The 60,948-nt window shown below is 40.3% G+C and overlaps 3 protein-coding genes across 4 annotated transcripts; 2 read left to right on the plus strand and 1 right to left on the minus strand.

Annotated features, from left to right (window-relative positions):
• The first annotated feature begins 1,779 nt into the window (after positions 1–1,779).
• FGA (fibrinogen alpha chain) lies at positions 1,780–11,943 on the plus strand. Its single transcript, XM_060246615.1, has 6 exons — positions 1,780–1,915; positions 4,048–4,176; positions 4,986–5,169; positions 8,309–8,454; positions 9,832–10,705; positions 11,102–11,943. The coding sequence occupies exons 1-6, from the start codon at positions 1,865–1,867 to the stop codon at positions 11,809–11,811; spliced, it is 2,094 nt and encodes a 697-aa protein (XP_060102598.1). The 5' UTR covers positions 1,780–1,864; the 3' UTR covers positions 11,812–11,943.
• Positions 11,944–17,080: 5,137 nt separating this feature from the next.
• FGB (fibrinogen beta chain) lies at positions 17,081–27,138 on the minus strand. 2 transcript variants are annotated; one of them, XM_060246619.1, is made up of 9 exons: positions 27,004–27,138; positions 26,783–26,803; positions 23,360–23,572; positions 22,398–22,581; positions 21,476–21,703; positions 19,837–19,950; positions 19,275–19,397; positions 18,584–18,869; positions 17,081–17,347 (listed from the first exon to the last, which is right to left on the minus strand). In XM_060246619.1, the coding sequence occupies exons 1-9, from the start codon at positions 27,100–27,102 to the stop codon at positions 17,119–17,121; spliced, it is 1,497 nt and encodes a 498-aa protein (XP_060102602.1). In that variant the 5' UTR covers positions 27,103–27,138; the 3' UTR covers positions 17,081–17,118. The 2 variants fall into 2 exon arrangements, with proteins under 2 accessions (XP_060102602.1, XP_060102603.1); XM_060246620.1 differs by lacking the exon at positions 26,783–26,803.
• A 10,657-nt stretch (positions 27,139–37,795) lies between these two features.
• On the plus strand, positions 37,796–60,063 carry PLRG1 (pleiotropic regulator 1). Its single transcript, XM_060246618.1, has 15 exons — positions 37,796–37,956; positions 42,613–42,719; positions 45,137–45,279; positions 45,633–45,686; positions 46,612–46,705; positions 48,808–48,898; positions 49,103–49,204; positions 52,062–52,154; positions 52,420–52,569; positions 52,669–52,770; positions 54,098–54,200; positions 54,510–54,618; positions 55,757–55,896; positions 57,594–57,787; positions 59,366–60,063. Exons 1-15 carry the CDS (start codon positions 37,948–37,950, stop codon positions 59,423–59,425), a joined length of 1,551 nt encoding a protein of 516 aa, XP_060102601.1. The 5' UTR covers positions 37,796–37,947; the 3' UTR covers positions 59,426–60,063.
• The last annotated feature ends 885 nt before the right edge of the window (positions 60,064–60,948 follow it).

A 60,948-nucleotide genomic window follows, 5' to 3' on the forward strand; every position in this document is an offset into this window, starting at 1 on the left:
TTCTGATGGTCTCTGGCCCAAAAAATGTCCAGCTGTCCTCAACCAGAACTAGGGCTTTTTTGGTCCTGGCCGCAACCTGGCGGAATGCTCTGCCGGTCAAGATCTATGCCCTGCCCTGAGGGATTTGATGCAGTTCTGCAGGTAGGGTTGCCAGATCTGTGTTGGAAAATACCTGGGGGTGGATCCAGGAGAGGGCAGGGTTTGGGGAGGGAAGGGGCCTCAGGAGGGTAAAATGCCATAGAATCCACCCTTCAAAGCAACCATTCTCTCCTGAAGATCTGATCTCTGCCAGCTGGAGATTAGTTGTAAAAGCAGGAGATCTCCAAGTTCCACCTCAAAGCTAGCAACCCTACCTGCAGGGCTTGCAAGACAAAGCTGTTCCACCAGGCCTATGGTGAAGGGCAGTGATGGTGTCCATTCTAAACTGGCCTCCTTTCCTTTTTCCTTCTCTTTTCCTTTCCTGCTTTCCTTCTTACCAGGCTGATTTTAGGATTCCAGTTGTACTCTTTTTATTATATGCCATACATTAGCTGTTATACTGTGGAACTGTTTAATATTTTAACTCTATGGATTGTTTTATGAATGTTGGAACCTGCTCTGAGCCCTGTTATACAGGGGAGGAAGGGCTATATATTGAATAAATGAATGAATACAACCAGGTCAGGAAAAGAAAAGAAAAGCCTTCTTTGGGTTTACAGGATGAAGGTGTTCTCCAAGGAGGAAGGGACATCAAGTTCACTGGACATTTTTCATTGGGTAACAAAAACATATTCAAAAGCCCAGTAGAAAAATACCCTTAATCTCAAAACAATTTAAACCAGGGCTTTCTTTGTAGAAAAAGCCCAGCAGGGACTCATTTGCATATTAGGCCACACACCCTGACATCAAGACAGCCAGAACTGCATTCCTGCTCAAAAAAAGCCCTGATTAAAACTATGGGCTAGTTTTATGCTAAAAGGACAGTGTGTGGCTGGGGAAGACAATGGCAAACCTCCCTGTAAAAGAGTCTGCGAAGAAAACATCATGATGTAGTGTCACCCCACGGGTCGATAATGACTCGGTGCTTGAACAGGGGACTACCTTCACCTTTTTATGACTGTTGCAGTGCTGAGGCTGCTTTGCATGCTGTTCTGGTAATGTCCAAATCTGGAAGATCATGTAAGAAATGCTGACAACATGAATTTTCCCACTATAATGTCACGTGGGGGAAACTGAGTAGTGCTGCTATGAAGTACAGCCACACTGTCATTCATGCCCACGTATTATAAAATGGACGTACCAGGTTGGCAAGCACATCATTCCTGTAATACAGGAAACGCCAATGTGCTGTACAAGATATATTGTGTCAATGAAGATAATTGCAGGTAGGTAGCCATGTTAATCTTCAGTAGAAGAGCAAGATGCAAGTGCAGTCAGAGTATAAGCTTTCAAAAGTCAAAGTTTCTGACAAAAGAGCTTTGATTCTCAAAAGTTTATACCCTGGAAATCTTGCTTGTCTTCAAACTGCTACTGGACTCACATGTTATATAATATATGTCAGAATTTAATGTTTCCTCTTCATGTTCTATCTATGTCAAAACTCTAGAAAATAAACTTTACAAATTTCCTTTCCCGGAAGATGGTAGGATTATCCCCTCCAAACACACCCCATCTCCCATGTTTGCTGATATTGTACAAACACATCTCCAGCAAACAAATGTTTGTGCAATAGATACTAGGTCCAGGCTAAGATGTCCCCGGCTTTGCAAACAGAAGGAAAGTAATCATTAATCAAGAGGGTTTTTTTGTTTTTTAAAAGGTTTAAATTCAACCAAAGTGCTTAAGTCAAGGTGTCTCTTTGTATGAGTTCCACAATTTTCTGAAGATGTTTCAGATGAGATTCTTCTGTGCACTGCTGTGCTTCAGCATCACCTGGGTATGAATTAAATTTATCTGCTTGTCCTGTGGGGTTTTTTTGTTATTACAATGTTTCTATTCTTTCAGCTGCTTACTGACTTAAAGAGGAAATGCATTTGTGCTAAAATCAGCCTTAATGCAACTACATAACAGAAAAATGAAATGGGTGTTTTCGTTCCCCCCTCAGATGTTTGGATCAACAATAGTGCTTCTAGAACCATATCTGTGCTTCTAAGATGCAAACTGTAGTTATTTAATTGTATATGTACAAAAAGACCAGTGTCCCCAGTTTAGCCCGGAACAGCAGATTACATACAACAGTCTCAAGATGAGAAATTTGTTTCCTGTTCTTCCTCACAAGATGCAGTTCACTGATGACCCAAATTAGTATAGCATGTTGATATCCAGATGAATATTATCTGTATGTGGGTTGGGGCAACAGAATACTTTATAAATGTCTCTTTATGATTCATTGATTGATTGAAAATATTTATATTCTGAGCAAATTTCCTTGTTTTCTACACAATAAATATTAAAAAGTACTTTTGAGTAGTATATGAAATTATAAACATTTCCTGCAAAATCAATATAGCCAAAATTTTAGTTTAGTTTTTAAAAATGAAATGTATAATTATATTGAATGGAAAAATGAATGGATTGCAATGCAGTATAACACACACACACAAGAAATACGAGGTTTATGTTTTTAATGCAAAAAAATTCCAATAATGATAAATCAATGTTAATTTCCTTTAGACCAAATTCACATGTTTTGCCCTAACTTCTTTAAACTAAATACAATTAACTGAATTGTATTTGCATACATTGCATATTTTGAATTTGTTTAATCCAATCACTATTTATAGAGGAAGAGGAAACATCATTTGCTTGAAAGATAGAAGGTAGCATGAAGCCATGTTATAAGTGGATCTCCAAATTACAGTAAATTCAGATAAGTCCAATAAGCTTAGAAGTATGTCTGACCTAAAAGCATTTGAAAACTACTGGTCTAGTGTCTACCAACACTACACTTATAGTTAGTATATAACCTGAAGATGCCTAATGATTTAAGACAGAGGTTATAAAACTAACCTGATGAAAACCTTCCTCAACACATGGTTGAAAAGTTAAGGACTTAATCAAAATACCAGAGAAGCTAAAGCAAAGTCTGCTTGACTTCATTGGGTTTTCATGAAAGATCTTCTCTACCCTTCTCATGAGATCTTCTCATATGATTCTATAAAAAGGTAAAGGTAGTCCCCTGTGCAAGCACCAGTTGTTTCCAACTCTGGGGTGACATTGCTTTCACGTTTTCACGGCAGACTTTTTATGGGGTGGTTTGCCATTGCCTTCCCCAGTCATCTACACTTTCCCCCCAGCAAGCTGGGTACTCATTTTACTGACCTTGGAAAGATGGAAGGTTGAGTCAACCTCGAGCCGACTACCTGAAACCCAGCTTCCACTGGGATTGAACTCAGGTCGTGAGCAGAGTTTAGGACTGCAGTACTGCAGCTTTACCACTCTGTTTTATGGAATTAGGGTATGGGCACAATCTAGTCAAACCTCTTTAAACCCCATTCATTTTATTGGGATGTTAATCCTGCTTGGATGGTGCCCTGTCTTTTAAAAATGTCCTTCCTACCCCTTAGCAATACTTAAACATAAACAGAGGCAATTAAATGGTGGTGTTTTCATTATTTAGTATTATAACCCATTCATCTTAATTTTGAGACTTATGAAAGGATTGTGTTTAAGCAAAGAACCAGTACAAAATTTATTTTAGTTTAATTTAAACATTCAGATGAAATAACAGAAACAATAACAAATACTTGTGTGCAGCTGATGACTTTATTTTAAGATTGGGTTCAATCCAGCCAACTTTTTCACTTAATCTTGCCCAGTTCTCCTCTTTAATACAGTCCTTATCTCATGAGGTTTTTATCCCATGCAAGTTCCATGATATCCATCATAGCCTTTTTTGGTGGTGAAAGGGGAGCCCTGCTCCATTTTTCAGTGATGGGAAAACTTACTGGATGCAGCCCTATAAGTGTTCTAATACTGATATGTATTTTTTGGTTTTGACTCAAGGAATTATTACTGTGAGATTAAGAAGTGTGCCTTTTGTCTCCCCCACTCCCTCTTCTATGACAGGCAGCAGAGGGTGAAAGCACTTTTGAAGAACATGGAGGAGGAGTACGTGGTCCAAGAATAGTGGAGCATAAAGCTCAGTCTGACTGCAAGCAAGATAAGAATTGGCCACTGTGTGCTGATGATGACTGGGTAAGTGAATGGAAAGCAGCAGGGCCTGAAGCAAACTAGTCAGGTTTTCTATCACATACCATTATCTCAGTACAACATGATGGTCATGGTGCAGTCCACATAAATGGTACAAAGGATGATGCAACATAGAAGTCCCTTGAATTGCTAGGTCAGCTGAAAAACCCCTAGGTGCTGTTTACCAAAAGAAATATGTACAGCTGCAGTTAATAGATGTGTAGTGACAATCAATTAATATTATGTACATTTCTATGAGAATAAGTGTCCTAAAATTCAGTAGGATATACTTCCAAATGGACATTAATGGGAGTAGACTGCTCAACTTTCAGGTGTGAAATAAAAGGCAATGTGTGGGTGTGAGTGTGGGTGTGTTAGAGAAAAAAAAGAATCATGGCTTAGTTATCAATGCATTGGCTTGCATCCACTAGAAATTTCTACAGAAAGAAGGGGTTTCTGTCCATGGAGTGTGCTTATCTCACTCTCCATCCTTTTGTAGCCCCAAATGTCCCCATAATGCTGCTTGCTGGGAGCATGGGAACCCCAGGAACATGAGGAGGGGGAGTCAGAGGTTTATAGTGGGGGGAGATCAAGTGGAAAATGGTTAACAAAAACATAATGTTGCTCTATCAAAGCTGGCAAAGAAACCACTGAAGGTTTCTATCACTGAAGGATAACAATATGGAACTGTAAGCAATCATAGCTGTGTTTGGCCTTTAATACACTGAGTCAAATATTAATTTGCGGTATAAAAAAACAAGACTGATCAAATGATTTGGAAGATATTTCATAACTTCAATCCTCATTTCTTTCAGGGCTCTAAATGTCCTTCAGGATGCAGGATGCAAGGGCTAATAGATGAAACAGATCATGACTTTAGTGACAGAATAAATAAACTTAGGAAAATGCTCTCAGACAATCAAAACAGCTACAAGAAAGCTGTAATTGTGAAGCAGGAGACCATTGACATCCTGAGCCAAAATCTGATAAATCAGCATGGTAAGTATCATCCCCAGGGAGATGAGAATCTTGTAGTTCACTCCTAATTTGTTTATACTCTCAAATTCTGTCCAGAAAAAGTTCAACTTGTTCTTCCAGGAAATGAATTCATATACATCAGGCTTGGAGTCAGCAATTGTGCATCACCTTTTCCTGCCAGATTATTCACTGGTATTATGAGGGAAGCATGCATGCACAACTGTTCTGTGGCATGACTGGGGAGAAGGGTAGGTGGTTAAGAGCAAGATTTTACAGAGAAGGGAAGAGAGCACTATATTTATATAATTTTTATGAACTGCAGTTATAAACAGTGTTCCCTCTAAGCTGAGTTAGCATGAGCTAGCTCACAGATTGTTAGCCTCCAGCTCACACATTTTTGTCTTAGCTCAAGAAGGATGATCAATAATTTATGCAGTAGATCACAACTTTAATACCAGTAGTTCACAAAGTAGAATTTTTGCTCACAAGACACTGCAGCGTAGAGGGAACATTGGTTATAAGCAATAAAATGGCATTGCACTTACCTGTAAGAGATGATCATCGAAAAATCATCTGTTCTACCTGGGAAATGCCACTGGGCCTGTAGACTCTATATGGAGTATCCTGAATACTGGATTGAACACTGGAAGTGTGGTGGCATTTTCCATGTGGGATTGCTCAAAGACAGGGCTTTTTTTGTAGAAAAAAGCCCAGCAGGAACTCATTTGCATATTAGGCCACATCCCCTGATGCAGCCATTGTTCCACACAGGGCTTTTTGTAGCAAAAGCCCAGCAGGAACTTATTTGCATATTAGACCACACCCCCTGACATCAAACCAGCTGGAACTGTGTTCCTGTGCATTCCTGCTAAAAAAAAAAAAGCCCTGCTCAAAGACCACAATGATGAAATTTGAAAATACATCTTGAATGTGCCAGAATATTCACTTTTTCTTTAATAATGTTAGATTCAGATTGTTTCAACCTGTTCAGTTCTAAGTAATATTAACTGAATTAGGAATTGTAATATTTCACTTTTAAAATGTCCATTTTTAAATGTTGTAATGGTCACCTTTTTTTCTTATACTTGAATATTAGTTCCAAAGACATTCAACACAGTTCCTTGGTTCTCATTCATATGGGGATTTTTCAGTGCAGGGACAACACAAAGACTCTCCAGAAAACAGCCAAATCAGGGAATGATTCATCAGGCTGCCCTCATCCCTCCCTTTACTATGGAGAAAATCTCAACATCATTTCCTCCCAAGTAAAGGTGAAGATGTGGCTGTGGAGCATTCATCGGACCAGGTGTGGTTAAACTAGCTTAATGTTAAGAGCCACATAGAATAAACATCAAATGTTTGAGAGCTGCAAGATATGAACATCACATGTTTGAGAGCAGGAAGTCAGGAAGGCAAACAGATGGAGGAGGAAGAGGTGGAAAGAAAGCGCCTTTGACTTTAAATGCATTATTTAAAGAGACAAATGCCTTCTTCAGGCTGGCTGACAGGGTGGTGAGGGGTTTGAGAACCACACAATATGTTGTGAAAGAGCCACAAGTGGCTCCCGAGCCACAGTTTGGCCACCCCTGATCTGGACACTCTTCTATGGTGGGAAGGGACTGACCAAAGACTTTCAGTCCTTTAAAAGGTTTTCAGGGGATTGTCCTTGGGCCAGTCGCTCACTCTAAGCTTACCCTACCTCACAGGATTGTTGTGAAGTTAAAATGGAGAAGATGAGAATGACTGCTTTGCCCCCCCCCCCAATGTTCCCTCTAAGCTGCAGAGTCTTGTGAGCAAAAACTCTACTTTATGAGCTACTGGCATTAAAGTTGTATGCTCTGGGGTCAATTTTCCTGAACTAAGACAAAAATGTGTGAGCTGGAGGCTAAATATCTGTGAGCCAGCTCATGCTAACTCAGAGGGAACACTGGTTCCTGCTGGGAAAAAGGCCAGGATATATATGAAGTACAAACATTTTTCATTTCTTTTCCAAGTTGTACTGCTGCATTATAGTGCAGCTTGGGTGGGGGGGATTTAAAGGGCATTAAAAAGGGCATTAAAAAGGAGTCTGCAGATTGCAGTGGTGGCTGCTTGCACAATGTACAGGGGTGACAGTGAGGAGCAGGATGAGGGGGACAGCAGCAGAGCAAGCAGTATGGGAAAGGGGCATGTGGACGCTGTTCCTGCTTGTTCTAACACTACTTGCTGCTGCTGCTGCCATGTTGGGGGCACCCCAATCCAGAAGCAGCCTAACTTGAACAGGAAGGAAGGAAGCAAGCAAGCAAGCTACAACAGGAAGGAAGGAAGGAAGGAAGGAAGGAAGGAAGGAAGGAAGGAAGGAAGGAAGGAAGGAAGGAAGGAAGGAAGGAAGGAAGGAAGGAAGCAAGCTACAATATGAAAGGGCATGCATTGAATTCATTTCTGAACCCCCCATTTCCAGTAGTATGACATACTTCTGATACAGTGAATAAGTTTGGATGTGATTTTTGAAGCAGCAGAAGGATTTGTGGACTAGGAGGGAAAAAACGGAATATTTTATGCTTACATGGATGTGTGTCTTTGGATGCATCTAAGGGTTCCTTGGAGTCTAGTCAATGCGTATCACTTAGATTTGATAACGAAATTCCCTCTGTCTGCAGTCAAAACACAAAAAGGTTCAACAAAAATTACAGTGAGCATTTATATGTTTAAATGCTGATTTAAGGTCATTTTGAGGTAATTACACCTTTAAATAACTAGACTTACCAACCTCAGAATGAGGCCTGACAGTCTCGCAGGATGACAACTGACCTCCAGATTTCAGAGATCAAGTTCACCAGAGAAAATGGCAGCTTTTGAGGATTGACTCTGTGGCAGGAACTTATTTGCATATTAGGCCACACCCCTGACATCATCATTGTTTTGCACAGGGCTTTCTTTTTAGAAAAAGCCCAGCAGGACCTCATTTGTATATTAGGCCACAGCCCTTGACACCATGCCGGAACTGTGTTCCTGTGCATTCCTGCTCAAAAAAGCCCATATCACCACCTCCCATCCCAAACCCTGTACTCCCCAGACAGTGCCCCCAAATCTTGAAGAATGTCGCAAGCCAGAGTTAGCAATCCTATGAAGAAATGTGAGGGAAAACCTATCATGACAATAATGACTTCTTTTGGTCTAGATAGAGAAGATAGCTATGGACAGTTATCTGATGATCTAAGGAGGAGACTCGTGACACTGAAACAAAGAGTTGATACCCAATTGACCAGAATTAGAGCACTTCAAAACAGCATCCAAAATCAAGTCACAGAGATAAATCGTTTAGAGGTAAGTTGTGTTGTGTTGTTTATTATCACTTACAAAGGCAGGAGCTGTTGTTTGTCATGCTAGTTGATGAGCTACTCTGTTGAAAAGACATGAAAAACAAGTTAAGAGTTCTTTGTCCTGTTGTGCCATTTCCAGAATCATACACCTTACACCATTATTATATTTATCAGTTTGTACTAGTTTGGAACCCATTTTCCTATCATGGCTTCATTCAGTGATAGCGAAAATTATAATTTTGAGGAAGATACTGAGAGTATTTTTTTTTTAATTGAGAACTACTGTTCCATCCCATTGTATGTTGTTTTGTGCTGCTGAAGCCACTGGAAACAGAACTGAAACTAGAGTTCCACATAGCACTCAATAGAGCTGTATTTCCCCATGAAAATATAACAGTGCATGACCTCTGAGATAGTTCCTACAATGTGTTGATTTAGAAGTATTCTTCCAGTCCTATTCAGCACAGGTTCCCCTACTCCTTTTTGTTTCCCCTTTATCCTTGATTTACAGCCTAATTAATTTCCTTTCAGTTTCTCTGCAGTTGGCCCAAGCATTCAGAAATCAATTGTTAATTAGTAGTTCTTGTGTATAGCATCCAGTGCAGAGATTAAGTACTGTACTGCTTTTTGCTTTGCAAGGAAAGCCTTTACTCACTTTTAATTTATTTTTATTATAAATTTGTAATCATATTATTATGATTACATGTCATTTTTTTTAAACGGCAGCTTTGTCTGCAAACTGAAAAACAGTATTAACTTTCCCAAACAGGAACTGGCAACAAACAATTGATTCATGACCAGTTGCCAACACGATTCACTGAATTTACCTTTAAAATGTAGTATAAATCAGGGCTTTTTTGTAGCAGGAACTCCTTTGCATATTAGGCCACAAACCCCCTGATGTAGCCAATCTTCCAAGAGCTTACAGTAGGCCCTGTAAGAAGAGTCCTGTAAACTCTTGGAGGACTGGCTACATCAGGGGCATTTCGCCTAATATGCAAAGGAGTTCCTACTCCAAAAAAAGCCCTGATCATGACAAGTTCCAAAGTTTACATGTCTAGAAGCAATCTAGGATTTTCACAACTGGGACAGTTAGACCAGTGTGGATCTAATTTCAATTTGTGGATCTAATTTCAAAAGATTTAAATAAAGGAATATATTTCCTGCCTTACTTCGAAAGGACATGATGCCCTTCCAGTGGATGTAAAATAGTGGCATCAGCTTTCTTACAACTTTTTCAGTAGCCTCAGTGAAGCCAGTGAAATGAATCCATCATAAATACACACATAATTCCATATGTATGGTTAAGAATAAAACTTCTAAAGGACATTTGGAGATCAAATTGCAGTCACTTAATTTCTCCCCATCCATCTCTAAATAGGTGGACATTGATATTAAAGTACGTGCCTGCCATGGATCTTGCGCTCGAAGTGTTGTCTATCATGTGAATCCAGAGCGCTATAACAACATAAGGAAGCAACTTGTTCAAGTTAGTGGCATCAACTTGCAACCAGAATTCCAAAGTAATCCCTTGAGGGTCTTGAAAATGCGACCACTGAAAGACTCCACTGTTCCCGAGCATTACAAAACTACACTCTTACCAGAAGAAGACATAAAAATACTTAATAAGTTACATCTGTATGAAGCAGTATTAGAAGGTCCAGGATCAGCATCCGGAGGTTCAGCTGTAGTCACCAAGCAGGTTGTCTCAAAAGCAAGTTCCAATGGACAACCGCATACCACCAAGGCTGTCACTCCTGGTTTTCTGGATGGACTACCTGAAGAAGCAGGAGGCACCATCAACATCAAAGTTAGCTCTTCTGGTGGTGGAAGCGGCTTCTCTGATCTTTCCCATTTGTCAGAGGTAAAAGAGTTTTTCAGCCCAGATTCCAGTAGCAGACTCCATGGAACAAGCACCAACACCCATGTTGTGCATATTGAAGGACCTGACGTTTTCACTGACCTACAAGAGGGAGAAGATGATGATTTCGGAAGGATTTCCTTCTTACCTGAATCCCATTCTAAAACAAGTGGCACCTCATCGCATTCCAGAACTGTCATAAGCAGCAGCAGTAGTACTAATAGCTTCAACAAAGGGGGCTCCACTTTTGAAACCAAATCCCTAAAAATTTCTTCCCCATTTGAAGAGACACATAGTTTGCAACATGATGAAAGTGGAGAGGATACTCCTGATTTTCGGGCACGCAGCTTGAGCACAGGCGGAGAGAAGCTGGGGGAAAGCTACATCGGGACAGGTATCCATCACCGAAAATAACTATTGAGGGAGCAAGAGTGAGTTCTGTTTGCAACCAAACTGACACACTGGCTATACTATTACCTCAATACATTTCATAGTTAAAAAAATACAAATAAAGTGTCTGTTTTGTTGCCATTTAGGAACGGTGGGGAAAGTACTTCTTACTGTTAGTGATTGGATAGCAAGACAGTTGCATAGAGAGTGTCATCTGGAATTAAAATGTGCATGTAAGAAATAATTTCAGGGGGAAGACAAGTTCCAAAGTTTCTTTTTAGTGTAGCAGGAAATTAAATGTAGCTGGTAATCATCAGCATTATTACTGTTTGGATTCCTGTGAGCCTTTTATAAAGTTTAACTGAAAACCTCTGTCAACCAGATCAACTTTTTTTTTTAGACTGTGAGGATATCCATCAAAAACATACTTCTGGTGCCCAAAGTGGCATTTTCAGAATCAAGCCAGCAGGATCCACTAAGGTTATTTCAGTTTATTGCGACCAAGAGACCAGTTTGGGAGGATGGCTCCTGATCCAACAGAGATTTGATGGGTCATTGAATTTTAACCGGACCTGGGAAGACTACAAGAAAGGTTTCGGCAGCGTGGATGGCAAAGGGAATGGAGAGCTCTGGTTGGGCAATGAAAATCTCCATATACTGACCCAGAAGGACACTGTCCTTCGAGTGGAAGTAGAGGACTGGGAGGGCAATGAAGCTTATGCAGAGTATTATATGCATATAGGTTCTGAAATGAAAGGTTATAGACTCAGAATCTCTGATTATGAGGGCACAGCTGGAGATGCTCTGATCATAGGCTCAGAGGAAGAAGGCAGTGAATACACCGCTCATGCCAACATGAAGTTCAGTACTTTTGACAGAGACAGTGATCAGTGGGAAGAAAACTGTGCTGAAGTATATGGAGGTGGGTGGTGGTACAACAATTGCCAAGCTGCTAACCTCAACGGAATTTACTACTCAGGAGGCCAATATGACCCAAGGAACAACATTCCTTATGAGATTGAAAATGGTGTGGTGTGGGTCCCCTTCAGACCCTCAGATTACTCTCTCAAAGTTGCTAGAATGAAAATTAGGCCTGTAGAGACAGACTAGAAAGAAAAGGAAAAATTAAACTTTCTCCCAAACTATATACCTCATAATTATACTGTATTTTTATCCAAGCAACTGAATGCAACTGAGACACAACTGCATATTAAATAAAACAAAATGTTTCACTCTTTAAAACATTGGTGGTGTGGTTGATTTTTTTACAATATTGCTAATATTTTAAAATGGCTGGTGGGCTTGGTGTTCATAGTGCACCAATCGATACCCACTGAAATCAATACTATTGTCAGAACAAAAAAATTCTATGGGTTGCATCCAGTGACTCCCTTTCACTAAGTCTGAAGTCTCCTTCCAACAGGAAGAGGCTTTCCCCATCACAGGAAGAGTTGCCCCAAACTTTCAACATGGTGTTCAAAGAAACATTATTCTTCTGTGGAGAGGGCAGGGCCTCCAGCAGCAGAACCTCAGCAGGGCTGATATACTGGGACACCACTACAGAGAGCCAGTTTGGTGTAGTAGTTAAGTGTGCGGACTCTTATCTGGGAGAACCGGGTTTGATTCCCCACTCCTCCACTTGCACCTGCTGGCATGGCCTTGGGTCAGCCATAGCTCTGGCAGAGGTTGTCCTTGAAAGGGCAGCTGCTGTGAGAGCCCTCTCCAGCCCCACCCACCTCACAGGGTGTCTGTTGTGGGGGAAGAAGATAAAGGAGATTGTGAGCTGCTCTGAGACTCTTCGGAGTGGAGGGCGGGATATAAATCCAATATCTTCTTCTTCTTCTACTACATGGGGAAATGCCACAATGGAGCTCCAATGAGAGCAGGAGGAGGAGAGTAAGGAGCAAGTTGAGAACCTGTGAAAGTAGCAACCTGTTTCCAAACTTTGTCCCTGTTAGGGGAAGAAGGAGATTATGGAAACACTGCTGAGACTTTCTGAGGCATATGAGCCAAGCTGGCAATGGTGTTGCAAACAAACAAACAAAAAACCCTCAGGGGCTTAAAATATTTAAGGGTGGATGGTTTAGGGAATGAGAGCTGTAGTATGTACTTAATCTTTATGTAAAGCTGGGCCCCTTGAATATAGCTAGAAGTAGGGTTGCCAATCCCCAGGTGGGGGCAGGGGATCCCCTGGTTTGGAGGCCCTCCCCCTGCTTCAGGGTCATCAGAAAGGGGGGGGGAATGTCTGCTGGGCACTCCTATTTTTTCCTAGGCTATGGAAACTGATTCCCATAGACCCATAAGATATAATGGAGAATTAATCCACGGGTATCTGGAGGTCAGGGGGGGGGCTGCTTTTTGAGTTAGAGACATCAAATTTTCAGCATAGCATCAGATGCCTCTCCTCAAAAGACCCTCCAAGTTTCAAAAAGAGTGGACCAGGAGGTCCAATTCTATGAGCCCCAAAAGAAGGTACCCCTATCCATTATTTCCAATGGAAAGAATGCATTTAAAAGGTGTGTGGTCCCTTTAAATGTGATGGCCAGAACTCTCTTTCAATTCAATTATGCTTGTCACAATCATGCTCCTGGCTCCACCCCCAATGTCTCCTGGCTCCTTCCCAAAGTCCCCAGATATTTCTTGAATTGGACTTGGCAATCCAAGTTAGAAGCCCTGATCAGTAAGACAGTCGCATCTGTCTGTTAATACTAAGACCATTGCTGCTTGTCCTCCTTTCTTTTGTTTTTGAATTCACACCATGGAAAGTGGAGGTAGGACATGGGTAATATTCTGGTAGAGTTGTCCATCCCCAGTTGGGGGCAGGGGATCCCTTGGTGTCACAATCCTAGGCCTAGTGAGGCCTACAGGCTCTAGAAAAGCCTGTGCAGGAAGAGCTACAGGACCTACATCTCCCAGGACCCCATCTGTCCCTCTGATTTGGTGAAAGCAGTTCTGGAGGGAAAACTGGCCCAGAGAGGTGGGACCTGGGAGGAAAGCATAAATAGGCCAGGCTACAGACAGGGTTGTTCACTCTGGAAAGGCTGCAGGTAGAAGGGTTCTCTCTGGAGAGGCTGCAGCCTGGAGAGAAGGCAGCCAGAGGGCACCTCACCAAGGAGGCATGAGTCTATTTGGAATTATAGAAAGGGAATGTGTCAGGGCTTTTATTTCTTTATACCAACTTTACTATTTTCTATATTCACTAAAATAAAACTGTTGTTATTGTTAAACTGCCTGGGTCCTCGTGTCTCTTGAGTCATGGTTAAAAGGTTTTTGGAAGATACAGGAAGAAGACATTGAAGATACAGGGTTGGTTGGGTGCTCTGGGCCCTCCCATACAGACCCTTACCAGAGCAGTGGCAGCCAGTAGAAGGCCCTTCCTAGTTCCCTGCTGTGTGACACCTGGTTTGACACCTTCCCCCCACTTCAGGGTTATCAGAAAGGGGAAGGTATCTGCTGGGCACTCCATTATACCCTATGGAGACAGGTCTCCATAGGTTATAATGGAGAAGCAATCCATGAGTATCTGGGGCTGAAGGGGGGGCTTGTTTTTTGAGGTAGAGGCACCAGATTTTTAGTATAGCATCCGATGCCTCTCCTCAAAAGACCCTCCAAGTTTTAAAAAGATTGGATCAGGGGGTTCAATTCTGTGAGCCCCAAAAGATGGCCCTAGCCATTATTTCCAATGAATGGAAGGCATTTAAAAGGTGAGCAATCCCTTTAAATGGGACAGCAAGAACTCTCTTCAGAGTTCAACTGTTCTTGTCACAACCTTGCTCATGGTTCTACCCCCAAAGTCCCCAGATATTTCTTGAGTCAGACTTAGCAACCCTAGGTCCTGGTTGCCTGAAGGGTTTATGCTCACTTTTTACCCAATCCTGCTCCGAGTCTGCACTATAGAAATAAGAATGAGTATCCAACAATGGTGGTATCGATGCCACCCTGTGTAGCTTCAACCTTCAGGGAACATGAGCTAGAACTAGGAAGGAGAAGCAGTAATGTGGCTGGGAGAAACAAAAGATGGCAGAAGCCTAGGAAGGAGCAGCAGAAAAGGAGAAACTGTTGAACAGATAGTGCTGAAGGCCAATTTGGAGCCTGTGCAAAAGGGGAAAATGTGGCAGGAGTTAAGTGGTATGTGGATACCTGCCAATATGAAAATGTGGCATGCAGCTTTTAGATTAGAAGTGGCATCATTTATATACGGTACATCTTTGGGGATCATTTATGAAAGATTATCCAGTCTGAAAACTGTAGAAAGCAACCAACTGACTTCTACGTGCATTTATAGGCTCTATATGTTATAGCAGCTACATGGTGTTGAACAATATTAAAAGAGCTTAAAAGCCCACTATTATGTTTCCTAGTTTAACACATAGCTCTCCTGAGAGACCTGAAAGTGATGCTGTTTAAGAAACTGTAGCTAGAAATAAATTTAGAAACTTGATTTATAAAACATGTTTATTTCATAACCCAAAGAAAGGGAGGCTCCCTAATTAATCAAGAAAGATGCCAAGGAATATTTTCACATGGCAGCAGTTTCCATCAGCTCCATACCATCATCATCATATCCATTTCTCAAGTGTGGCCCCCATCTTTGAATATCTAAATATGTGGATTGGAGCTACACTTACCCTAAACAGATGTTTCTGCAAACAACAGGACACAGCTGGGCCTGGAGCCACATCTGGCTTGGGGACAGAAAACCCACTCTGTGCCTGGAGCAGCTGACACTTCAGCTGCTGTGGTTGGTAAGGTAAGGGGGGGGAGAAAGAGCTAGGTGGAAATATTGACAAGAGGGAAATAGGGGGTAGGTTGACAGATAAGGGGTGGGATAGATTGATGGAGAAGGGATGGGGCAAAAGGGAAGTGGTAGGTTGAAAGAGAAGGGATGAAGGAGAAACGGGGAACACAGGGGGCAGGTTGACAGAGAAGAGGGACAGATAAGAGATGGGAACAAAAGAGACTGGGGAAGGTTGACAGATAAGGAAATGAGAAAGAGGGAGGAAATAGGGGGTGAATAGAGAAGGGAGGGCCATGCCAGGCTCTGCAATGGGGGGAGGGGGCTGGGATTGGAAAGGAACTGATATGACAAACCACCTCTGTTCATCTCTTGCTTTGAAAACCCTATGGGGTTGCTATAAATTGGCTGCAATTTGATGGCATTTCCATCACCACTAATGAAGTTTTAACTATAATAGTCTGTGAAATTGTTAGACAGCCTTCTTTCCCTTCTCCTTTATACTGCATTGCTTACTGGGTGTACTATGCTGCCTGAAGTTCAGCATCCTGTAATTGTGAAATCCAGCTTATTGGATCTTGGTTCTCTAACTGCAATGTCCAGTTTATATGACATATTACACTGCTTGTACTTTGTTGATTCCCAAAATCTAGTTTCATTGCATTGTTCATGGTATGCACTATACTGTCTTTATTATTTTATCTTTTATAATTCTGCAATCTACCTTGAGTGTCAATCAGGAAGGCTGATGACAAATTAAGTAAACCTAAGTATGCAAGCAAGCAAGATCCCCAAGAGTGAGCTTTGCTTGAACATGTCATTTTAAATAAATGGAATGCCCATATTCACAGTAACCTCCATGTTCAGATGTAGTATACTTCTGAATACCAAATGTTGAGGACACATAATAGGAGAAAGGGTTTGCCTTCATGTGAACTTCCTGGAGGCATCTGGCAGACCAGTATTAGAAACAGAACGTAGGACTAGATGGAGTTTTGCTCCAGTCTATAAGTAGTTCCAGCTATTCAAAGGGAGACTTCAGACTGAAACTGTTGAATTAGAAGTCATCAGAATGTATGACACCACCTCCCATGGACTTAAGGAGCTGGAATTCTTTGGCCCTTACAGGTGTTAACAAGCTTAGCAAAACTAGAGAAATTATGTTATTACCAATTATAGCTATTGTGAATAGTCTGTATATTTTTTCTTGATTACATTTGAATTTTGCACAATTAAAACTTTGCCTTATATATCCTGCATTTCATGGCCCTTTAATCCTGATGTGTCTGCCTAATAAGGCCTTACTGCATGCATCTTATCAAGTCACTCCAGCCCACAAGCTCATGCTGAAATAAAAGCCAGAAAGTCTTCAAGGTATCACAAGACTCTTAAGTATCTTCAGGAATCTGAATTCAATTTTAAATGGAGCAGAACATTTTAATACTTGGGGGGGGGGGGGCGGGAATTGGGCTAACTAAATGGTTTCAAGTAATGCATGTCTTGTTCACAAATATTTGCAGGCTGCTTTTGTGGTACAATTTCAGTCACAGATTATGCACAATATCTTGGCTTTTATATACATAGTGGGGTAATTTTTCCCTACTACTTTCATGAAAAAGTCAAGATCAAGTATCATGAAAGATGTGAGCACAAAATGTTGTTACTATTTATTTTGATAAATATTATTGTTGCTGGAAGAAAGGCCGGATCTTCATGCTCACTTTCTTCAAGGATTGCCAGGACCCTTTAAAATTCATCCATACAACTCCATCATCTGTTCCATGTTTTGTCATATCTGGTGTATACACTCCGTTCCAATAGTATCTGCCATTTGGATTGGCTGAATGACAGCGATTGTACCACCAACCACCAGCATCTTCCTTAGCACACTGTTTTTTGGAGTCTGTGGTCCTGTAAGGAAAAACATACAAAATCAGTGATCTTGATTAAGACACCCACATGCTCTTAAGACATTAGGTACATTCCCTTTGAATATCCCCTTTTCTTCCAAAAGACATGTAATTGTGAGAAGCAATTATATCTTGAACAAGGTCTACCCTATTAAATCAACATTTCTGTCTCAGAAGATTGCCTCAGTCCTCTAGACAAAATGTACCACATATAGTACACCCTCATCATTCACAGATCAATGATTCCTTATTTTATTCATTGACTGACAATGCAATGTGGTTTCCTGCAGGTTTTTACTACCGTTTTGCAGGAAATATGGCTGTTCCACTACTGAGAGAGGCAGCACATTCTCTGCATCCCAGTGTCCACAGATTTCATGATTCACAGTGATTCCAGGCATGGATCTCCATAAATGGTGAGGCCGGGCCTATTGTATTCTTGATAACATTCTCCAGGCTACAGCTTGGGGGAAAAACTCACTTTACAGGTACAAACTTGAACCTATTAGCCAATCAGAACCAAATGGGCTGGTTTTAGGTATTCCCTTTGCCTAAGCCTTCCCCAGATGGAGAAATTCATGCTTTAACAGGTTTATAGAAGGATTTAATGGATCCAATCAGATAATTTCAATGAGAGCTATATAATGCTATAATGCAGCATTTGTAAAGCAATCCAACTCCAATTACACGTCTTAAATTACAGTTTATCCATTTTAGCACCCTCTGCCTATATGCCTATATCCATTTCATTGTATCCATTTCATTTCATTTCATTTCATTGTATCTGAGGAAGTGTACATGAACATGAAAGCTCATACATGGAATAAAACGTTGTTTGTCTTAAAGGTGCCACTGGACTCAAACATTGCTCTACTGCTTCAGACCACCACGGCTATGTACCCACCCGAATCTATCATGTCAGCCATTAGTTTTAAGCAACTTATCATATGTATACTTTTATCCCCATTTAATCACCCAGCCTCCCTTCTCCCTTTGCCATAGCTATGAATGCCAAATTTTCTGTACAGGTTCCCCACAATTAAAAACCACAGATGCCTATTTTAGTTTTTCGTGTATCAAGCCATCATTTGCACATCCAGGAACACAGTAAGGAGATAATCATACCAACAGGCAAGATAAAAAAGAAGAGGGTAAGAAAAGATTAAAAGATTTGGTATCCGTAAAGAAATACACATTTCTAATATGTGAAGAAGAACACCAATAAAAATATACATACCATCTATCATTGTCTCTGTCAAAAGTGCTGAAAAACATGCCATTGTGGACTGTCATTGTTCGGTTCACACCTTGCAGCTGTGAAGCTCCTTCCATAAGAGCATTTCCAGCTGTGCCTTTATAGTTACTAACAGAGAGCTGGTACTTGTTTGCTTCTCCCTGTATGCTGAATCGTTCATAATGTGCCTTGACTTTATCACCATTCCAATCTTCCATTTCAATTAAAACTTCTGTAGGTCCTGTTTTGGTTAGTTGGCTGATTCTGTCATTTCCAAGCCAATATTCACCTGTGGCAAACAAAAACAAATCAACTGAAGGACTTTCAAGAAAGCTTTGCAGAGTCTACATTAGAATGGAAGGCCAGCCTGATGTGGAGAGAGGGGAGAGAATTTAGACAAAATGTTCCCCTTTGACTGAAATGTGAGGCTGAATCCCAGAACAATGCATAATTGTATAAAAACTCAAGAGAGCAGACTAAGACAAATGAGGCAGGCTATTATATGCATTGGGCTCAAGACATACTGTAAATGACAAGACCAGTCCTCCTATTTGTGAGCCCATACAAAAGAACATCAGAAGTAGTCTCAATTTAGCAAAAAATAAGAGATTACTTTAAGATTAGACAAGTCTGCAGAAGGAGAAACAGCAGGGATTAATTTATTATTACCAGCTGTTCAGAGTCAGATTCTTACCTGGAGTGTCACAATAGTTCTTTCCACCACTCAATGCAATATTTCCAAACCCTTTTTTGTATGAATCCCATGTTCTTCCAAAACCAACACTGCCATCTTGGCGGTTCTGAATAAGAGTCCAGCCTGTCAAATTGGAGAAGGGACATCCAAATGTAATGATTATCTTGTTAACGAATATTGTTTCATATTTTAAAGAGCTAGCTATGCATCTACAGAAATTTATTCTGCCCTCTCTGAAGGGCAGGTTACAACATATTTGACGCAATATATTATACAGCCAAAGTTCAGTGCTTTTTAGTCCTATTGATTTCAGTCTCTCTCTTGTTGAATCACTGGAATTTAACAAAAGGCTTAACTCTGGCAGGATTGTACCTATAATATAGAAAACTACGGCGGGAGTAATCTCAACAAAATTAAAATCTCTATTACATTTTTAGAAACTGTTATTTTTTAAAAAATGCATCTCAAAGTTAGACTCACAGACCCACCCATGTTTGCTTTTAGAAGCTAGTGAACACAGACAGTGAACAAACATTGTTATTATGACTTCCTTAGCGCTCACCTCCATTTTCGGTGGTCATGTCACAGTAAACTCTGTATGGTTTGAAAATAGGATCAGGTTGAATAATGTACAGCTCTGATGTTTCACCTCCTTTCCTAATTATGTCTTCACACTCTGCAAATAGAGCAAACAACAAAATTGATCTAAACTCCTTACATACAAGATGTTTACTGTGTATTTATGTTTGTGGCCCATACCATGCTGAAATCATCAATGCTCTTGGGAATGACATTTAGAAATCCCCCCTCACTCCCAAAAGAAGCCTGATAGATTTTAGTGAAGTACTACTGAAGCTGTGATCTCTTTCAAGCTGTTAACTCCTTCAGGAGAGTTCAGTGCAGTGGAGTTTTCATTTAATGAACCTGAGATGTCAGAGGCCTGATGCCCATGCATCCATCAACTGGTTGAAGAAGAGAGTAGTGGAACAATAGTAGGGTTGTTTTATATCTCTCCATAAGAGGGAGTTGATAGGAAGGTGAGGAATAATCAGGTTTTGTAGGGTTGCTGCACTCTCAGGTATCAGCAGCAAACCAAAATTCACAAGCTGTAATGGTGAAGCTACCTGAGGATCTGCAAAAGACGTGGCACTCACAAAAGTGGAAAGTGCAAACAAAAGAGACTGATGGGCTTTCTTCTGGTTATCATTCGCTCATTGCAGCATTACTATACCCAGGGCTTTTTTTGAGCAAGAACACAGTTCTGGCTGGCTTGGTGTCAGTGGGTGTGGCCTAATATGCAAATGAGTTCCCACTGATAAAAGTGGGCAATGTGGCACAAGTGGGTTTTTCTCTTCTATTCTTTTATTCTGGAATTTCACTCTGTGCTTCTCTTTAATTCTGGCTTAACTAGGAGAACTGGGCATGTCCAGTTTTCTGTTCTTTCAAATCATTTATAACTTTCTCTCGATGTGTTACCACTGTGCATGCATACATTTGATAAAATACTGTAAGGAACAGTCTTGATACAATTATAGCAGTGATTGTGCCAATGCTTTACTGATGCACACATACACTTCTCTGCAATGGTGAAACATAACAGAAAAAGACTCTTCATGCAATTGTATATAGAAGGTGGACTGATCATTATGGCCACTAGGGCTTTTCCTGGTGGGCTGATGGCCTCCTCTCACCTGGCTGGACTAGTCCAGTGGCACAAAAGTTGTGTGTTGCCTGCTTGGCAAGCAGGGTGACTTTCCTTTCCTCCTTTGGGTAGGCAGGGGCAGGCAGGCAAGCTGCCTCTCCATCTATTCTTGGGGGAGGGGTTTTTTCCCAGTTTTCCCCTTCTATTCCACCCCTGATGCAATCATAGTCAAGACTGCTGCTCCCCCCCGCCCCCGTGTTTTATCAATGAGTGCGTATAGATCAGGCAGAAACATCCAATAGCCTAGAAGACAGCAAACTGCCTATGTACAATGATCTATACAAAACTTGGAAATAAAAAAAGGAACAACAAAGCTTTTAATGTTCCACTTTGGAAACCAGACTTTGTAATTTGGATCTCTGAAATATAGGGAGAAAATTAGATTAAAAGTTTAGAATTACCTCTAATAAGATCCGCTGCGCAATGCCCTGATAGCTTCTTGGAGGCTGCCTATAAACCTAACTGTAGAGCAAGATTGAAAAATGAAGTGAAATATTACCTTTGCCAGTGACAACTGGTATATTGCATGAAACTGTACAAGGAGCTTGGCAACTGTCCAACTGAAATGTGACAACACTTTCCATATTTTGTAATTTCTGATGCAAAGTGTCCACAATACTACGAAATATTTTCAGATTAGATGGTATGTTGCTGTCCAAGTTCTCTTTGATGAAAATGTAATGCTGCTCTACCTCCCTGTTGTATTCAGAAATTATATTCTCATTATCTAGAAGAAAAGAAAATTCTTATAAACAATTTTTTAAAAAAAATAAAATGTCAACCTGGTTAAAAATAGTTTATAAACATGATCAAGATTTGCCTTCCACTCTTTACCTGCTCAGGCATTTGAGGGATCCAATGGATAATCTGACTCTGGCCAAGAATCATTGCCCTAACTTTTTAAACTGAGGGCCAGTTCCCGTGACCAAATGAGGTCATTATTAATGTGCTGATTTTAATGCATGATGCTTAAACTGGTTTTGCATTTCCAAGGCTTAACAACAAGGCTACTTTGACTGGGATAATGGTTGAAAAGTGACACAATTTATATAGGGTGTTGCACAAATCAGTTGCATCTGGAAACAGTCACATGACATACATGTGTGTAAGACTATATGGATCCACCCAACCCACATCATGGGTACTACAGACCGTCAGAAAACTCGGGAAAGTTTGAGACTTTGTGTGAATGAGCCTGGGAGCTGTCACAGTTTGTAAATTACAGTGCCAGTACCCCATCACTGTTTGACTTCAGGTTGCTGAAGGGGTAGTCAGTGCTCAGTCTAGTCATGTTAACTGGCTCACCTCACACTGCTCATTTGTATCCTTCCTGGAGGAGTCTTTTACACTGAACCAAGAGCTAGACAGCTTGGTCTGCGCACCACTTTACTAATGGGATAAATAACACAGGCAATGGTTACCTTTTATTTGTTTCTGTCTTTTTGCCAACCGCTGATCCAATTGGTTGCTGAACTCATAGAAAGTGGAAGAGCTTCTGTCTAGGTCACGTATTTTCTTGTCTAGATCTGCAATAGCTGGCTTCACTGTTCTTTCCTGTTTTACCAGTGCAGTTTGCAGCTCACATCCAGTTGGACATAGCACTCCCTTAAAAAAAAGAAAGACCTAGTTACAAATGCAGTTGGTTAGGATTCTCATGTATTTATATACATTGAATGATGCAGAATCATACCACCAGTTCAGTGGCACTCACAAATGAAGCAGTAGTTAAATCACCATAGGTGCATACACATAGGGCTTTTTGAGTGTGTATGAAGAAATGGCAAACAAGCCAATAAACTGGATAACCAATTCCTTGTGTATAATTCCTAACAGAAGAATCATGAAATGGGATGGTGATTATGTGCCACAATGTGTAAACAAGATTGACTTGTTTACACATTGTGCAATGACAGTACTAGAACAGTTAAATAAGAAGCAAAAATAATGTAACCACCTAGAGTGGTTTCCATTGTCAGAACAGCACTTCCTGTCTGCTCCTCCCACTGCAGCCTATGAATCACCAAGAAATGTCCCAAGGAATGACATAGGGGCAGGGTGGCCATCATAAGAAGGTGGAATCACTGGAAACTGACTCCCCCCTCCCCCCGCCCAACAGTTAGTGGAAAATTGATTCTGGACCAACACCTAAGATATGTAGACTATTTCAAACAGAAAGTAGCTCAGAAACAGTCACATTCATGAGGAATTCATGTTCTAACCCATCCACATATGCTCAGACATGCCATGAGCTGCAGCATGGGGTGAGTGCACAGCCACCTAATCCATGTCATAATCCTTGGAAGGACACACTGAACTGGGAGGTAACCCCTGAAAACAGAAAGAGACCTGCTATTATTAAACAGTCTGTTCTCGTGGGACCTACCAGTTCCTCTGATGCATGTCTGCAGCCTCCACTGTCAGGATAAACTATCTGCTTTTCAGCTTGACCCCGGACAGGGGCTTTTGTTGGACGAGCTCGGTATCTAAGGCCACCGCTAGGAGGAGGAGGAGCTGGCCTTAATGTTGGAACTGGTTCCCGTTGTTTGTTGACTGGCCTGTGTCCTCGTGCATCTACTCCTTCACCTTCACCTTCAGTCTGTACAGCATGAGAAGGAAGAAAGAAACAACAAATACAGCTTTTGTCATAATCTGTATCAATCAAGATACCAACTCTACAGTATTTACTGTTGCATTTCAATCCTATATCATAATCATGTTTACAGAAACAGTCAACTAATCTAGGTATCCGTGCATATCGGTCATCATTCATATAAGAGGATCATGACTTTTATTTAAGCATTGCTTAAACACATTCATTTTGAAAGTTTGGGCAGCAGCAAAGGAGAGGAATGGTACCAAAATAAAGATCTTGAATTGTGAGTAAACACAGATTGAAAGAATGACTGAGCCGTGGTAGAGATAAGTGCTGAATGCACAGCAAAAATCTGAAGCAATCATCTCTAACCAGCTATTACCAAGTCAACACTTTTATTTGTGTTTGTTGTATGACTAAACGTAGACAGTAAAGGTTACATGATAGTTTCATTCTGAGTAAAGAGGAAACAAACAAAATGCTTGTTCTGTTTCACTAAGAGCTCTTAGCCCACAAAATCATCTCATACAGTCTTCATAGACTAGGACAATATTATGGACAGAGTTTGCCACACCCCGCTTCTTTTGCAGTGATTCTGATCTGAATTGGGGCCCCATGGCGTTTTTAAATGGAATCTGCCTGTGTGTCCCTGTGGTGGACTCATGTATGATATAATGTGCTATTTGGCCCTGAGTGCAGAGAACTTATTGTACAAGCTTCAGTGGAGTTACACCCTTCTAGGTCTATTGAACTCAATGGGCGTTTTCGCACTGACCTTAATCGGCAGCGACGCCCCTCTTCAGCGCACAGGATCTGCCCGGATTTCGTACCAATTGCCGCGGAGCACCCGGAAGAGCCGGAAAGTCCCGCGGCTTTTGTGGCGCAAATGGAAACTGGTTTTTGGCGGTTTCCATTTGCGCCGCAAAAGCCGCGGGACTTTCCGGCTCTTCCGGGTGCTCCGCGGCAATTGGTGCGAAATCCGGGCAGATCCTGCGCGCTGAAGAGGGGCGTCGCTCCCAATTAAGGTCAGTGCAAAAACGCCCAATGAGTTTAGACAGATTTAACTCAGAATGGAACTGTTAGCATGGTTAAACTGCAGTCTTGATTACATTGGCCTAGGGGATCAGAATAATCAGCAAGGATCCCTTAAATACAACTGCATGCAGAACACCAGATGATTGGGATGCCAGTTCTTTTGGCGTTTGAGCAAAAGTTCAAACCCCAGCCTCTGAGAAGCTTCAATTCCTTCACTTCTAAAGAGCAAATTATTACAGTGTATTCCACAGAGCTGTGTGAGATGAAAGATGAGAAAAGTTTTAGTATTTTGTCCATTAAACGGTGAAAGTATGTAAAGGACTAACTGGTTATATTAGTTATTGCAATATTTATATGTATTAACCAGAAAACCATGTTGTATATTTGAATGTTTGATGCTTGAAATTTAATAAAAATCTTATATACACACACAAAATGACCAGTTGTTTATAAGCTTGTTTTAGAAATATGAAGACAATTAAATAGTCTGATTTATATTAGTAGCATTACCTGATTGATGGAGTCTTAATATGTACATTTAATGTTTAAGTGTTTTAAATAATTTTAAATTGTAGTTTTATTAGTTAAATTGTAAAAATGTATGTTGTTACCGCCCTGAGTCCGCTTGCGGAGAGGGCGGGATAGAAATTTAAAGTAATAAATAAGTTTAAAAAGTTATAAATTTATATTATTAAAATATTTATAAGCCCACCTTTCTCCCAACAGAAATTTCCAACACAGACGAATAAAACTTTTAAAATAGAGCATGGCCAACAAAACACAAAAACCTGCAACCCCACTGCCCTAGAATGGTCCCACTTACTAACTCTCATGCCTCTTTGTAGTCTACAAAGACTCTCCTAAATTAAACCAATAATCAATCAATAGAATGAGATTTTATAGATTAATCTGCTAACCATACCATTAACAGTGCAATCCTAAACCTTCTAAGGCCTTTGAATTCAGTGTTGAAGATTATGCTGGAAATCTACATAGATGTTTATATGAATAGAACAATGATTCTGAAGAGGTGGCACTATTTACATGTTTTTAGATGATGCGTGCATACACATTTTAGATAATGTTGGCATTGTTTTAGCAGAGAGAATCCCACCCATGTGAATGAGGAGCAACTCCTCTTCTATGATAGTGCTTGCCACCTGTGGTTATTTGCATTAAACATAATTAACTACCCTGCCCCAATCTGCTACACATTTAACCATGGGCACTCTTTAAATCAAGTGGCTCATTTTTATTCAAACAAACCACATAAGATACTAAGCACTGAGAGCATTCCTAAAGAGGTGTACTTAGAGTCTGTTCAGTGGGGCTTACATGTTCTTAGGATCGTACTAATCCAGTCCAGATTTTCACAAACGCTCAACTTTCCCTTCATCTCAGGGATTTGGGAGTGTTCATGCCGGAGTGTCAGCGTGCATTGTATTCCATGCACATACAAAATGTAGGAATGACGGATCATTTCCAAACTATAGGAAAACTTTAAATTATCAAAAAATATAATCATAGCAATATAACTATAACTAATGATTCTCAGTTCCTTATGTTTGTATAATCCCACTGGGGTCACATGCATTAATAAAATTTCCATTGGCATTCTGTCACTTTGTGTGTGTGTGTATGTGTGTGTTTAAAGTGCTGTCAAGTCGCAGCTGACTTATGGGGGCCTCAGCAGGGGGCTCCCAAGGCCAGTGAGAAGCATTTTGTCCTGGTCTCGTTCTCAGCTCTCAAGTTTGCACAGGGCAGGGAGCAAGCAGGAGATACTCAGCCCTGCTTCACAGATACCAATGCAGAACCTGGGGGAAAAGAGCCACTGTGAGGAGCCCCTGCACAGAAGGGAGGCAAGTACTAAATGCTGAATTGGTCAGAAGTGGTTTGCCATTGCCTTCCTCTGCTGAGTCTTCCTTCCAAATACTAAACCAGAGTTGATCCTGCATGGCTTTTGGGCTGATGAGATCAAGCTATACCCTGCCACCTCCCCCCATCCCCCACATCATTTTAGGAGCAGCAAGATTTAAAAGTTTCAGAAATAATTGACAAAACTGGTAACAAGTATTTTTGTACAAATACGGCCAACTATTTCTTCAGCTTATGCAAAGCAATAGCCATAAAAACATTTTAATGATTTTTGGCAGAATTAAAAAGAGAATTCAGTCTTACCACTGGTACAGCAGTAGATTCCTGTGAAATTAACAGAAGGAAAAAAAAGAATTATTGAAATCAATGCTCAAGTTGAAAATAAATATAATACTATTCTTGCCTTGTTTAGATAATAAGCATTCTTTAATACATATGAAAATGTATCTTCTGAAATCTAAAACAAAAAATCATACATATAAAACACAAAAAAACCATATACACAAAAGAACTGATATTCTAACCTCATCATCATAGTCCAAAACACACTGTGATTTATCAAGAACAATGGAAAGTAGGAAGAACAACAGTAGTTTCATGATACTGCTTTTGATGAACATCATAAGAAGCTTTTCAATGCTGTATCTCCAAGAAAGAGTGAACCAATGGTCATATATAAATGGATCAATATAAGGTTTTCTGGCCTGTTAATGATAGGTCTAGCTTCCCTCCCACTGTTAATGTTTAACCTTATTGTCCACTTTGTGCCTTGATTTGTCAGTTGAGCAACATCAACTGAGAGTCGGTTTGGTGTAGTGGTTAAATGCATGGACTCCTATCTGGAAGAACTGGATTTGATTCCCCACTCCTCCACTTGCAGCTGCTGGAATGGCCTTGGGTCAGCCATAGCTCTCATAGGAGTTGTCCTTGAAAGGGCAGCTGCTGTAAGAGCTCTCAGCCCCACCTACCTCACAGGGTGTCTGTTGGGGGTAGGGAAGGTAAAGGAGATTGTGACCACTTTGAGACTCAGAGTATAGGGTGGGATATAAATCCAATATCTTCTTCAATCATCTGCTATATATACTCACACAGAAGGAAACAAGAGAGTTTCAAATACAGATTTGCTCTTGACTCCACTTCCATTGTCCTTTCTTTTCAGCTTCCCGAGTTTCACCAAGCCTGTCCTACAGCCATATGTATGAAATTCCACTGCTGCCATAAAGTTACTGTTCTATTATTGATGACAACATGTTGCAAGTAGGGTATTGGTCACTGGGTCCATCATAAAGCAACAGCACAGTAACATATATTAGAAATATCTCACATTGGGCAACAAGCTTTTGAGCCTTTGTCATGCTGGATGTGCAATACAAGAAAAGGTGAGAGAAAGAGATAGTTCAAAGCATGATGGTAAGACATAAGTCTGCACCTTTCAGGAGTTACTGCAAACTTAATTTGATGTGCTGGATGAAATACAGATTTCAAGTTGTTATCACAGACTAGTTATTTTCTTATTTCTTTGTTCCAGGAGCCTTTGGTACAATCTAGAAATCTGTCCGTCCCCCCCTCTCCCTACAATGCCATATAATATACTAACAGTGAAATCCTAAACAAAGTTATGCCATGTGAAGACTTCAATAAACTTCTGGCTTTTCCACCATACTGTAAAATATTCTCCCCTTTGTGTGTTGGACTAAACATCCAGCCTGATGCAGAGTTCTGAGGAACTCAAAAGCTTGTTTACTACCTGGTTTCATTTTGGTTCAGTCCCAATGAAAAATGTTACAGTTGTATTGCTGTAGTTCTGTTCTGCGTCATTTAATGAATGGCACCAATTCAGCCCGTTCCTGATCTTAATGGTGCAGGTTGGCTCTTGATTTCTGGTGAGCAACAGAACTGTGGCTTTGAATTCTTGAGCAATGATAGGTACTGGTTTGCACTTGGAAGTTTGCTTCTACATCCAGATTCTTCGGATAAAGGAACTAACTGTTTCTGGGGGGGAAAATACTGTTTCTCTAGACAAATTAAAGTAAATTTTGATTCTTTGGCCTGATATTGGTAACATTCTAGAAACCACTAGAAGACTTTCAACTATGCTTACCTAACTAAAATTCTACTTCTACCTACTTTCCTAAAAAGAAACTAGAATACTGGAGAAAAGTGATATCCAATAATGCTCCCACAAGTAGCAAAAATGAAGTAATTCACCTTTGCATTAAGTTAAAATTATTACAAAACAGAAAATGAAATTAGGTAAGTTACCACCTGATTGACACTCTTACATTTTAAAAGATTTACTCTAGATGTCTGTCATTTCATAACTCAGACAGAACTAGATTTACCAGCCTCCAGGTGGGGCCCGGAGTTCTCCTGAGATTACAGCTTATCTCCAGACTACCAAGGTCAGTTCACTTGGAGAAATTAATGGCAGATTTAGAGGGCAAACTCCAAATCATGGATTCTGGCTTAAATTCTCACTCCACAGGCAACACCCCAAATCCCCAGGAATTTCCCAGGCTGGAGCTGGCAACCCTAGAAACTGTCATTAACATATGTTTCCTGTGCTGATAAGATTTTAATAAAATTCTAATTAAAGAAAAAGTAAATAAAAGAATTATATCAGCCTTCCATTTCCAGCAAAATGGAACTTAGGATAGCCTTACTGAAATTGTTGTTGTTGTTCAATCGCACAGTTGAGTCTGACTCTTTGCGACCCCATGGACAAAGTCACACCAGGCCCTCCTGTCTTCCAGCATCCTCTGAAGTCTGAAAAAGCCTATATTAGCTAAAATCCCAACATTCAAGGGAATATAAAGTAAGGCAGACTATCAAATCAACCAGCGCATCAGATCAAAAGAATAAAGTAGCAGAGCAAATACTAACCAAAAATCAATACTAGTAGGAACTCCAGGTCTTTTTTTCCCAGGGGGAATCAGTGGAACGGAGTTCCAGAACCTCTTTGTGGAAACAAAATTCTCAACAAATGTTTAAAAGTGTATGAGGGGCACCTATGTGTTTCTCCTTCATTTCCCTCTTGAGAGTTCTTTTTCCAGGAAAAAAGCCCCGAGGAACTCACATATAAAACGTTAACACAATATTTCTACTACCAGCACGTTTCACTCCCAACAAAAGCCTGTTGTGAAAGAATCATCTTTGCCTGCCTTCTGAAACTTTAGAAAGAAATTCTAAAGTCTGGGTGCAACCACAGAGGAGGCCCTAACATGTGTGATCACCCATTGACCTACTAATGCCAGTGAAAGACAGCCTTACCAGATCAATTAAACATAGAATATGCTGGTGTTGGAGAAGGCAGACCTTGAAGTATCCTGAACCCCAGTTTTAACAGTGTACACAGTTACACCTTTTAGGGTTGCCAGCCTCCAGGTGGGGCCTGGAAATCTGCTTTTACAATGAATCTCCAGCTGGCACAGATCAGCTCCCCTGGAGAAAATAGCTGCTTTGAAGGGTGGACTCTATGGCATTGTACCCTGCTGTGGCCCCTCCCCTCCCCAATTCCCAGCCTCTCCCAGATCCACCCCCAAAGTCTGCAGGTATTTTCCAACATAGACCTAGCAACCCTTTCTATGTGTAACTGTGTTTAGGACTGCGCTGTCATTGCCAAAACCAGCACTTTGAATCAGGCCTGGAAATAGGATTGACAACTCTATCTTGGAAAATGTGGCAGTGCCTGAAGAGAGTGGAGATTGGGGAAGGGAAGGAATTCAGCAGGGATGTAATGCCATAGAGTACCCCCCTCCAAAATTGTCACTGAGTCCAGGGGAACTGATCTCTGTAGTACTCTAACCTGGAGGTTGGCAAACCTAACTAGAAACAAATTGGAAGCTTGTAAAATTGTATCAAGTTACAAACTGATGATCAGTTACTATGATAATCCGCAATATGTGGCCATTTCTAAAAAAATTTCAAAGGCAACCCCAGACAGAATGTGTTACAATCGCTCACTCTTTAAGTCCCCAAGGCATGAGTAATTAAGCCAGACCAGATCTGTCCAAGAGAGGTTAAAGCCAGGAGCAGATAAAATGCATCCCTCCCCAAAGCTGCTATTTTAGGCACCCAGGTAGAAACCAGTTACAGAAATACACTCAAGCAGTGTACAATATGGACACTCTATTTGAAGCTTTGGTATATTCATTCCTGTATTCCTTTGACTTTACTAATTATTTGTATTACCTTTCTTATCAATCTCATCCCAGATATATAGGGATAGAACATAAAAACACCACATAGAACCAATAAAATAATAATGTGCACTAAAAAAGAATCCCTACTCTGCCCTTGTCCATTAAGAATCAGGCCTAGCAAAAATGCCTTCCAAGATTTCTGGAAAATTATTTGGTTTAGACTTTGATTATCAAAGGGGAAAGGTTACACAATTTATAGGACAGCCACCAGAACACCTCGGTGTACTTCTGCTGCTCAAATCAGGCAAGCAGATGATACAGGAACTTAATGACATGAACAATTATGAAAGGGCACACAATTTGTTTTGTTTTTTCAGGAACGCCAGTGCCTTAGCAATTATTTGAAAATACTGCAGCTCTTTCAGATCAAGCTGAAGCAGAAATGGAGAGAACATTCTTTGAGACTGGTGGTGGTGACAAATTTTTGTTACAATCAATTTTTTTTTGTCCTTTGCTAACTACAATCAAGAGTTGTCTCACTGTGTCACATCCCGATTTACACGAAAAGGTGTCCTTACAAAACAGCAGCCTCAACTAATCAACCCCCCCACCAGCACTATTTGTCCTAATGGTTTGTTCAATCAATGGTACAATGCCCTTTAAACAAGCTCTGCCAGATAAGTCAAGGGCAGTAGTTACTGAATCTTACATCAAAGACAGGCTTATGTGTAGGACCCCAGGACAAGGATTTTTAAGCCACAGATAAATCACAATGTTTGTGGAATTAAAGCAGGGGGAAGGGTGAGGGAAGCTGTCCTAGTTATAAACTTATTTAGAAATGTCATTTTAACACAGGTATTGTTGCAAGACTATTCTCAATTTTAAAATAGCAGTGTTAACAGATAGTTTAGCTCTGATTTCCTCTAATTGTAGCCTGAAGACAACAAATATTTGTAGCTGGGTTTTTCGTAAATGAGATTCCACCATTAGTCACCATATCCTGGAAGCAAGCACATTTTCAAAGATTAACATGTGGGATACTTTCTGTTAATGTATATCAACTTGGTTACAAAAGCTGACATAGCTGTCATTCAAAAACAATTAAAACATCTCTGTTTTTTCCTACAAATTTGAGGCTTACTCCATAGACAAAAAATATAAAGATTTTCCCCCCACGGGGTTGGACTAGATGACCCTGGGGGTCCCTTCCAACTCTATGATTTTATGATTTAACATAACCTAGAAAAAGTGGCCTCTAAAAAGAACAAAAGCTTTATCTCTGTTTAACTCTGCTTAGGAGGGATTTGGATGTTTGCTTCCTATCACTCAAAACAAACATGGGTCTCTCAGAGACATGACCTTTGTTCATATTTTGCAATTAAGTTAAAAAAAAAAAAAGCATTGATTCAGATCTACTTTTTGGCAAATATTCTCACACAACATGATCATGTCTTATCTGCATCAAAAGATGCTTCCAGTCAGTTCAATGAAACCCATGTGGGGCTAGTCTCGTGCATCCACTTCTTTTATGCACATATAGACACCTGCTTCTGCACACATATCTCCCTTGTAGGACTAGCCTAATATATATAGAAATACTTACACATTATGAAGCACTGATCTATTTCTGGAAAATGATTTACTTTATTTATTTATTTGTTTGATTTATATCCCGCCCTACCCCACCAAGGCGGGCTGAGGGCGGCTTACAATACAATACTTTATTTTTTGTTACCATAGATAAGTCGCAATTGATACACAGGCAAAAGTCATTAGCCCATCTATAAATAAAGCCACAAAAACTGTTTTCAATAGTACACACGTAAGTAATAAGGCTTAACTAGCTGCTTCCTTGTTTCATTTCAATTCAAAGATAGTTGGTTCCTGACTGGGATTCTACTGCCTGGTTGCTGATATTAAGTTGTTTATTCTCACCCTTCATTATGGAGGATCATGAATGGGTCCTAGCTACTTCCCAGAATAGAACACAGGTTTGCCAAGTGAGGATGAGAAGCAGGCGGGGGACTTACCAGGAGATTCTGGGAGAGGAGAGGGATCTCTGAAGTGAGTTCCAAGAGAGCTGCTGTCACATTTAAAGGGACAGTGTTCTTTTAAATGCTTTCCTTCCATTACAAATAAGAGAAGATAGGAGCACCTTCTTTTGGTGCTTCTAGAATTGGACCCCCGGTTCAATCTTTTTGAAACTGGAAGGTAGGGGGTTTGAGGAATGGCACCAGCAGCTATGCAGAAACTTTGGTGCCTCTACCTCAAAAAAACACCCTTGACCCCGAGCCCCAGATACCCACAGATTGATTATTCATTATATCCTATGAGGACTGGTCTCCATTGGGTATAACAGAGTGCCCAGCAGGCATTCAATCCCTACCCCGCTGTTAGCCCTGAAGCTCCAAACCAGGGGCTCCCCTGCCTCCAACTGGAGATTGACAAATAAGGGAAATGAACATGGTGAAGTTGGGGACCTGGGGATAACCATGTCAAAAGATATTTTCAAATATATTCAATTTTACAGCAAACTATTATTATATGGATCAAAATCAGTAAACGTCAAAGCATGGCATACAGCTTAATAAGCACTCATAGCAGCATCAATAACATAGATTTCAATTACAAATATACATGTAATAAGTCACAAACTCAATTGCTAGTATGCATACAAAGAGTTCATTAGCAATGGCCAGAAAAATTTCTTCAGTACTATGAGTACTAAGAAGGTGCTAGCAATTCTTTCCAGAATGGTAGTAGATTGAAAGTGACATGCTTCCGGTATTGTAGGCGTTTCACTAGCATCCTTTGTCTGACAAATTACTCGATTATTCTGGAACCAGTGCTCAATACAATACTAGAGCAAGAATCAGTAGTCAATTTCACATTAGGCACAGATGGTTCTCCCATGAGGCAATGAAGCTGCAATTAATTAGTACCCCTGGAACCAGTGCTCAATGGAATATAGGTGCAAAAGTCACAGGAGAACTGCTTGTGCCTAGTGAGCAACTAACTGGAAGCGTGTCGCTTTCAATTTACTACCATTCTGAAGAAAATTGCTAGCACCTTCTGAGTACTCAAAGTACTGACAAAATTTTTCTGGCCATTGCTAGTGGACTCTTTGTATGCATACTAGCAATTGGGTTTGTGACTAATTACATGTATATTTATAATTTGAATCTATGTTATTGACACTGTTATGAGTGTTCATTAAACTGTATGCCATGCTTTGAAGTTTACTGATTTTGATATATATAATAATAGAATGTTTGCTGTAAAATTGAGTATATTTGAAAATATCTTTTGACAGTTATCCCCAAGACCTCCAACTGGAGATTGGCAACCCTATCAGGAATGAAGGCTTTACACAGATGAGTACATATGTGATATATTATATAGTAATACAAAGAATCACATATTGTGTCATTGGGCTGAACATATGAAATGGGCTGATACAGATATATAAACCATTGTAATATTAATTTTTAAAATTTCAGTAAAAATGCTCCTTTTGCTTTACTCACAGATCAAAGGAGCAGATTTGTGTTCCTGTAGAACTGCAGACATACACTGCTGCAGTAAACTAAGAGTAAGACTGCCACTGGAATCCACCAGTAATGGAATTCAGTAATGGAATTTTCTGATTTGACTTTGTCAATTTAGATTATTATTCAAAAAATGAATGCAGCCAAAATCATTATTTTCTGTTGTAATGGTTAAATGCTAATTAACACTAATCCCTGATTAATGCTTTTGTCAAATCTACAAAGCTTCTGTGATTACCAGCCTCAGACACTAAAGGAACAATAACAATATTATCAAAAGTTTAGTGTATTCTATGTAACATAAAGCAAAGTCACAATAATTTAGGAAACAGAACATCCCAATGCATTAAGTTGCTCACAGTGACTTAAAGTTTGGAGACTTGAATTTCTTGGCGTTCATACCCTTGTATCTGAAATTGATTACTTGATGCTTGAAGGGCACACAATTTAGGAGTAGAAAAAGAATGGAAAATAAAAGGACATTGGGCAATCTTTGATAATGATTAAGTATAAGTGGGGGGAAGATATGAACTTTGGTTCTTATTAATTAGGGGTACCTTTTAAAATGATGTTTTGAATTTAGTACACCGGCGGGGGCCAAGTAAAGGGGGGAGGGGGAGGTAGAAAGTAATATATGGGATTAAAAAAAGTAGTTATTAATGATATAAGAAATTGAATATATTGCCATGTTACTAATAAAAATTGATTGAAATAACATAATCAGACTTTTTCAGAGAGGTAACAGTGGGTGTTTAAGGCAACAAAAACAAACAAACAAAAGCCCTGGGCCATGTAAAAACTTAACAAATTTTCTGGGGCGTAAGAACTGAGCTAGGAATTGTACATGTGTTGTTGCTGATCTTTATATGTGACTTACAGTTTTCATGCTGTCAATGAAAAGCTAACTCATGCCCTCCTCTGTTCAGAATTTGTAACTGCAGTTTCTGCCTTCTGAAGTACACAAAGCATAAATGATTAATTGTATGCAATTTACTTCAGCTACATCTGCCTGAAATAATTATCATGTGATTTTGGACATAAGAAGACATATCATGTTTATTTAAAGGGAAGATGATCCTGTCCACCCCCCCTAAAAATGTTACGGACACAAAAAATATTATCAGACATTTATTCGTTTAACTCTTTTATGCCCCATCTTTCTCACCAATGGTGACCCAAGACAACAAACACTATTCTCCTCGACTCCATTTAAACCTTACAACAATCCTGTGAGGTAGGTTAGACTGAAAAAGTGTGACTGGCTCAGGATCAACATTCCATGGTATGAGTGAGGAACTGAACACTGGTCTCCCAGATATTAGTCAAACACTTCTACACCACACTGGCTCTAATTTGTACCCTAATGTAAGACAACTCCCCTCCCCCCCCCACTTTAAACCAGTTTGTTGTAGAGGTTAAGAGTGTGGACTCTAATCTGGGAGAACCTGGTTTAATTCTCACTCCTCCACATGCAGCTGCTGGCCAATCTTGGGTCAGTCACAGTTCTCTCAGAGCTTTTCTCTCAAGAGTTCTTAGTCAGAGCTATCTTAGCTCCACCTATCTCACAGGGTGTTTGTTATAGGGAGAGGAAGACTGCAAGAAGCTCTGAGTGAAGGGTGGGATATAAGTCCAATCTCTTCTTCTTAATGGCATAACTGGAAAAAACATAGTTATATAGTTTGACTCCAGTTTTCTGGGTTATATCCCTGAGGATGCCAGTCACAGTTGCTGGTGAAACATCAAGTCTCACAATGCCAAGACCACAGCCATACAGCCTGGAAAATTTACAACTAATAGTTATAATCTGCTGTTCCATATTTTCACAATCTGTTCAAATATGCAAGAGGTAGCATTAAGATGGTGTTATGTTTTAAAAGTCTGCATTATGTAATATCTGCAATTACCTTGCAACTCTCAAATACAGTTATCCACCCTCCCCCAAAATCTCATATTGAGTGATTAATTTTACCAGCTTGCCCATTAGTTTCCATGTTTCAGAAATACTATTAGAAAGGCAAGGTGGGTGATAAAAAACATATGACTGTCATAATTTTCCCTGAACATGCTCTTGCTCCAAGACTGCAGAGCAAGGAGAAATATCATCATATGCAATTTATCTTAAACCACAAGGTGTAGAATAGGGGTGGCCAACGGTAGCTCTCCAGAAGTTTTTTGCCTACAACTCCCATCAACCCCAGCTATTGGCCATGCTGGCTGGGGCTGATGGGAGTGGTAGGCAAAAAACATCTGGAGAGCTACCGTTGGCCACCCCTGGTGTAGAAGTCTACATCCGTGTTGGCTGAAAATCTGGGAGGACTAGGTAATGCCTTGGGAAAAATTTATTAAACATATAATGGAGGCAAATTAGCATATGATGAAATTGGGAATTGATGAGATGACATACGTATTTCCTGCACTATGTTTTCTCCCAGAACTAAACCCAAACAAATGGCAACCTAAGCTTGTTATTCCTGTTTTGTTCTTGCATCTGTCAAAGATCTTCATTATGCTGTTTGGTGTAGTAGTTAAGTGAGCGGACTCTTATCTGGGAGAACCGCGTTTGATTCCCCACTCCTCCACTTGCACCTGCTGGCATGGCCTTGGGTCAGCCATGGCTCTGGCAGAGGTTGTCCTTGAAAGGGCAGCTGCTGTGAGAGCCCTCTCCAGCCCCACCCACCTCACAGGGTGTCTGTTGTGGGGGAGGAAGGTAAAGGAGATTGTGAGCCGCTCTGAGACTCTTCGGAGTGGAGGGCGGGATATAAATCCAATATCTTCTTCTTCTGTTTGGTATCTTGATATTACTAGGGTTGCCAGGTCCGACTCAAGAATTATCTGGGGACTTTGGGGGTGGAGCCAGGAGCAGGGTATGACAAGCACAACTGAACTCCAAGGGGGTTCTGATCATCACATTTTAAAGGGACCACACATCTTTTAAATGCCTTCCTTCCCTCCATTTGGAAATAATGAAGGATGGGCACCTTCTTTTGGGGCTCATAGAATTGGACCCCCTGGTCCAATCTTTTTGAAACTTGGGAGGATATGTGTTTTAAGGAGAGGCACCAGATGCAATGCCGAAAATTTGGTGCTTCTGCCCTAAAAAAACCAGCCCCCTTCCTGAGCCCCATATACCCACAGATCAGTTCTCCATTATACCCTCTGGGAATCAGTCTCCATAGAGTATAATGGAGTGCCAGGTGGTCATCCAACCCCCCCCCCCCGCTTTCTGATAACCCTGAGGTGGGGGGAGGGCCTCCAAACCGGGAGATCCCCTGCTCCCAACTGGAGATTGGCAACCCTACCGGTGCCCACCTTTCGGTATGGACTGGAAACTCTGGATTTCATTGTATCTCAAGAAGCGTGTGTGTGTGTGCACACGGAAACTTATACCCTGAATAAAACTTTGTTGGCCTTAAGGGCGTCACAGGTCTCAACAATTTTGCTCCGCCCCTCTACGAGTTTGCTTAGTAGAATTCCCGCTTAATTCAACGGGAGCTACTCTCTGGCCGTGTGCTTAGAATCGCAACCTTCTCCGCCGGTTCTCTCCGCGATTTCCAGGGATTAACACAAAGCCGAAGTCCAATTTCAACCCCCCCCCCCTTCTCGGTCTTCTAGCCCGCTCGTCTTACTCAAGCGCCCGTTAAAGAAACGTCACTTCCGCTGTGGCGAAGAGAGGCGCCGGAAGTGATTTCTTGTCGCTAGCGGAGCTGGTTGCGGCGTCGGGTCGTAGTGGCTCCATCATCGAGAGCTGTGGCGGCCATCGAGACGGCAAACGGGCACCATGGTGGAGGTGAGGGGGGAGTTTCGCTCCGGGGGTCGCAGATTTCTTCCTTAGCCGCGACCGGGCAGAGGCTTTCGTGCTTTTTCTTGTTTTCTTCGGGACTCGAAAACTTGCTCTTCTTTTGGATGCCTGCCGGAGGTTGGGCCGGGGTGGACTTTCAGCTTCACGTGTGTCGTTGGCGGAGAGGGCAGCGTGTTGAGAGAATTCTTTCCTTGACCTCTTTGGGGAGTGGGGGAGTACTAGGTAGCGGGGGAGTGAGAAAGTAACGTTTGGAGAGTCATTATGCCCTCTTGATTTGGATAACGGAACTGTTACTAAAAACAACGGGATCTCGTGGCGCCCGAATGTCTTTTGGTTTGACTAATGGGTTTTCGTGGGCTAGTTTATTAGAAGTATGAATCTGGCAAACGCATACATACAGGCATACAATTAGTGTTAATTAGGATATTTGATTTGTTAGGGCTCAGTTATGGCGAGAAAGTTGTTTTACACTACAAACATTAAGTTTTACACTATGGCTATTAAGTCTGCTAAGTAAGATTGTGTTCTAATGTTTTACTGTTGCTGTAAATGCTGTGCTTACTTTGCTTGTACTTGAACTTAGAGGCCACTTTGTGTGGTTTGTATTTAACTGTCATTTGATCCAGTTAGGGTGCAGTGTATTCTTATGGTGAAATGGATTCTAATCCATAAAAAAAAGCTACTGTCACAGTAAACTTGTTAGTCCTTGAGGTATCACAAAAGCCCTTATGTAGTTGTTTCTCTAGGCTAATACAGCTGCCTTTAGAATTTTACTAGGTTCAGTAGCAGGGGAGGGAGCCAGAACTTTATGAAGAAGCATGTCTGCAGAATGCAGATGATTTTCATTTCAGTCCCTGGCATCTCCTCTTAAAAATAATCTCTCATCTTGCAATTAGGCCCCCTGAAACTGCTCCCTTAAGTGCCTTGCACAGATTCCTAATGGGTAGGTAGAGATGAGATGGGATATCAGAAGAGCAATATTAGTTGGTATTTGATCTCTGATACTGTAATTAGAACTTGTTCAAGACTGCTTTTTGAAAATAAAAAATTATGCCTTGCCTTGCTGCAGTTTTCATCCAAGGTGACTCACATAGAAATAAAAAAAAATCAGAGGTATTTTTTATTTCAACTGCATCCACTAAAACCATAGGAGAGATGTCTTTCTATCCCAGAAACAGGCTGCTGAATTGATACCTAATACTAGATGCTGTACCAAGAGGAAAGTTCTCCTAGACCAGTTGGTGACTTCTTTTTAGTAGTGCCAATAGCAATTGGAGAATCTGGGGGACAGGTTATAAGGTTTTTAATGTCTTTATATTGTCCTAGTAGTTTCTTTAGACTGGTTGGAGTCTTGAGGAGAGTAATGGCAATTAGATTTGGCAGGCACTTCTGCCAAAATGCAAGATTAATAGAGTTGCAGAGCTCCAAAGTCAAACAGTGCCATGCACCTTCTACTGTAAGTGTCATGAATACAAAGAATGTGCTGCACATTCTGTCCTTTCATTGAAGATGGAAAATGATGGTTGCTGAGCTGGTTAGCCATGCAATACTTTTTTTATTAGGAACTTAAGTAGACAACATCTTCAACACACTTTCCTTACTTGGAGCTATTATCCAAAATTCTAACAGCAGAGAGACCTAAAGAAGCACACAATGCATGTAAAACAAGCAAACAAACCGTAGAATGTTAACTTCAGTGCTAAGGGGCCACACAAAGAGTGAAAGACAAGATGCCAGCTTGGCAGGTTGAAGTATAAGATAAATAGCAGCAAGTGGGATAAACACATGCAAGTAACTGTCTTCTTGGCTAGAAAGAAAGACGTTTGAACATCTTTTGAAGAGACAACATTCTTACTTATAATACAGTGAAGTAAGAAAGAAGATATGTTGACATACAGTGGATGAATTAATTAATTATATATATAATTAAATTATATATACCTAAATTACACCTTTTGTTGTTAATATTGTCTGGAATCCATAGAGCCCCATGTGTGCTCCCAGGTACTTTCTTGTATTCTTAGGTGCTTCCCAGGTTTCTCCTTTTGATTGCATCTCCTTGTTCTGCATTGTATGTTATACTGGAGTAGTTTCCAGCTTCTAAGGATATTAGAAGATATGGTCAGTGGTCTATCTCTTCAGCTTACTATCTCACTTAGAGGCTTACTACAGAGGCAAAGGCCTTTCCCAATGCTGCCTCTTTGCACTGGTATTCAAAGACTGTCTCTGGATGTGGGTATTCTCTTTAGTAGTTGTGTATAGTAGCCATTGATAGATCTTTCTCCTTGAATCTGTCTAATTCTTTTTTAAAAGCTGTCAATACTAGTAGCTTTCATTTGTTTACTGAAGAAGTCCTTCCTTCTATCTGTTCTGTATCTGTTGCCTGTCAACATCATTGGGTGTTCATATGTTCTGGTATTATGGAAAAGGGAGAAAAACCTTATGCTCACTTTCTCCACCCCATGAAAAAGTTTATAAACGTCTACCACAAAAACAGACTTTTTGTTAGAGGAAGCATAAATGTCAGTTCTTGAATGATCTCATTGCAAATTATTTGCTTCCTTTTCTTATTCATTGTATTTCTGGTGGATAATATGCAAGAAAAACCCTTTTTAAAGTTTTTCTAGAGATGTTTGAGTATCTCAGTGTGTTGGATACCCACTACTTCAGTTAGAAAAAAAATGCATTGTTTATATAGCACCACCAGCATTGCAGAGAATAGCCTAAGCAAGCTACACAGATGGTACAGAAGCAAAGAAGATATTGAGGAAGGATATGCACATTATGAAGTTCCTCATTGAAAGTAGTTTGAAGGTACATTGGCTTGAATCTCATCTAAATTTCTGTGGACAGAAAGAGGGGTGATATTTTTGTCAATTCCACAGCCCTGTGGGAGACCTCTGATTTCCTTAAAGCTGTTTCTGGAGATTTTCCCCTCCCCCAGGAGCAGCATTGTGGGGGTGGGCATGTCGGGCTGACATGATGGACAGGAATTGTCAAGAATTCCCCACCTTCTCCTTTCTCTGTAGAGATTCTAGATGGGGTCCAAGCCATTAAATTCACCTTAAAACAAAGTTGCTTTTGTGTTGCATTGGGACAATGGTACTTGGTGTATTCTCAGGATACAGAAGATTTGAGGGGAGATTGGTTTTCATATTTGAAAATCAAATTCCATTCCCATATGCTGAGCATAATCAGTTCTTTGTTAAAGGCAGTTGCATTGAAACATTTCAGTATCACAACATTCTTTTGGACTGTTAATATTACCATACATCAAAAAATCCAGAATGTAGTTCATGGGTGTAACACATCTGTTAGAATAATTAAACAAGTGGTAGTGAATTTGAGCCAACATAAAATGAGCACCAGTCCTGTGATCTTGGGCAAGCATCAAAGTAACAGATCGTGCTTAACATTGTGTAAATAATCTGTGTTTGTTTTTTATCCAGTTTTTTAATGGTGGCAATAAATTTAGAGCAGTCTTGTCCTCTTAGTGTACATGAAATATGACTTGTTATACTGGCAGTGAAAAGCTTCAGATGTTCAAATTTGCACCCAAATCACCTTAGAATGGAAAACAGACTGTTGACCCTGAAGCATCGCTCTAAGTCCTTGATCTTGACACTCTCCGGAAAGCAAGAAACAGTTACCTTCACAGTTCATTGAGAAAGTAGGGTCAGAACAAAGCACCATTTTTAGCATTGATCCTTTAGTGTATACTGTTGCAAAGTAAACACTGGACTGAAGCTAAGAATTCAGCTGCATGGTTTATGCATGTGTCCTTGAAATTTTGCTGCTTTTCAAATGGATGAGGAGAAAAATAAACTATGCCAAGTACTGAAAAAGAGAATAAAGGCAAGGCATAATGGTTGAATGCTATATATTAAAATAATTTATTGTCTAGTACCAATGCTATTATATATTGCATATTTTTAAAACTTAGTCCAACATTTTAATGCCTTTTGTACTTTTATGTTAAAAGCATTTTTAAGTTGCTTTTCTAAACTTGCTAGTATTAGCTTACATAAGATAAAAATATTTTCCAAAGCAATATAAATAACATGAAAGTAGCTTAGAATAGTCAGTTAAACATCAGCCAAATATGAGTAGAAATAGATGTTTTATGGAAAGAGAGATTTTCAGGAAAGTGAGTATGAGACAGGCCTAAGTGGTAAAGATAACCTTTTGCTATTCCAGTCTACCACAGAGGAGGCACTCATAACAGGGCTTGATTTCCTGACTGTGTCTGACATCCAGGTTGATACACATTCAGTTTATTAAATTAAACTCCATAATCAGTAATTCAACCAACTTTAGAAGGATGCAGGATTTCAGTTCTGGAGAGGGAAGATGGAATCTCTGATAGTGTGCCTGGAGTAGATGAAGCAGCTGGTTGTTTTGACTGCTGTAGAACGTGGTGTAAAGTGGGAAACATGCCTCCTCTAACCTCCCCTGACTTTGGAAGTTGAAGGAATATGTTGTATTACACTATGTTTTGGAGCTGGTAGGTACATATGAAAGACCTGAGAGGTGCCCATGACAACCACAAATAATGGCTGCCTAGTAAGCCAAGCCTGAATTTGTGAATCACTGTCTTTTATGAACTTATTTCCCAAGTACAACTGAAACTTCTCTCTTGTTTAGGAAGTGCAGAAGCACTCTGTGCATACCCTTGTGTTCCGATCTTTGAAGAGAACTCATGACATGTTTGTGGCAGACAATGCGAAGCCTATAGCATTGGATGAGAAGAGGTAAGACCGCTCCTAAGCTATTGATACATTTGATGTTGTGGCCTTGTGTAGAATTGTAATGCATATTCCTTTATCTGATCTCTCACAGCTGAACAGGCCTTAGAAATGAGGTGGCTCTGGAGGATTTGTCATTAGGCTGACTTTATTTACAGAGATGGGAGAGGCAGAAAGTTGGTTAGGCTGTGTTCCACCAAACAGCACACTGTTCGGATCCTCATTTATCTTTGTCAAAACTTAATTTTATTGTCAAAGCTTGAAGCGGTATGAACTTCTTGTATAATGCCCCGAGCCCACTCTGTGGGATAGGGCGCAACAGAAATTAATAAAATAAAATAAAAATTACTAACTAAAATAAACAACTGAGTTTATACGGCCATCAAAAATAAAGACCTGAGTTTATATAGCCGTCAAAAATTATCTATCTGGAGCATAAAGAAATGACATCTAGAAGTTATGAGCTCCAGTAACATGTGGACAAAGGAGACCCGATAGATGTTGTTTACCTTGACTTCCAGAAAGCTTTTGATAAAGTTCCTCATCAAAGGCTCCTTAGAAAGCTTGAGATTCATGGAGTAAAAGGACAGGTCCTCTTGTGGATCAAAAACTGGCTGAGTAATAGGAAGCAGAGAGTGAGTATAAATGGGCAGTCTTCGCAGTGGAGGACGGTAAGCAGTGGGGTGCTGCAGGGCTCGGTACTGGGTCCCATGCTCTTTAACTTGTTCATAAATGATTTAGAGTTGGGAGTGAGCAGTGAAGTGGCCAAGTTTGCGGATGACACTAAATTGTTCAGGGTGGTGAGAACCAGAGAGGATTGTGAGGAACTCCAAAAGGATCTGTTGAGGCTGGGTGAGTGAGCGTCAATATGGCAGATGCGGTTCAGTGTGGCCAAGTGCAAAGTAATGCACATTGGGGCCAAGAATCCCAGCTATAAATACAAGTTGATGGGGTGTGAACTGGCAGAGACTGACCAAGAGAGAGATCTTGGGGTCGTGGTAGATAACTCACTGAAAATGTCAAGACAGTGTGCGTTTGCAATAAAAAAGGCCAACACCATGCTGGGAATTATTAGGAAAGGAATTGAAAACAAATCAGCCAGTATCATAATGCCCCTGTATAAATCGATGGTGCGGTCTCATTTGGAATACTGTGTGCAGTTCTGGTCGCCGCACCTCAAAAAGGATATTATAGCATTGGAGAAAGTCCAGAAAAAGGCAACTCGAATGATTAAAGGGCTGGAACACTTTCCCTATGAAGAAAGGTTGAAACGCTTGGGACTCAATCAATCAATCAACCTTTAATGGCATGTAAAAACAGGTTAAAAGAATAATGGGTTGAAAAACAGAAAATAGGTTAAAATACTGGACATCAGGATTAAAGTACATTTACATAAGATCACAGTTAAATGGGACAACAAAACTGTTCCTTGTCTTGACGAATCATTTTGGCCCAGTACAGAAATAAGGCAGTGTTTACAGTTATGTCAGGAGTAACATCCTTCAAAAGAAACTGGACCTTATCTGGATCAGCCAGACCCATCTTATTTAAAAGAATAGGATCCAAAAATCGACCACGAATACTTAGATAAAAGGGACAATACAGGAGAATATGTGAAATAGTTTCAGTAGATCCAGACTTACATGGACATAGTCTGGCCGGGTAGGGTATGTTGTGATATCTACCATATAAAACTGCTGATGGCATAACATCAAATCTTGCCAATGAAAAGGCCCTACGCTGTTGAGGACTTTGCAAAGAATAGAGATAGGAAGCTTGGGACTCTTTAGCTTGGAGAAACGTCAACTGCGGGGTGACACCCCCCCCCCCCCCGTCGACTGCGGGGTGACAAGATAATGCATGGGATGGAGAAAGTAGAGAAAGAAGTACTTTTCTCCCTTTCTCACAATACAAGAACTTGTGGGCATTCGATGACATTGCTGAGCAGACAGGTTAAAACGGATGAAAGGAAGTACTTCTTCACCCAAAGGGTGATTAACATGTGGAATTCACTGCCACAGGAGGTGGTGGCAGCCACAAGTATAGCCACCTTCAAGAGGGGTTTAGATAAAAATATGGAGCAGAGGTCCATCAGTGGCTATTAGCCACAGTGTGTTTATGTGTGTGTGTGTGTATATATATATATATATATATATAAAAATTTGCCACTGTGTGACACAGTGTTGGACTGAATGGGCCATTGGCCTGATATCTAACATGGCTTCTCTTATGTTCTTATGTAATATCACTGTTGTCTGAAGTGTGATTAGACTGAATGTGAAACCATGCTTCAGTAGGATTTTTTTGTATATATGTACATTTGTGCAGGCATGGATCTAAACTTCTATATATCCCACCAGAGATAGTTCTGCTTGTTTTAACAGATTGTTTGAAAAATATTAATAAAATATTTTCTTTAACAGCCACAAAATAAAGATGTCAGTAAAACTTCATACAGAGTATAGTTCTGTGCTGCACATGCCTGTATTGAAGGAAAATGCTCGAGAGAAGGGTTCTCACAATGCCATTGATCCTTACGGACATAAGCAGTATCTTCAAAATCAAGGTTTGGTGATAATTTTCATTCTGTTCAGCTGTAGAAAACTCTTTGAATTAGTTCATTTGATTACTAGCTCTTTTATATTAGAATTTCACATTCAGTAATAGTACTTTATGTTAGCAAGTGGTGAGACAAAAGATCCTTTGTTTCTTATTCAAGGTATATCCAGAACATGTAACATTTGTTTGGTTGAAATGTGTAAGTGTGTATGCCTTTCTGTAATAGCATTTATGAGGTAAACCTTAACATTGGCTTAACTGTGCATGATTGCTAATGAAAATATACCTATGCTAGAGTGTGTTTAGGAACCAAATTCATTGATGATACTATGAAGCAATAATGAATCTCTTACTGTATAGGAGAAGATAATGAATATTTGATAACAGGAACACACCCATATCCTCCAGGACCTGGTAAGTAATCTTTTAGGCAGACTTAAGTGCATGCGTACTATCATGATATAAAAATTTAAACAAGATATTTATGATTATGGATGCACTACTTAAGGGTTTGGAAGAGAATATAGACAGCAGTTGGGTGCACCAAGTAAGCATCTTTATTGACTTTAGTGAACTTCTTACATTGTCAATCCCCATGTGTTGAAATGTGTTTGGAACATTTTTCTCTTGAAACATTTATATTAGCTGAAATGGAAGAAATTTATTTTTGTATGGAAAGATAACTGACATTTCTTATGCTGTAAGTTAGTGAAAATGTAGACAATCATAGAAACAAATCCTATGAAAGAATGTTAAAGTTAGATATTTTTTCAAGTGGTATCTTAAAAGACTTATTGTTCTTTATTGGAGGTTTTGCTTTGTTCAGTGATAAGTGGATGTGGGTACTCCATCTTAGAGTTTGTATTTAGTGCTTCAGTGGTTACCTCTGTAGAAACTCATCCGGGTCATGTGAACTGGAGCTTTACAATGAATATAAATCACCTAGAGCCCGACTGGGATACAGAGATTAATTAAGTTGAATAAATAATGATAATAATAATCACTGAAACCCCCACTGCAGATGTCATCATGTTTTGAAAAGTGGAAAACTGGAATCTCTTGGTTTCTGTAGAATTAGATTTGTAAGACCAACAATGCAATACATTGAGGTAGTACAGTCTAAGCCTGTTTCTGTATAAGATTGAACTGTAAATCAGCCAAAAATTGATTCTGATAGGATCACGGAGATAGATGTATGGGATTAAGAATAAGTTTTTCGTGTAGGTATGTGTTAGGAAAGAATTGAAGACTAAGAATTTATTTGCTAACAAAGCATTGTTAAAATGTTTTTGGTTTGGTTGAGCCTTGTTGTAACAGGGTGTATTTTCTTTCTTACAAGGAGTGGCCTTGACAGCAGATACTAAAATCCAGAGGATGCCCAGTGAGTCAGCAGCTCAATCCTTAGCTGTGGCATTGCCACCTTCTCAATCCAAGTAATATTTTATTTTAAGACACTATAAATTAAAAGCCTACAACCACTAAAGTTTTCGGTTTAGCTCAGAAAATACAATTCGAAATGCAGTTATTTAAATTTCAATTAATTCATTCACAAAGATGTGCTTAGTTTTAATTTCACTCTTTCCAGTTTCACATAGATGCCACACAAATGTTGCTAGCCTCTCCCATTCTTCTGCATGGTTTTATTAAGATTAAAGCATTGAATGTTGAATGAAAAATGCATGATGCTGAACCATTTCCCCCACTTGTCTCTTAACCATGACTCTTATCTCTAATAGTGCTAATCAACTCTTTGCAAATGAGGATGATAAGTTAACATAATTGCAGTTCTAAAGGTCTCTTTAGAGGAGAGTTAGTTTGTATAGTGGCTAAGAATTTGATCAGGAAACCTGGATCAGATCTGCCCTTAAACCATGAATTAATTAGGGGCCCTGACCTTTCTCTCAGCTGCCCCATCTGCAGTATTAATCTCCTACAGTAAAGGGCTTCTGTTAAGACAACAAAGGTAATATAGAGAAACTGGATATGCCACTAGCTGGCACCAGTCTAGCACACTCAACACTGTTAAGAGTATCTGTGGGGAGAGTGTCCCATAACTGAAATTCCACCACAGAAGAAGGCTTGTTTTGCGCGGCTTTCTGCCGTATTTCATGTAATAGTGGCTTATGGGATAGGGCCTCATATGATGACTTCAGTAATCAGGTTAGTTTGCATGAGAGTAGGCAGTCCTTCAGATAGGGTTTTAAAGGTCATAACCAGCATAAGTAGCAAGTTAAACCGGATTTAAAATGTAGCTATTAAATGTAGAGTTTCTTCTGTGGATGAGGATTAAACTTGGTCTAAAATCTCTGTTTTGTTCCTGAATCAAAGTTCTTCACAGAAAAAAAAAAGTCTGTTTTTGTTCAAGAATTCTGGTTTGGTTTGACGACATAGAAGACATATGTGCTTTTATAATTTATATGTAATAGCTAGTAGTCTTGCTAGAGTACTAGCAATAGCTAGAGTACATTAGACTAATTGAAGTTTCTAAGCTGTCTTCAAAGGCAGCTTTATCTAGATCACATTGCAATAATCTACCTTGGATGTGCTTAAGTTTAGACAACTGTGGCCAAATCCTGTTTCACAGTGATGGTCCATAGCAGGTGAACCAGCCGAAGCTGGTCAGAAGTGCAGCATGCCATACAGGCACCCTGAGCATCCAGTTTTAAAAACAGATCTAATATCTTGCCCCCAACTGCAAAGATGTTATTTTAAGGGCAGTGCAGGCTGACTCCTCAATCTTTGATTTGGTATAGAATTAACCAGCTGTACCTCCATCTGGATTGTGCTTCAGTTTCTCGGCTGTTATCCAGCCTGTTCTCATATCCAGGCATTTGTTTAGACTGTCCCCTTTCTTAGTGGATTATATTGAAAAGGACATACAGATAGTACTTCATTGTGACAAATCATTTCTGAGTTTTGGCCTTATTTTCTAAGCTGTCATAATATCATTAGGGTTTGTCGAATCTTTCGGGATCAAGTGCCGTGTTCTACTGGAGAAAATTTTCCTTCCAGACGTTTCGTTCTCAGCTGTGGAGAACATCCTCAGTGGCATTGCAGCCGGAGCAGGCGCTCAGACCTTCTTCCAGGAAGCCCCACCAGACAATGGGCACATCCACAAACCAATTGCCCTTTCATCACACCCCCTCCAGCCTACAAATAGCAGCTCTCCCGCAGCCCTGGCCCCACTCAATGCACAGCAGCCAAGAAGGTCTAAGCGCCTGCTCCGGCTGCAATGCCACTGAGGATGTTCTCCGTAGCTGAGAACGAAACGTCTGGAAGGAAAACTTTCTCCAGTAGAACACGGCACTTGATCCCGAAAGATTCGACAAACCCTAATGATGTTACCAGCCGTGAAAACCTGAAATCTATGTCATATCTTTTGCCTTTTTTGCATATTTATGGTAAGAGCACAGGTTTTTTTAATATAATAAGCATATTGCCAGTTGTTGCAAACTAGATATTCTGTCAAAACTTTATATAGTACAGTATCTTAATGTTTTCTCTGACCTGCAGCCACTGTTTTCTGCTCTTCCAGAATAGAAGCAAATCGAACTGCTGCTGGTGTAGGTGATATATACAGACATGCTGGGATTCCTGAACGTTCACAGCCTCCAGGTTTGAGCATGGTAAGTATAAATGGAGAATTGCTGATTGATATGCGGCAGGTTGCTCAAGTTGGATTTCAATTTTGTGGTAGGTTTCTCAACCACTAGATTTTATGAAAAATCACAGTTTATACTGTGAATCGTTATTTTAAGGGCTGTAAAGAATAATTGGTGCTCTGAGATCAGGAACAAATATTTGTTTGTAAAAGTATGTTTAATTTATAGGCTATGATGGAAGCAGGGGGGAACAAAAATTCTACGTTAATGGCAAAGAAGGCTCCGACAATGCCAAAACCACAGTGGCATCCCCCATGGAAACTTTACAGAGTAAGTAGTAAATGCACTACGAAAATAAGTCTTGAGAAAATAAATACAAAGCATGCAGTAGCTTTTCTAGTGTCCTATCATCTGTGACTTTTTTGTCTTGATTTTTTTCTGACTTGACTCTCTGACTTTTTCCTCTTGAAGGTAATAGTAGAGAACCTGGATCTCGTTTTTGATTAATTTGACTGTTGTCCTATAGGCTTTAGTCTAAAAAAATTTAATGCATAAGCCAAAACAGTTTTGCAATCTGAAGCAATTTTTTTTTAGTTTTCAGGAAAAAAAAGATTCTTGATTGCAAAAAGTGTTATTAGTGTTGATGACAATTTACTATCATGTTTCACCTAAGTAATGTTTAAAACTAGAGCAGAGAATATCCAAGTTGTAAAAGGGTTTTTTTGGGAGGAGGGCACTTTTTTTTTTTTAAGTCTGACTCTTCAAATTGCCTGTTGATTTTGGAGGTGGTGGTGAATGGAGTGTAAAGGTTTGGTTTAAGGAATGAGACATAGTGCCTTGTTAGTCCTGGGATGGTCAGTGTCAGTTTGTAGTTCTTTTTAAAATTTTCCTTTGTGGATCTGTTGTAAGTTGAGCAGACAGACAATCTAGGCTTACTTGAAACTGTTAATTCTAATACAGGAGAAGAAATCCCAGTCAGTGTAAGTAGTAATTGTTTTTTGTCATGGATGTTACAGTGCTGTAAAATTAGAATCAGACTGCCAGAATGTGTGTGGCTTTTTGTATGCTGAAAAGGGTAGCTGAATTAGAACAACTGCATTTGTTGAAGTTCTTTTTCCTGTATATAATGTTCTCTGATGCAGTTTTTCATCTGAGGTTAGTAAATTATGAGCTACAGAATATGTTATGACCTGTTGTTGAGACAGTACACAAATAGTGTGGTCCAGCTAATGGAGAATAATTATACCTTTGGAGTCAATCACATAAGCAGACTAGATAAGATAAGATAAGATAAATTTATTTTTATATCCCGCCCTCCCCCGCCAATGGCGGGCTCAGGGCGGCTCACAGACACGGAACACCGTGATATAAATAAAATACAATATAAAACAAACAATTTTAAAATACAATTCAGTTACAAATTCAATCACATAGTTAATTAGATGGATAAAACGGTGCTATAAAGTGCAATAGATCGCGATCATGTACAGGATGGCGGGATGGCTACAGATCCGTTTAACCAGGTTCTGTCCCAAAGGCAAGCTGAAACAGAGAGGTTTTGCAAGCCCTGCGGAACTGGTTCAGGTCCCGCAGGGCTCGCACCATCTCTGGAAGTTGATACCACCATCGAGGGGCCATTGCTGAAAAGGCTTGCTCCCTGGTTGTCTTCAGTCTAGCCTCTCTTGGCCCAGGGATTTTTAAGAGGTTTTGGGAGCTAGATCTCAGTGCTCTCTGGGGAACATATGGGGAGAGGCGGTCCCTGAGGTAGGCAGGTCCTCAGCCATATAGGGCTTTAAAGGTGATAACCAGCACCTTATAGTGAACACGGTACACAACCGGCAGCCAGTGCAGATCCCGCAGCCCAGGCTGCACGTGTTCCCACCGAGGTAGTCCCAGCAGCAGCCTGGCCGCCGCGTTCTGCACTACCTGAAGTTTCCGTGTTCGGCATAAGGGCAGCCCCATGTAGAGGGCATTGCAGTAGTCTAGTCTCGAGGTGACCGTTGCGTGGATCACAGTTGCTAGGTCACTGCGTTCCAAGAAGGGAGCCAACTGTCTCGCCCTCTTGAGGTGGAAGAAGGCGGATCTGGCCGTGGCAGCTATCTGGGCCTCCACTTATAAAGAGGATTCCAGTAGCACTCCTAGGCTCTTGACTTTGCGCACTGGTATCAGTGGCGCACTGTCAAAAGCCGGTAGGGTGATCTCCCCTCCTGGTCCGCCCCGGCCCACGCAAAGGACCTCAGTCTTCGCCGGATTCAACTTCAGCCCACTCAGCCTGAGCCAGTCAGCCACGGCTTGTAACGCCTGGTCCAAATTTATAGGGACATCGCCAGTCTGGCTGTCCATCAATAGATAGAGCTTGGTATCATCAGCGTACTGATGACAACCAAGCCCGTACCTCCGTGCAATCTGGGCAAGGGGGCGCATATAGATGTTAAACAACATCGGGGAGAGAACTGCCCCCTGAGGCACCCCACAGTGAAGTGGGTGTCTCTGAGACAGCTCCCCCCCAATTGCCACCCTTTGTCCCCGACCTTCAAGGAAGGAGGAGAGCCACTGTAAGGCTAGCCCCTGAATTCCTGCGTCGGCAAGGCGGCGGTCAGCAGCCGATGATCGACCATGTCGAACGCAGCCAACAGGTCTAGCAGCAGCAATACTGCTGAGCCACCTCAATCCAGTTGCCGCCGGAGGTCATCCATGAGGGCGACCAAGACTGTTTCTGTCCCATGGCCCGGGCGAAAGCCGGACTGGCATGGGTCCAGGGTGGAAGCATCCTCCAAAAAATCCTGTAACTGCAATGCCACAGCCCTCTCAATAATTTTGCCCAAAAAGGGCAAATTTGAGACCGGTCGGTAGTGTGCCAATTCGGCCGGGTCTGATGTAACTTTTTTCAAGAGAGGGCGGACCACTGCTTCTTTCACGGGTGTTAGAAAGATACCCTCTGAAAGGGATCGATTTACGATGTCCCGTATAGGACACCTTAGTTCCTCCTGGCAGGCCTTAATTAGCCAGGAGGGACATGGGTCCAGATCGCAAGTTGTGGATCATGCAGTGCCAAGTATTCTGTCGACTTCCTCCAAGCTATTCAATTTGATAGAAACTGCCTTGTTTATCTAAGCATTTAAGCTGTACATGCTCATGTTTTAGTTGGTAAACTTTAACCTGCAAGATCATTTTGTAACATCTGCAGGTTATCAGTGGTCATTTGGGCTGGGTGAGATGTATCGCAGTGGAACCTGGAAATCAGTGGTTTGTTACTGGCTCTGCTGACAGAACTATAAAGGTAAGGGGTGTTGAAGAGAATGGCTATGACATTTATATTTTTAGGTATCTATAAATGTTCTTTGGTAGCCCTCTACTACACTTTATTGCTTTCTTTTTATGTTCAAAATTTTGAGTTGTGCCTTGTTCCAAAACTCACGTTATCATTAGTCAGATTTTCTGCTTTCAAGTAGGGGTACTGTTTATATGCTAGCTAGACCTTTAAGCTACTCAGCTCAAACAAAGTGGCAGGCCTTCTACTGGATTTAGATGCCTTGTCTTTACAGATTTGGGACCTTGCTAGTGGAAAACTAAAACTATCTTTGACTGGCCACATCAGTACAGTTCGAGGTGTAATAGTAAGTGGAAGAAGCCCATACCTCTTCTCTTGTGGAGAAGATAAACAGGTGAAATGCTGGGATCTTGAATATAATAAGGTAAGTTTAAACTCATTGGCAGGAGCTGATTTTTTTCCTGCAATTTAAAGTCACAGCGCAGCCGGTTTTAAGTGGAATGTTCTTTATCTACATCAATAGGTTATTAGACATTACCATGGTCACTTAAGTGCTGTCTATGGCCTGGATTTGCACCCGACAATAGATGTGCTTGTAACGTGTAGCAGAGATTCAACTGCTCGAGTAAGTAGAACCAAAATGATTAAGATGCATTTGAACATAATGTACACAAGGCGAATATTAAATAGGTGCCTTTGCCAGCTACTGCTCTTTCAAAAACTATAAATCTTTCTGATGTCTCACGTGTAAGGCTATTCTTTGGTCAAACATGAATCTGTCTGACAAACTTGGCCTTTGGCAGGATCAGTAGATGAGTTCTGCATCTTACATACTGATCATAGGGAAACAGGTTACACTGTCATATGTGAGTATTGGCTCTTTTTCCTGCTCTTCTGTGGTTCCGGGCTGTAGAGAGGTGACCTGGGGCATTCACTCTGGTCTGTATCTCAAGACTGTTCGAGGGCAGCCCATAAATCCCTTAGTTCTTTCCCCCATTTCTGCAGAAGATTGCAGCTCCTACAGGAGATGAAGGAATGCTGTGGCTGATGACAGTCACTTTGCATCTGGGCCTTCTGCTCCTCGTTTGCTGCTCCCCTGGGGCACCAGGGCTCAAATGACAGTGAGGCTGTCCCCCATCCCTGGGCTCTCTGCAGGGAACCAGGGGTATTGGTACCTGGAGACTGACAGCTGCTTCTTGTGCCCTGTCCACCCCGGATAAGGCCAAGGACATTGGGACAGACCCCAGACAGTGTGTTTATTGCAAAATTCATTTGCTTCTGATTGCTTGAATTTATTTGTGTTTCATCAGACAAAGAAAATCAATAGAAACATTACACACTAGTAAAAGGCTGGTCTCAAAAGATCGGGGGGAGGACAAGAAAAAGAAAAAAAGTGAAATAAAAACTAAGGACACAGAATGCACATGGAAATCAGGGGATGAACCAAAGCAGTATGGGGCCAGAAAAGACAAAAATGTGGAAAAACCTGTTGTTTTCATGTCCGTGTTGTTAAGCAGCCTTTTAAGATATTAATCCTTCTAATTATAGCATTTGGCAGTTCTCTTCTGGTACTAGTTTAATTGATTTGTTGCAGTGGTAGGCTTTAAGTGGATTACAATTTATTTATATGAAATATGCTGGTATGCAAAGATAAATTCATTTTTCTCTCTGGAAAAACTGAGGGCAGGGGTTACTGCTAATATGTACTGTTGCTTGATACAGTTGATTACTTACATTATTGAATGCTTTATGGTAGTCCTTTTTAAGTGAAGCCTCATAAGTGAATCCATGGCTGCACTGTCAATAGGAACTCAGTTATTCGTAATAGGTGTTAGAAATAGTGTAACCTGAAGTATTATAAAGACAGCAAACACAACATTAGTTTGGTTATAAAGAATTGTGAGCCATATCAATACACTTCTGATTGCTTGAATTTATTTGTGTTTCCTTAGATTTGGGATGTAAGAACCAAAGCCAGTGTGCATACGTTGACAGGACATACAAATGCAGTGGCAACAGTGAAGTGCCAAGCAGCAGAACCACAGATTATCACAGGTATTGTTTTGCAAAAATGGAGCACCATGGGAACAGGCCACTTAATGTAAATTCTCCCTGCTGTTTGTGCACTGTCTTGTTTCTGCACTGTAGCCCACACAAAAAATGATTCCATATCACTTTGATTAGATGTACTGTATGATGAAGCTTTCATGAGCCAGAACACATTTTCTTCAGGTGCAAGAAATTTTCAAAAGTGGCATTGGAATGGGGAAATTTGGAAGCACAACAAAAATTGAGCAGCGTGGGTCTACAATGTAAGTATCTGTTACCTTGGTTACCCCTTCAGTGCTTCTTTTTTTGTTACAGGAAGTCACGATACCACTATACGACTCTGGGATTTAGTGGCAGGGAAAACCCGTGTCACTTTAACAAATCACAAGAAATCAGTAAGAGCAGTGGTTCTGCACCCAAGACAGTAAGTTTTTTTCATTCATTTTATTTTACAATGCTGATATAAAATGACTACAGTCATGAACTTATGAAATTTGTGGAAAATTGCTTTCCTGTCTCCTTTCCTTAACTAAGAAGTAGGGAGATTTTAGAGGAAGTACAGAAAAAGTCTTACATAACGCTTTCTCTTTTAGTATTATGAGTGAAATTATTTTTAAGACAAGGTTTTGCTTTAGATGTCCCTTGTTCCATCAAACTGCTTTCTAGCAACTATAAGACTACATTTGTTAAGTTTGTTAAATTACAGTGCAGTCCTGTTCAGTGTTAATTCTGGTCTAAGCCTAATGAGTTTACACTGGAGTAATTTTGCCTAGGAATCTGAAATTTCTGTGTATTTGTGGCAACTCTTAAATTGTCTTGCCTACTTTAGACTCCACCATCTTCTGCACCATGTGAAAGAAACTGGTACATGTTTGAAAATATATATGCCAAATCCAGAAACAACCTAACCTGTGAATGAGGAGAGAGACTATTTCAGTCCATGCAGATATATGCTAAGCATGCAGCAAAAATCTTTAGAGCTGATGTAATAACAAAAATGATTGAACAGCTGTTGAAAAGTGCTGTGTAACATCCTATAAACAGGAAACTAGTTGCACTTGGTTTGGTTGGATCCAGAGAAGTGTGAGCAGTGTTCCCCTCATGTGCCAGAAGTTTTCTGTGCCCCATGTACATTGCCATTCAAAACAGTTCTAAACCCATTTACTTCACTGAACTCAGAAGGGTGCAGCTCTGCTAAGGATGGCACTGATGGTCTCTCAGTCCTCCCAAAAGCTGCTCCTGAAATTTGCATTCACCCATTTGCCTGCACACCAGTACCTTCTGCTTGCACAATTGCGGAGAGGGGGTTGTTGGGAATCCAAGGTTTATGCGCAGTTCTTGTCATGGTACTATTTAAAGAAAAGTTAACCCTGAATGCAGAATGTGAGGGCAACTATTTCAGATAACTAGCGATTACATTGACATAAATATTTTCTGGTCTGTCTATGTTTGCATACTAAGGCAGCTGTAATAAAATGGTATATTAAAATTCATCATATACTGTCATCTTTGGTCAGCCTATTGACAGAATAGGCTGGCTCTAAACACAACTCTTGTTACAGGTACACATTTGCATCTGGTTCTCCAGATAACATTAAACAATGGAAGTTCCCTGATGGAAATTTCATCCAAAACCTTTCTGGTCATAGTGCTATTATCAATACACTGGCTGTGAATTCAGATGGAGTTCTGGTGTCTGGAGGTACAGTGGGAATGTTTGTAAGGGGTTGGGGATTTTGATACATCAAAAAGTTGTTCAAGTAATTTTAAAACTAACTTTAATCATCAATAATAATATAAGTAGTACCATGAAATGTATTTAATTGTTAATTTATTGTTTTTAAACTGTAACCTTAAATTGTGTTTTGTTGATTGTTAGCCCTGATTCCACTTGTGGAGAGGGCAGGATAGAAAACGAAAGTAATAAATAAAATTATATATAAAAATTAACATTGCTTCACAGGAACAATTATCAACTCTCTTTTAAGTATTCTAACTTTTAAATAAAGTTGTTAACAAACTTGTCCTGAGAAATTTTTACGATGCACTGTAAGGTCTTATTTGCTGGAGCTTTTATGGGAAGAGCTGCAATTTTCCTGGAGTGCATGTATAATGAGTTTTATTTATTATATGGGGCTTTAATTTAGAAATGTCTAAATGGCTTCAGGTAAAAGGGAAAGGTAGAGTGTAAAACTTGACTAAATAAACTATAACAAACCATGCCAGGCAAAGTTTCTATGAATGTGAACATTTTGCTGAACAGAATGTTTTTGTTCTGGGAAAAAAAATTCTGAATGCAGCTTTAGCAAGTGGCTAGCCAGGCTTTGTTATGCTGCTGGGTTTACCCCTGACCATTGTACGAGGCAAAGAGCATTCACACCTGCTCTTGCTAACATATGACATGATGGAATTTTTGAAAAGGTATGCTACCACTTCACAATGACATTTCTGGCTTCATAGAATATTTGTCTCAGGTCAGATATCAGGGAGTTTATAGATACTAAGAAATTTATTAGCAGTATTTGGTGAAATGATCAGCATACGAAGTCCCAAGTTTGGATAGGTAAGATTGTAGGTGTGCTGAGTGTGATTTTCTGAACACACTGACTCACTTAGTAAGTGGGAACAAACCAACAATAGCAGATGACACCAGTGTTGAAAGAACTGGCTCCCAGTTGAAATGCGAAGTGCTGCTTTTAACTTTTCAAAGCCTTAAGCAGTCTGGGCTCAGTGTGTCACATGATCTCTTTGTGCACAGTGTTCATTAGGGAAGGACTTGCTCCAAGTTCTGTCATCTGGGATCAGACTGGAAATTAAGAGCAGGGCCATTTTTAGTAACTGTGCTCCCATTACAGAATTCATTCCCAAGGGAAGCTCATGCCATTGTGGAAACAGTCTTTATTATTCCAGAAAATGTTTTCGGGAATAGGTTAACAGTTGTGTCAGCTGCTGTTCATTAGTTGTTTGGAAGCTACTATAGGATTTTGTTTTAGATGTTGGATTTTAGGATGACTTCTGTAGCTTCTGCCTTCAGGGTTCTTTATGGGCAACTCATGGGATATAAGAACAAACTAAACTATTAATTTGCTTTATTATAAAACCCACTTAAATGTCCAGGTCTGTGCTAGCTTTCTAGTTTCCCTCTGGCATCCCCTCTCATTAACTGTTTGTTCACTGTGGATCTGCTTTTGCTCTTTCTGTACTGAGTCAAGTTTTATAAAGTTTAATCCAGTTAGATAAAACCCAGTAAGGAATTGATAGCTATCATGTCAGATTACTTAATTTTATAACAAAGAAGGACTTGCTAATGTGGATTTTAAGAGCTCTAATACCAGCATTGCAGTAGTAGTATATCTATACCTTTTGCGTTCTGTATATAATGTCATGTTTGTTTTTCAGCTGACAATGGTACTATGCATCTTTGGGATTGGAGAACTGGATATAACTTCCAGAGGGTACATGCAGCTGTACAGCCTGGCTCATTGGACAGTGAATCTGGAATATTTGCTTGTGGATTTGATCAGTCAGAAAGCAGATTGCTTACTGCTGAAGCTGATAAAACTATAAAAGTCTACAGAGAAGATGATACTGCGGTATGAAAAAATAGTATTTATAATAGTATTAGGTTCCTTAGGTTTTGTATATAACCTGGAATTAGGATACTAGTAGGAAAGGTTTACTCGAAGCATTATGCTGAAAAGAAGAAGAAGATATTGGATTTATATCCCGCCCTCCACTCCGAAGAGTCTCAGAGCGGCTCACAATCTCCTTTACCTTCCTCCCCCACAACAGACACCCTGTGAGGTGGGTGGGGCTGGAGAGGGCTCTCACAGCAGCTGCCCTTTCAAGGACAACCTCTGCCAGAGCTATGGCTGACCCAAGGCCATGCTAGCAGGTGCAAGTGGAGGAGTGGGGAATCAAACTTGGTTCTCCCAGATAAGAGTCCGCACACTTAACCACTGCACCAAACTGGCTCTCCAGTTTACTTAGTAACTAAACAGAGGCAGCATGTCTACTTCTGTTGCAAACAAATATTATTAATAGGATAGAGAAGTCTCATAAACATCCATCATTGTAAACTGAAATCAGTTTGGTTACTGTGTTGTAGCTGTCCAGCAACTAAGCGAAATAAAACACTTTAAGCTTCATTACTCAAAAACTGAATAACCTAGCTGTAAAACAGTCGGGAACTATGCATGTATTCCTATCATGTGGGTTGGATCCAAGCAGCTTTTCCGCTGATGAATAAAGGACCCAAAAGGCTGTATTGGGGATAATGGGATGTGCACAAATAAAAGCCCTATGGAACTGAGCAAAACTGAGTGAAAAAAACTGACTGTATGCAACCATATGAATGTACCTGAAAAGAATGTCATGAGCATTCCTGCCATTTTGGACCCACAGAATGAGTGAGATAATGGGTTGGATCCAAAGTTGTCCTTTCCCTCATAAAAAAGAGAATAACAGCTTTAGCTCCAAATATATAGATATGGTATCCTTTTAAAAGTGCAATGTCAGAAACAGTCTAGGTTATTTATCTGGAATCACTGATCAAAGGCAATTGTTTATAGCAGTTAATTTTAGATAAGATTTATATTAGGAAGCTTGCATAATTGTATATTTCACCTGATCATATACTTTTCCAACTTCAGTGAGATTTTTAATCTGTCAAAGTCAGCTCCTTTCCCCCTTATAAACAAATAAGGGGCTAGAAGGCTGTCTGTGTCCTGTGTGACTCACTTTGATGTTCCTATTAAAGTTGCCAGAAAAGCAGAACATTGATCTCTGAATACTGTCATCAAATCCCTGCTTAGCTTGTAGCTAATTGAAGTCTCCCCTCACCATCTGTAGAAAAGAAATAATGGCCTCCCTTGTGAGGATTTTCTTCAGAGAAAGTCTAGTGTCTGTGTGCAGGCTTTACAATATGTTTTTGCCTGTATAATGCATACTTCTGGTCCTGTTTTATTGGATGAAACTGATTCTCCCCATACACATGACATTACTTTTCATATTGTCCTTTTAAACTGGGGAAATAATAGTGTGAGGCTGCATGTCATGTGGGATTGCGCAATAAAATATACTGTAGCTGATATGAAACATGAGACCATTGCTTATATAGAAGTTAGAGAGCAGGCTAGAATTCTGATATGTGTGCTTTTAATGCTTTTTAGACTGAAGAAACTCACCCTGTCAGCTGGAAACCAGAAATCATCAAGAGAAAACGATTTTAATGAGAATCCACCTGCAGAGCTGTGCCATTATCCTGACTAGGACTACAAAACTTGAACTCTGCTAAAGTCATTGCTTTGCTCCGTTTACAGTTTTTATATTACATCTGGCTTCCTTCTAGGATTTGTCGTTTTCCTTGGTCCCAGAAAATCAGATGCAGCTGTTACACTCCTCTGAAGAAGTCAGGGTTTGTTTTTCATAAAAAGGTAATGTGCTGGTGATTAGTCACAAAATGTGTGCTTGTCATTCTGTGCACACAAGGTGATGCAAGTCTTTTTCTTCTCTTTACCCCTTTCTGCCATTCTGCTGGAGAATTAAGTATTTGGAAATATGAAGAGAAGTTCTTTTTATTCCACGGTTCTTACTTGGTTTGATAATGCATAAGTATAAAATAATCAAGAAAGAAGAAAGGTCCATTGTATTAATGATTTTATTTCCTTAATACAATGAGCTGGAATGCACTAAAATAGATATTTCATTTCTACTTTGTTCCTGGGCTTCAACAACTAAAACGTAGAACTGAACTTCTGTGCTTTAATGTGGTGAATGTGTTTTGTTCTGTTTCAAAGTCATGGTTTTATTTTTGCTTCTCCAATATCAGAATTCTGTGCAAACTCTTAATGAAATAACCTCTGAAACATTTTGTGTCTGTTCAGTCTTTTTTCCAGAATTACTTAGCAAAAGTATTTAGACTGAATGAAAATGTAATACTACTCAAAAGGGGCTAAAATATTAATTTTGCAACAACATGTGTTTAGCGTGAGATCCAAACAGCATCAATGACAGCTAGAAAGTGGTTCCACTCATGGAATGGGGAGTGGGGAGGATTACTGATGCTACTTTGACCGCAACCCTTGGCATTGTGGGGAATCCTGCTCTGTTGGGTTCACTGACCTCTAGTAGCAGCTCTTCAGCATGTACACAGGGCTGTACTGAAACAGGAAGCTTGAAAAACCTGGATGCTCTCTTTGGATCTCTTCTACTATTTGGAGAGTAGGCCTCAGACAGATAACATCAAAATGCTATTGTTTAAACTGTTTCACTCTTTTACAGCTTGCAAAAATTGCACTCGTCTTTTTAGCACCTGTATACTGTTACAATAGCATTAACAGTATTTGTTTGACAGCTTCCTGTTAATATTACTAGTGACAGTCAAGGTTTGTAGCATTTCCTGTTATCAGCCTCATTCCCATAATATGTCTGGAACTAGTAATTAGTAAGCTGTCATTAGCTTACTCAAGAGTTAATGCATTTTTAGAAATGTTTTGTTACAGATAATGTATCTCACAAGTGGCGATAGATCAAGGTGGATAGCTATGTTTGTCTGTAGCAGTAGAAAAGAGCAAGAATCCAGTAGCACTTTAAAGACTAACAAAATCTGTGGCAGGGTCTGATCTTTTGTGAGTCACCACTGCTCATGTCAGATACAGATATAATTGGAGAGGAGAGTGATTTCAGATGCCTTATGACAATAGCAGGTGAATGACAATAGAGGGATGATTGGATTAGATGTGATGTGCAGAGG

The sequence above is a fragment of the Heteronotia binoei genome, chromosome 9, assembly GCF_032191835.1.
Source record: "Heteronotia binoei isolate CCM8104 ecotype False Entrance Well chromosome 9, APGP_CSIRO_Hbin_v1, whole genome shotgun sequence".
Lineage (NCBI taxonomy): Eukaryota > Metazoa > Chordata > Lepidosauria > Squamata > Gekkonidae > Heteronotia > Heteronotia binoei.

Coding starts and splice junctions, on each gene's coding strand:
- FGA (XM_060246615.1), top strand. CDS start 1,865: ATGTTTCAGATGAGATTCTTCTGTGCACTGCTGTGCTTCAGCATCACC. Junction 8,455..9,831: donor CAGAGATAAATCGTTTAGAG/GTAAGTTGTGTT, acceptor ATCTCTAAATAG/GTGGACATTGATATTAAAGT. Junction 10,706..11,101: donor GGAAAGCTACATCGGGACAG/GTATCCATCACC, acceptor TTTTTTTTTTAG/ACTGTGAGGATATCCATCAA.
- FGB (XM_060246619.1), bottom strand. CDS start 27,102: ATGATGTTCATCAAAAGCAGTATCATGAAACTACTGTTGTTCTTCCTA. Junction 19,398..19,836: donor CATGACCACCGAAAATGGAG/GTGAGCGCTAAG, acceptor CCAATTTGACAG/GCTGGACTCTTATTCAGAAC. Junction 18,870..19,274: donor GAACTATTGTGACACTCCAG/GTAAGAATCTGA, acceptor TGTTTGCCACAG/GTGAATATTGGCTTGGAAAT.
- PLRG1 (XM_060246618.1), top strand. Junction 48,899..49,102: donor AGCCTCCAGGTTTGAGCATG/GTAAGTATAAAT, acceptor TTTAATTTATAG/GCTATGATGGAAGCAGGGGG. Junction 52,570..52,668: donor GGGATCTTGAATATAATAAG/GTAAGTTTAAAC, acceptor CTACATCAATAG/GTTATTAGACATTACCATGG.